The sequence below is a fragment of the Cryptomeria japonica genome, chromosome 11 (assembly GCF_030272615.1).
Source record: "Cryptomeria japonica chromosome 11, Sugi_1.0, whole genome shotgun sequence".
NCBI lineage: Eukaryota > Viridiplantae > Streptophyta > Pinopsida > Cupressales > Cupressaceae > Cryptomeria > Cryptomeria japonica.
In genome coordinates, this window is record NC_081415.1 from 207,010,635 (window position 1) to 207,082,723 (window position 72,089).

At 37.0% G+C, this 72,089-nt stretch overlaps 2 protein-coding genes across 3 annotated transcripts; both read right to left on the bottom strand.

Moving 5' to 3' along the window:
• Positions 1–8,495: 8,495 nt before the first annotated feature.
• LOC131860135 (putative B3 domain-containing protein Os03g0621600) lies at positions 8,496–11,283 on the bottom strand. Its single transcript, XM_059214508.1, has 5 exons — positions 11,146–11,283; positions 9,961–10,516; positions 9,779–9,873; positions 9,492–9,683; positions 8,496–8,630 (listed from the first exon to the last, which is right to left on the bottom strand). Exons 1-5 carry the CDS (start codon positions 11,281–11,283, stop codon positions 8,496–8,498), a joined length of 1,116 nt encoding a protein of 371 aa, XP_059070491.1.
• Positions 11,284–22,320: 11,037 nt separating this feature from the next.
• Positions 22,321–50,971, bottom strand: LOC131067656 (CRM-domain containing factor CFM2, chloroplastic). 2 transcript variants are annotated; one of them, XM_058002754.2, is made up of 11 exons: positions 50,021–50,971; positions 45,114–45,657; positions 44,854–44,990; positions 26,307–26,633; positions 25,136–25,292; positions 24,715–25,007; positions 24,544–24,603; positions 24,043–24,240; positions 23,627–23,873; positions 23,344–23,474; positions 22,326–23,220 (listed from the first exon to the last, which is right to left on the bottom strand). In XM_058002754.2, the coding sequence occupies exons 1-11, from the start codon at positions 50,702–50,704 to the stop codon at positions 23,122–23,124; spliced, it is 2,877 nt and encodes a 958-aa protein (XP_057858737.2). In that variant the 5' UTR covers positions 50,705–50,971; the 3' UTR covers positions 22,326–23,121. The 2 variants fall into 2 exon arrangements, with proteins under 2 accessions (XP_057858738.2, XP_057858737.2); XM_058002755.2 differs by lacking the exon at positions 24,043–24,240 and having other exon boundaries at positions 22,321–23,220.
• Positions 50,972–72,089: the final 21,118 nt, after the last annotated feature.

The window sequence follows — 72,089 nt, forward strand, 5'->3', positions numbered from 1 at the left end:
TACTACCAAACCAAAATGGATAACAGATATCTACTATTAATGGATATCCATTTTGTGACAATATTATTGTGATATCATTTTTTTCCAAAACAAATATCTGTTTTGGTTTATTATTGTGATGTCATTTTTCCAAAATAGATATCCGTTTTGGAAATCAAAATGGATATCCATTTTTATCAACATAAAAAACTTACTTTAGTAAAATGGGCATAACTTTTGTGTTTCTTATTGAAATTTTGATCTTTTACAGGCATTGGAAAGGTGATTTAGAGACCTATCAAATGGATAAGGTAATTTTATTAAAGCATACACCAAAAATTAATTATAATTATTTCAAATTAATCCTTCATTTTTAAAACTTTAAATACTAACAAATTTCGCATACAAAGTCTTTTTTTTTCCTATCACTTCCTTTCTCTATCACTTGTATCTATACTTCTATGTATATATTGTATATATCTCTTCCTTCTCTATGCATCTCACTCCTTTTATCATCCATCTAGATATTTTCTAGGTTACATATGTCTCTACATATATCTCCCTCTTTCTAATCCTATCTCTCCCTCTCCCACTCTATGATCCTCGTCACTTCTTATTTCTATGTCTCTCTAATAATCTCTCTTTTCTCTATTTATCTCCTCCCTCTACCTTCTTCTATCTATACCTATTTATTACTTATCTTTATCACCTCCTTTATCTCCCACTCCTGTCCCCTCTATCTCTATCTCCCTATAGATCTATCTTCATGTATGGGTCAGTGCAAGAAGATGAGTCCACTTTTTGGCCAAAAAGTGGAAGTGTTTTCCCTGATTTTCAGATTTTGTCTCATTTGAGCTTAAATTTTGAAACACTTAGAGATTGAATCTCGAAAAAAGTCAGTAATATAAAAGATATCCCTTTGAGTGTACTTTCCAAATATGTAATTTATTTCAATACCCACATAATAAAAAATAACTTTTTGAATAGAGTTCTAAAAACTATGTTTTAAAAATGCTTGTTTTAAGACCATACCATGCATGTGTACAACCCACACTTTTTGACACAATTAAAATTATTTTCTCAAACCATTTTGCGAAATGTTTTGTAACACACTGAAGATTGATGAGCATATTTTTCTGTATTTTTTTTTCTAATATTTTTTTTTTTAATTAATTTTTTAATGGCCGTAATTATCTTTTTAAAAATTTGACGTGTACGACCCACTTAATTTGATGTAAACTTAACATTTTTTTATTTTTTTTATTTTTAAATACAAAAGAATTTTGTTTAGATTGATGACATATAACTTTTTTTCCAAAATTCTTTAAAATAAAAAAGTTATTAAATTAACAAAATTAGTTAATATTTCAAATTTATGGACCCGATTTAGTATAAATTAAATGAAAAATAGTTAAAATAATCAATTTTTAAATAAATTTACATATTTAGAATCTAGACAGTATAATCTGAAATGGGTTTTAATTTCGTATAAAAATTCTCTGATTAGAGGCAGGTACTCTATTTCAGAAGTTCATATTTGTGCTTTCATTCATGGAGATTTGAATTTGCAGGTCCATGTCTCAGGTGTGGCCATCCCATGCCTATCCCGGGCCTAATCCCGAGCCCAAGTGGCGGGTTGTGGAATCAACTTCCACAAAAGGGGCCCCCGTTTTCAAACAAGGGCGACTTGTGGAAAAAAAAGGAAAAATGCGATTTAGAAACGAGGGCCCGTTTTTTAAAAACGGGCCCCCGTTTTGTTTAAAAGCGGGCCCCCGTTTTGTTTAAAAGCGGGCCCCCGTTTTGTTTAAAAGCGGGCCCCCGTTTTGTTTAAAAGTGGGCCCTTGTTTTAGAACAAAACAAGGGCCCGTTTATTTTTGCTTCGGACCCCCGTTACCTTTTGGCTCGAGAGCCCAAAGCATAAACAAGCCCCTGTCTATAAGAGCGCGTTTTCCAATGCACGGACTTCCACGAATTTGTGAGTCATTACCTTGCACTTGCCCGTATATCTATATCTCATTAGATCTCTAAATCTCTCTTATTCACTCCATCTCTCCCTCCATTTTTCCCACTGTCTTTATCACTTTCTATCCATATCTATCTCTACCTCAATCTTCACATCTCTATCCCTTTCCCTATCCATCTCTCTTTCTATATCTCCCTCTATCTATATATATCTTCCTCTATACATGATTAATATACATCTCCCTCTCTTCCTCTATCACCCTCTCTATGTATCTCTCCCTTTCTCTACCTTTATCTCTTTATTTACTCTCGAGCTCTATATATCTCTTTCTCTTTCTATCCATCCTTCTCTATATCCCCTATATATATCTCTCTCTATCTCTCCCTCTTTCTCTCTCCCTCTCTATTTATCCCTATATGTAATCTTTATTTCTCTCTTTATCACTGTGAAGGTGAAAAATGGGATCGGTTAGTTTAGGACCTAACCCCACTTTCCTCCACACATTGGAATATGAAAGAGCCTAAGGAAGTGATTCACTTTGAATAACTCTTGTAAAAGAGAGTAAAAGAGAGTCAAGGAATACTCTTAGGGTTTCTATTCCTTTTTTTCTATGAAAGGGAAGTGAAGTAAATGTGCAGTAATGATGAACTAAGCTAGGGAGATGAATGAAAGAGATGATATAAATTGAAATAATAGTTAAATACAAAATTATAACTGAGGTACAAACTACAAAGCTAGAAATGAAATTTAGATGTGCACTTGATATCAGAAACTGAGCCAGAATGTGTCAGACCAGGGTGTTGGACGCCTTGGTCCCTATTACCAAACTACACTATACTTCTGGAAACTACAAATTGAGGTCTCAATCAATAGAACTGCCAAAAGAAATAACCAAAACTCAGAGAACCATGGTGTTGGGTACCCTGGTCCCAAAAAAATGAGACCTTCTTATGGATCTAGATCTGTGCCTGCTAATTCTACCTTTCTGAAAGTCTGCAGCCCTGCCAGAATCCTATAAATGTACCTACAAGCTGGAAAATAGTGTATGGGTGGCTATATAGGGTTTTTCCTTAGTCAAACCCCTTTGTTTTGGTGATTTCTACCTCCACAAATAGTTGATAATGCATTTAAAATGTGTGTGCAAGAACCTTATGTGTGTATAAGATCCTAAATGTGCTAAAATGCAAGAATTATAGTTCTATCCTATGATATGAGCTTTTAACCCTAAATGAACATAATGTAAATGAAAATGTTTCAAATCATAAATGCAATAATGGATCTAAAGAAATAATGTAGATCTGAAAATAAGTGTTGGGAAACTCACATAGAGACATTAAAATAACATGAAACCATATCAAACCCTAAGGGAGAGGTACAAGCCAATCGACAGTCGGTGATCTCCTATTATTCTTCAATATCCCCAAATCTTCAATTGATGACGAGAATGGTTAATGAAGAATTGATAGATGCTTGATTTGCTGGTTGAAGACTCCACATAACCTATACTTTCACTTCATAAGAGACTCCTTCAATTTCTTGCAGATAGATCCTTCAAATGAGGAAAGGAAAGGCTATATGTATGAAACCCTAACTTTGTTTTTGATCATAGGCCGACCTAGAAATGATATAATTTCACACCAAGTCGGATTTAAATATTATAATACCACCAAAACACGATCCCAAAATTTGGGGAGAAAAAGTTGGGACCATGGTGAATCACCATGGTTTAATCAACTTTTTTTCAAATTTTTAGGGATGCAAGGTATCTTGATTATAAAGTCAACCCCAGGTGGATTCAACTATTCAAGATGTTTAGATATGCGAAATAGAGCCTTGAAGGTCTAAATAGGACATAATTAGGGCTTTGATGAATGAATTAATTAAAAGAATATAATAAAAAAGGGGTACACTTAGATTTAAGGGCCCAATTTTATGATGTGTAGAGGGATGAAAGATGACTTTACATTTAATTAAATTAATTAATTAAATGCTTAAAGGGAAATTAAAATGCAAGATGCAACACACTAAGGAAGGTGCTAACCTAAGCGTGGAATTGTACCACCCAATTAAGGGTGTACAATTTATGACACTACAATCACTCTATCACACTATAGACATCTCTTTGTCTATCCATATTCCTTTTCCTTTATATCTCTTTATCTCTTCCTTTTTTATCTCACTCTATGTACCCTTCTCTATCTGGATCTATATATTTAGCTTTGTCTTTACCTCTATCTTTCTCTATATCTATTCATCTCCCTCTCTCTTTATCTTCATTTTTATCTCTATCTTCCTCTCTCCTTTTCTATCTCTAGATATCTCTCCATCTTTCTATCCATCCTTGTCTTTTAGTATTTATCCCTCTCTCTTCATAGACCTTAATATCTATATCTATATCTCTTTTCTAGGTATGTCTATCTCTATGTCTATCTCTCTATATTTCTCCTTCTATCTCTCCCTCGCTTTATCTCTTCATCTCTCTTCACCCTTATATCTCTCCTTATTTGTATTTATCTTTATACATCTCTATCTCCCCCTCTCTATATATTTATCTCTTCTACCTCTCTTTATCCCTCTCCTCTCTCTTTATTTGTATCTCCCTCTATATCTCTATTTTAATATGTATAGGGATCTCTCCCTATTGGTAATGGATCTTGATTATCTTTCTAATTTAGATGTTTTTGTGTTAGCTATATTTGGATCTTACTTATTAATGAGGTTTGTGGAGTATCTTTCCCCTATAAGTTTTGTTACTAGGGAGCGAGGAGGAGAGGGGGAGAGAGGTGTTAGAGGGAGAGATAGAGATTGAGAGAGGGAGAGATGGGAGAGAAGTAGAGAGATAGATATATAAGGATAGACAAAGAGAGAGAGGGTAATTAAGAGGAGGGGGTAGGGGGAAGAGGGAAGTATCAACAAAGGGAGAGGCAAAGAGAGCTTAGAGAAAGAGAGGGTTATTGGGTGGGAGAGAGAGAGAGAGAGAGAGAGAGACCCCTAATTGCCCTCTCTCTATTTATTTGTTGATACTTCCCTCCCCCCTCCCCCTCCCCCTAATTATCCTCTCTCTTTATCTCTCTCTTAACCTCTCTCCACATCTCTTCCTCTTTCCCTATGTTGATACTTACCCCTCTCCCTCTCCTCTTATCCACTAATTACACCCAAATCTCTCTCATTCTTTCTTCCCCCCAATTACCCTCTCTCTCTCTCTCTCTCACTTCTATCCCCCTATGCCTTTATAGATACTTCCCTCTCCCCCACCCCCTCTCCCCCTAATTACTATATATATATATATATATATATATATATATATATATATATATATATATATATATATATATATATATATATATATATATATATATATATATATATATATATATATATATATATATATATATATATATATATCTCTTCACCTCTCTCCCCATCTCTCCTCTCTCTTTGTTGATACTTTCCTTGCTCCCCCTCTCCTCCTACCTCCTAACTCTCTCTCTCTCTCTCTCTCTCTCTCTCTCTCTCTCTCTCTCTCTCTAAAGTCTTGATTGATAGGCTGATTGAAAAACATCTATAACTTTAACATAGCTAAACATTTTTCAAATATGAAATTTTTTGCACATTCTATGCTTTATCTACTATAGGAATAAAAAAAATGAATTTCATGCATTTTTTACCAAGTTATGGTCCGTAGACAAACATGTTTTTTTATTTCTAAAAAGTTCTAATAAAAAAATCACAATTAATTATTTACTTACCAAAAAATTACAAAAAAAATGTGGCACATTCTGACATGTTTCCTTATATTGAATTTTTTTTTTTTTAAATTATGTTTTGATTGTACTTATGTTTTGTAGACATACACTTTCTTTTTATTTTTTCCTTGAAATTTTAATACTACTGCATTGAAATTTTAATTTTTCACCAAATAGATTTAATTTTTTCCAAAAAACAACTAGTATCTTAGAAACTAGATTCGATTTGCTACAAATTTTGTTCTTACATATTTTTCAAATTATATTAATAACCTATTCAATTTTTTGTGTCAAGCTGCCTAACTCTGATTTTCTGAAATTTCATTGCCACTTAAGGGCTTAATTTGGACCCCCATGATCTTGCACACATCCATATAGCCTATTTATGCACTTTTTTCAACATAAAGGTAATAGTTTCCACCATATTTCATTATTTTTGCTTATTGTAAGTACTTTATTGTTCTTGTTCCTCTTGTTGCATGATTGGATTTTCCTTAATTGTAATCCCTTGTCATCATACAATAAATATGTGAAAAGGGTAAAGGTATAAGAATGTGCAAACACATGAATGAAGATAAGTAATAAATGTATAGTAATGTGTATAATGGATAGATAAATGACTTACGACAAGAGACTTGAATTTATACAAAATTATATAATTGATTAATATACCATTATATAAAAAAGCTCTGTTAAAACTAAATTCAAAAACCAAATAAATTAGATAATACGAAATTTACCATCACAAATATATATTTCTAGATACAAAAGATTATATATACAAAACCTATCTTTAAATCCAACACTGCAAATTGAAGTTGCTCTTTCAAACAAGTAGACAATGTGTATTTACATGGTCAAGACTTTTAGCTTTTGATTTTTCATGTATTCATATATCCTATAATTTATGCCCTTCGTTAAATATAAGGGTAATTCTTTCCATCATATTTCTTTGTCATTTCTTGTTTTGTGTCCTATATTTCTATTGTGCCTCTATGTTGTGTGAAAGGGTTTTCTTTGACTGCATTCTAGATGACTCAACCTAGCCCTCATCCCCCATGGATTTCGAAAGAATGGAAGGAGATCAAACATGGAGTCATTACTAGATAACCTGGTGTGCCCTTTAGAATTGGAGTTTCTTTGAAAGATATGTGGCGATGTTTTTTAATTAAATTCAAATTCAAACTATTGGCTTGGTCAAACCTTATTTTATCCAAAGCTGGATGTATACAGGTGGCTAATAAAATTCTAGTAGCAACTCATGTGTATATCTCTTCGTGTTGGCTACCTTGTAAAGCTTGTTATAATCATCTTACCTAGTTCATTCATAATAGAAAAGGAATGCTTGTCACCTCATGCTCTCTTTGTATCCTCCCAAAGGATAAGGGAGGTATGGGTACCGTTGACCCTTACACGCAAGGGGTTTACCTTTCAACCAAATGGATTAGTAGGACCTTGGAAGGGAACGCTCCTTGGAAAATTCTAGTTAGATATTGAATTCAAATAACTACAGTTGATAATTGCTAGAGAACAATTCAATGAAATGATAAGATTTTTTAGCCCCATTTTCCAAAAGTTCCATGGATTAGACCCTCCCAATTGTACTTGAAAGGCTTGGGAGCCGGTTTCATACAAGTTGACTTGGTATGACCAGTGTTTTAGCGATTGGCTAAGTTTTGCAACTTCTTCAATATGGTGGAATAAACTAATCTAGGTGAAAAATAATCCTTTGGCAAAGATTCCTAGACTCAAAGCTAAGTGCCTCTTCAAGAAAGGCATGCATATATTAAGGGACCTATGGGACTCTTCAAGCTTCACTTGGAAATCTTGGCATCAAATCAAATACTTCTTTGACTTAAGCCATAGAGACAACGCATCAATGATGGAAATTCAAAAATTGGTACCTCTTAATCTAGTTCTCCTCATTTCATCTTATAGTCATTCTTGCTTTAACAAGGATTGGAAGTGGTCTAATGGCAACAACATTAGAGTTTTTGCCCTTAAAGTGCTCCATAAATAGTTAGTTCCTAATTTTCCCATCTCTCATGACCACCTCAACACATTATGAAGGTGTAACTTGAGCTGAGCCCATTGGAATAAATTTAGTCTTCAAATCTGAAAAACCAAAGTTGATGCTCAGTCATAACTTACTGCTTCGAAACTCCTTCATGCTAAACTTCCAGTGGGGTCTCATCTTAAATTCCTCATTTCGTCCCCATCTTGCCCCTCTTGTGGTAAAGAAGAATATTTCAAGCATTGGTTTTGGCTTTGGTCTCGTGTGAGATCATTATGGACTATAGTCAAGGCCTCCATACCTTCTCTCTTCCATTTCACATGGTCTTGAAAAACTGCTCTTCTTGGATCCTCTTATACCCACAACATGATTTCCTGTAACTGCTCTTCTTGGATCCTCTTATACCCACAACATGATTTCCAACTCCTACAGGGTTATCATGATAAAAAATATTTGAAAGTTTCGGTGTCTTGAACTTTTCTCTCCTTGGAACAATATGCTCTAGCCTGCAAACTCTAATGGCTTACCTAGTCTCCTCTTTTAATGATGATGTAACTAATTTATAGGCTAAAATCTTTAGGATCAGGTACGAGACAGAGTTAAGGCAACTACAATGCACTTCAACTCAGGTTACTCTTTTCTTGCCTCTCCAACAAGTGATAGAATAACATGGCAAGATCGATTCTTCAATTGACTTGATGTTAGTGTCATCTCTATATGGAAGCTCAAGAAGTGTTCTAAGCACACTTTTCATGTTTCATTTTGTTGTTGTCATCTTTTCAACTTCAACCTTCTACCGAGAATCTATGTTACCAAAAACATCAGGGGATAATGCTGTTTCACCTTTCAATGCTTGAAACGCTTTTCCCATTGTCGACGACCATTGCCAAGCCGTCCAGGTCGTTTTGAAGCAGTTGCAAAAAAATCCCTGCATTTTCACTTAGTTTTAACAATGTCTTCATCAACAGCTATTTAGTTTTTGTTTAGTCACTGCTCTTTAGAAGTTCTGTCTAACAGCAGTTGTAGCTGCTTCAATTCTGTTATTTTGTTCAGTTCATGTTATTTTCTTTCTGTTGTTCTAATTGTTGTTAATGTATCTGATGTGCATTCGTTTTCTGATTCTTAATCCAATAAAATATGTGTGCTGAGATGGATAGATAAATCGTGTAAGACTAGATTTGAATTTATAAAAAAAATTACATAATTTATTAATATATTCAATATATTAAAAATTTTCATAAAAATCAATCCAGAACCAGAATAAAATTAAATTGGATATCAAAAATTTCATCATCACAACCTGCATGGATAGCGAAATTGACTTGAGCAGTGGGTTTTCTCCCAATTGATTCGGATAGATACCCTATGACACCAAAAAAATAAAAATCATCACAACCATGTTTTCTACACACAAACATTGCATATTCAAATTTATCTATAAATTCAACATTGTATGCAGTATAATAACCTTTTTAACTTTTTATATAAGAATACAATCAGAACTCTCCAACCAGTCAGCACTACAGACATCATTCTTTTAGTTCTCCATCTTTTATAACCACTAAATTTCTAATTCCAGCCCATTGAAGAAAAACAAAAACAATGAGCTTCCTTTATTTAGGAAAACCAGTAACATGTATTTTTATGTGACTAGCAAACAAAACTGTCAGTGACCAGAATGCTCTTGTATCGATTGTATTGGATGAGTGTCTTTTCATTTTCTAGAGGCTCTTCTAGACAGGGTAGAAGACTTTACATAAACCATGAAAATGTGATGAACTCTGTTTACCAGCTTAAAGACACATATATCACGTTTATTCAGCTCATTGCTAACAACAAAACTTTTCCAACCCCCTCGTAATATCAAAGAATATCTATTTTTTCTAACCATAACCGGCCACATGCCAGGGTTCTTGTGATGTACAAGTATTATCTTGGTATTTGCCTGTAGCCAGAGCTTGGCAAATTTTGCAGGAATCCCCTGTAGCAACATCAAGTCAACAAGCATTATTTTAGGTCAAGCTTTATAAATAACATAATCCTTTTTCTGTTTTCTATATGGGGAATGAAACTTACGAGTCTACAAGTTTTACCAAAAACTGCACCCTTTTTTAAAACCACTTCAAACTGTGGCTCCATTGATACCACAGGGTTCAGAACTCCAGAGATCTCTGTTTGCATAGGAGATAATATATGTGAGATAAACAATGGTGCAAAAGGATGCATATATAGATTTCAGTGATAATATTCATGCTTACCTGAAATGCTATCAGTATCTAAACAAGGTGTGACTTCAATAGCTGCATTATAACTTATTAAAGAAGCTTGATTCCCAGAAATGTTATTTTGTGGTTTGTGAGGCATGCATACCAATTCTTTTGAAGAACATTTTGCTGTCATACTAAAATCTTCTTTATGCTTTGTCAAAGTTGTAACAGAAATTTCATCATTTGAACTGAGTTTTGTGGGAATTGTCCTGTGCTCACACCTCTTCTGATTGCAAACTTTTGGAGTGATTTCTTGTTTAAGACAGCATGATGTGTAACTCTGAAGAGCAGAGGCACTCTGTTTCTCACAGTCATTTGGTCCAAAAACTTGCACAACAAAGTATGTGTCATTCACATAACTGAAAACAAGTATGTCTTTGGCTGCTACACCATTGTCAGAAACAAAACTATGCCAGCCATCCGTGAAAGATGCAGAAGCATTAGTATAACACAAGTTTACACGCCACAGATAACCACTTGGGCCATGGAGAGTTGCATCTCTACACCTCCTACACTTGATTCTCATTGCAAATTTGTCAGGGATTTCCTACAACCAATTACAACAAATTTAGTTTAACCTTAAATAGAACACATTTTGAACTGAAACTCAGCAAAAAGGAAAACAAATCCAAGAGGAATTCATCTTCTGCTACAAGGATATTAATCAAATATTGTAATTCTTTTATAGAACCCATCTTTTCTCCAATTATTCATATTTAGAAACATCTTTCTAATTGCAGTTTGTAATCAACTAATGAAATAACCATGTTTAGAGGCATTGCATAGGTCGACTAATAAACATGTCAAAAATTAAGAATTTAAGAAGAATTGCTAAACTTAGAAGAGAGCATATGCATGTCATTTGCATTAAACCCACCAATGCTAACTTTTCCAGACTCTACCCCATTTATAATAAACTAAAACAGGGGAAAAAGAATACCTAAATCCTACATTGGAAAAGATTCAGCAATCAATTTCATAATGTATGTTAACAGTGGGCAATATTTTTCCTGAAAACTTGAGCACCTTCAAGCTACTATAATGGATGTTCTGTAATCCCTACCCGCAAACATATTAATCTTGGATTTTTACTCATATTTCTAAACTTTCAAATTTAAAGATAAGAAACGAAGCAACCAAATATTGTTCAGACTAAACAAACATTATCTTGCCCACCAGTGCAGATGTGAAGTCTCCTTCCATGACTCTGAAAAATGAAAACACTTCATTTGAGTTTGATGAATAAGTAGACAAGCATTTGGAAGTGCAGCGTCCGCAGGCCATTCTTTTGTTTCTCTTCCCATTACTTGCCATTGTCATATTATATACAGTGTTTTGAAACTATCATAAGTGTGTATATAATCATACTTTTTACAGGGCAATCTATGTATACTGTAGATACAAGATACAGTATAAAATTTAGCCCTTGTAATCAAACATTTTGGGATTACACTCTGTATTTTTATCATCAATAAAATCTTTTGCACAATTCATCTTCTTTACTTAAAATTGATTGCAAATGTAGGCATTATGAAAGAGACCAACCCTCAGTAGTCCTTCATGATTAAATGCTAAGCTTTAAAACTACTCTCGAATGTGCCTTTGGTTACGTGTATAATGTAAGTCTGTAGTTCTCTAATGGGAAATATACTTTTCCTTAATAGGCTAACGCACTAAATTGCATACAAATAAGCATACAAGTTTTTTTTAAGATTAATATGTCATCTTACATTACATTTAAACTTCTAATTGTGAATCATCTTAATAACATACTTCTCAATTAGTATAACTTGAGTTAGCCTAGTGGTAGAGAATTTGTGCTCTTGAAAGAGCGTTTACAAGTTCAAATCCCACAAAGGCGTAGGGTATGTTACAGATCCCACAAAGGCGTAGGGTATGTTACAGCTTATCGACTTCTGCCCATTACCAATCAAAAAAAAAAAAATCTCAATTATAATATATATATTAATCTAAACTAGAAAGATTTTAAATATGTCTAATAATTTTTTTAAGTAAATTTGTTGCATTACCAAAAGATTGCCAATAACTTATTTGGATATTTGTAAGATAATAATAGATCCATATTGAGGGGTAAAAATGTGAAAGAATTGTTTTTTCAAAAGAATGGGTACCCATTCCCAAAAACATATTCATTTTCAAGAAATGGAGATCTTCAAATGAATACTCATTAATAATGGAAAGATATTACTAAATGAACATCCACATAGTAATAGGTATCCATTATGAAAAAGTGTATCTTTTGTTCTAATCATAAGCAAATACCCATTAATAAGAGTCACGATTAAATGGATATCAACTTTGTTATGGATTATTTTTACAAAAATATTTCTTTTTTTTTGTTCATAGGGATTTTTCACTATTTTAGTATTTTATAATTGATATGTAGGGGAAGAGCACTAATAGATAACATAGTTCTAATGATTGTCACCTTATTGTCATGTTGACCCCCCGTCATAGTGAAAACAACATTAATAAATTTGTTTTGTACCAATAACCGACCAATTTTTGTAATTTTTTGTTCATAATTGGCCCATTTGTGCATCACTATTGGAACATTTGTGCACCACTATTGGGACATTTGTCAACAAGTACTAGCGATTTTGAGTTGACCGTTGCTGGAACATCTTTAGTTAGGTATCAATTGACACTCTGAAATGTGTACTTTTTGACCTTTGTGTGCATAATTGATTCCACAACATGCATTGTTACTACCTAGAAGCCAGATCAATAGCTATAAGCAGATAAGTCGCATACGAAGACAACTAAAAAAATAAAATCAAAATCCGATGTACCGTTTAGGATATGTGGGTGCGCGAAGTTAGCTATGACGACTACTGGTGTTCTTCCCCAAGATAGTAAATTTTTTTATAGAAAATAATAATTCCATTTAGATTCAAAATTTCCCCTTTCACATTTTTTTTTAGGTTTGAGGATTTTACCCTTAAGCCATATCCACCTACAAGGGCTGAGGATTTTACCCTAAGCCATACCCACCAACAAGTACAATATAAGGGTAGGTATCAATAAAACTAATTTCAACAATATGGCTAATGATATCAATTTTATTGTTTTTTTGGCAAAATTAAAATTTATTATAGATGAGAATTCATAATTTTTTATATATACATTTGACTAAAAGTTTTTTTTTAAATCAATAATTAACATAAAATCTCATAAAGTTGGAGCCTTGGACACATATTACTATTTTATTAATAACTTTTAGTTTTTATTTTAGGTCAAATTATGTGGACCATATGCAAGAAATTTTAAATTTACATGTTAATCTTAGTAAAAAAGTAAAAAAATATAAATATTTTATGGGAAAGTTATAAAAAAATATAATCCAAACTTCAACATTATATGTAGCAAACAAAATTATTTTAAAAACTAATTTCATTTAAAAGCTTTCTTAGATTGTAAACATACAATTTTTTTTTGGCCTCTAGCATATAATTTTAAAAAATTCACTTTTATACATCCTTAATTTAACAAACTTTTATCATTTAGGTACTAGAATAAATTACATTCTTAAAAAGTGAAAAAGAAAAAAAAAAAAACATACCACAAATATAACAAACTCTAATTTCTAGTGTTGGTGTTGTTGTGTTAGGTGTTGTGTCATCAAGCCCTATGACTGCTGCTACAGATTCTAGGATATTGGATGCAAATCGTGTTGTTAGTGGGGCTGCTAAGACTTCGTATGTAGATCGATTGGGTAAGGAGACTCAGTCGTTCCCTGTTTGTCACTCCATTGTTGCTAACTTAGATGATGAAATGATTAATGAAATAGATCAAGTGGCCTCTGATCTATCTTCTCATGCGGTAATCTGTCTATTTAAAGGCTTTTGGCCTAGTCTTTTAGGGCTTCATGATTGGGTCTCTAAGCATTGGGAGCCCCTTATCTCAGACTCGGTGCAAATTTTCCCTTTGGCCAAGGGTTTCTTTGTTGCTAAGTTTGAAAAAGCAGCTGACAAAAAGATTACTCTTTGCAATCATTTTTTTATTTGGGAGAATCGTTACCCTTCAATGATTAAACCATGGCATGAGGAATTTGTTCCTTTGTCTGAATCCTTCTGTAAGATGCCTATCTGGGTTAGACTTCCTAACCTCCCTCTTCACTTTTGGGTGGATCCACTTCTTGAGGTTGTGGGGGATGCTTTGGGAGATTTTCTGATGGTAGATGTTGAGTCTTTTAATATCCTTCATTCTACCTATGCTCGTATCTTGGTGGACATTGATGCTTCTAAGGGGTTGCCTAAGGAGATTAAACTATCGACTCCCAAGGGTTTTTGGATCCCACCTCTGGATTATGAAGGCATTCCCTTCAGATGCAGAAGGTGCTTCAAGACAGGTCATGTAGCAGCTAAATGTGATTTACACAAAGTTAAAGCAAAGAACCCTTCGTCTTGGTGGATTGGGGCTTCCTCCCACCATTACACGGTGTTAAAGGGCTCTTCTCAGATGGGTACGAGGCCTGATATTTCTCTTGAAAATGTTGTTGAAGATGCTCCTCCTGCCACTAATGCAAATGGTGAGATGGCTCGTTTGGAGCCAATCGGCAGTCCGGAGTTGTCAAATGCTGTTGGATCTTCTCCTATTGCTGGTTTTGACAAGTTTGAGGGTGTTGGTCATGTGTCTAGGGAGGTTGTTGGAGCAGTTGTTTCTGACCCAAGTCCTTCTATGCCTGTTGGAGCTTCGTTGTTTGCTGGCTATCCCTCAGCTGCTGATTTTCCTATGTTAAATTCGTTGGAGTGGCAAGATGAGGCTGCTAAAGTTGAAGATGGCTGGATAACGGTTAAAGGTAAATGGTCTAAGAGGTCCCCTCTACAAATTATTTGATAGTAATCAGTTTGAAGGACAAATGCCCTCTACTTTGGGACTCATAACATGTTCAATTCTCATATTATTATTAGCAAAGAGGAAGCTCAGCAACCTAGCCAGCCTTGAAGAACTATAATAAACTTTTCCTTCCTTTACCTCTTCATGGATTGTGACTGAATTTTGATGTGGGTTATGTGATTCAGAATAGATTTTACCACATCTCTTAATTGTTTGTATTATAGTTTTTTTATATGTACATTTAACAAATTTTTACTCATTTTATTAAAAAACGTTTTTCTTTCATTATTATTTATAAAAACAAGTAAATTAATTTTAAAATAAATAATTTATAATTACATGAAATTTTGCATTAATAATTTTGTTATTTATGATGATTTGTTTCATTGTATTTCATTGATAATTTTTATATTTATGATCCTTGTCTTAATGTACTAATTGAAAAAACACTAAAATGGATGGTTTTGTGTTATATAAGAATCTATCAAATAATAGACTAATAATTTACTTGGTTGTTTAAGAGTCATGGATAACTGTAACATAGCTAGACAAATTTCTGATCTTATTCTCCTCACCACCTTCAATTGAAACTTGATAGAAAGGTATTGAATGGAGCCTCTAAAAAATGAGACTCTCATCCATTAACCCAAAAGGTTTTGTTAAAGATCGTTACAGAACTAACTACAGGTTACCAATACAAGAGTATTCTGGTCAGTGACAGTTTTGTTTGGTATAGTCACATGAAAAAATATGTTACTGGTTTTCCTAAATAAAAGAAGCTCGTTGTTTTTGTTTTTCTTCAATGGGCTGGAATTAGAAATTTAGTGGTTATTAGAGATGAAGAACTAAAAGAATGCTGTTTACACTGCTGATTGGTCAGAGTGCTCATTGTATGCTTGTATAAAAAGTTTAAAAAGTGAGGATAAGGATCAGATACTACTTACCTTTATGATAAGTTCAGTTTGTAGTGTTCGATTTTGAGATAAATTTTTATATATAAATTTTGTATGTACAAAGATAAATTTGTGTTGTGAAATTTTAATTTAGTTTTGGATTTGTTTTTAGGAGTATTTTTTATATGTTGATATATAAATAAATTATGTAATTTTGTGTAAATTCAAGTATTTTGTCTTATGTCATATTTCTGGCCATAATACATATTTCTATTATTTATTTCCATTTATGCATTTGCACATTCTTGTATTTTTAACAAGAGAATTTAGTTAAGTTCTATCATGCAACATAAGAGCACAACAAAAATAAAATACTCATAAAAAGAAAAGACAAAGAAAGATGATGGAAACAATTATCTTTATATTGAATAAAGGGTAGAAATTATGCTATGAATACATACAAACTCAAAAGCTAAAAGGCCTAACTATATGCATTGAATCACTATCTATACAATTTTATAATGAGATTTTGGCAACCAAATCTCACTTGCTATCATCAATACAAGCCTCACCAACATTCAATTTTAGCAACTTAGCTACATGCATTAAAGATAGAAAGTTTTTCCACCAATTATAAATATCTAGCATTTAATGTTCATTAGAAAATGTGTTTCCATACATCTTGACCATTTTGACATATAATCATACCACCAACTATCACCACTTACTTGCACCACATAGACATTGCTCCAACTACTTGTCATCAAACCGTGCAATTTGAGTCATGCCAATTCTTCTCTATTAAGTAGCTTTGCACAACCTACTACTTATAAAACTCAAACTTGCATGAAAGACTTTTAAAAATTATGATGTTATGCATCAACCATTGGATGCCTTTACACCAAACACCTAAGATAGAAAAGAACATGGACTATGAACCCATGCTCATGCAAAACCCAATTGATATGTTGCTTCCTTGTAATATTTGGTAAATTTAAACATGCTCAACCTATTGCATCCTCCACTCCTTGGCCTTTCCACTTGACCAAGTACTCTTTATACTCCTTTATGTTCATCCTCTTGACCATGACATCTGATAACTACTCCAACTCCTCACATGTTTTCTTCAAAAAATATTTCCTCCAAGAGCCCTCACATTAGTACCTTCACTTGCACTATCAAGTTGTTCCTTGACATAAGGACACAAATTATGACATTGAAGATCAATGATATGTTGACCCATCCTAGCAAATTTATCTCTTATGTGGTTTTCTCAAATTTGTGCAAGACCTTGCTTGGCCCTATCTTATTCCACTTTAGCATGCTATCGTTTTCCCTTAGGCAACCTCTATTTGGGCAAATGGGTCATTCAAACTAGAGTTCTACTTATTGTTGGCATTACAATAGAAGGAGATTGTTGATATTCATTAAGGATATTGAGAAGGTTGTTGGAGATTATTGATATAACTGAAAAAGGATGATAACTATCTTTATAACATTATTTTGTCATTGATGTCAAGAAATTGATTTTCTGATTCAGTATGATGTTGCCATATCTTGAGAAGTATGTATTGATGAGTATTAATATGTCGGTAAAAGACACATAAAGAATATGATGAATAAGGGGACAAATAAGTTATTCAATGGGCAACTATTACCGAGTTAGACAATGATAAGATCATGATGTTTAGATTGTTTTGATATCCTACTTATGTTGTTAAGTATAAGGTTAATACTATACTTTGTCACCGAGCAAAGAACCTAGTCGGTAAACCCTAAGGAACCTAGTCGGTAAACCCTAAGGTTATCGATATCGGTTAATGAAGGCGGAATGTCTACCGAGTAAAGTTTAGTATTTACCGAGTTGCAATCGAGTTATAACAGATCGCATTAGATGGATAAAAGCATTATTTAATGAAGGATGTTGATGAGCTAGAGATGAATAAATGATTGGTATGCCGCACATGAAGTTTGTTAAGGATCTACGGCAATGGAAAATCAAGAGGAAGATCTACAGCGCAGATTGAACCGCAATAACCTAGCACAAGTTCCTAGGAAGGACTGCAAGTTCCCAGACGAGGTAAAACATTTTCAGATCGAAGGATACATTGAACCTTGTCAAGATTGAAGATCTGATGGCTATGATTGATCATGGGAAATGTGATCAAGGAGATTAAGCGGTTAGCAAATTGTTTATAAATAAGGAATTGTTGATAAACAATGTATGCGGGCAAGTGTAAGCACAGGGATGCTAAATAGTGATTACAAAGCATAGAAGCTTGAAGACCTGTTTGAATAACAGAGTAGGGAGCCCAGCAGAGGGACAAGATAAGTCCTATGACAAGATTGTTTTGAGCAAATAGAATCTGCTTTAGCATTTTACATGTGAAGTTGCAGATATTTTCTATTACTGTTATTTTGCAAGTGACAGAAAATCTCTTAACCGAGTGGACTTAACAGTCTTATTTGTAAACCCTCTAGCAAGGTAACATTCTAAATGAGTGTTTGAAATCCTTTGACAAGGTCACTTCTAACAAAGTGAAGATCCTAACAGATCTGAGGGAAATCCCTTAACCGGGTCACATCTAGCAATGTGTTTGTAATCTTTAACAGGATTTTCTTTTAATCGAGCATACTCTAGAAGAGTATATTTCTTAGTGGGTCCGAAATCCCATAGTGGTTTTTCCCTATTTGGGTTTCCACGTTAAATCTGGTGTTATATGTGTTATGATGATTATGTGTTAGCATGTTTAGCAGTTTTTGGTTATGTTGCTGAAGTATAAGTTACCGAGGATGAATCTGTTGATTTTATGGAAGATTAAGTTTGTATGATTCACCCCCCCCTCTCATCTTGTTAGCTATTGGCATCAGAACTTTACACTTATGCTATTGTTTGTGTGTTCAATTTATATTACATATTATTCTTCTCTAACTACTTGTGCGTGTCATATGTTTACATCACCCAATTCCACAAATATCCCTGTCCACTCTACTCATAAACTATCTAGAATTAGTGACTTGTATGTAAACTCTACTTGTGCTAAGATTGAGTCCAATGTTTTACCTCACTAGGCATCACAATAGGTTTCTAAGGATTTTGTTGACCACGTCCATCTACCCATCCATTTGAGGGTGTTAGGGTAAAATAAACTATAGCTAGGCATTCAATTATTTCCATATTATTCTCTATAAGTATCTCACATTTTATGTGTCTTGATCCAACACATGCAACCTCATGTTCCTTTAAGAACATTTTTACCACCTATGTTCCATCACTAGTCTACTTGCATGGTATATAGTGTGTCATCTTGGAGAACCTATCAACCACAATAAATATAGAGTTGCGACCACAATAAATATAGAGTTGCGACCACTATGTATTCTTAGCAAGCTAAGAAATTTCAAGAATAAAATCTATGCTCAGATGTTCACATAGTCTATTGGGAACTAAAAAGGGTTGGTATAGCCCTATGTTATGGATTCTCCTCTTTGCTAAATTATAAATTTTTCATATTTGCACAAAATGTTACACATCTACAAACATGTACATCAGAAAAATATCTTCACTCTACTATGCCACCATCTTGTCAATACTTCTCCTTGATGAGGCCATCATGCATTGATCCCTTCGGTATGCATAACTGTATACCCTTGAACAATAGTCCATCAAATGCAATGAGCACTTTGACCACTACAATTGATCCACCCATGCAATTTTTGTGCACATCCTCCAGGCTTTCTCAAATCCCTCATCCTATGCACACTACTTTAATTATTTGAATCATATAAATTCTATGTACATCTCATTCACCAAGGTAACACTCTAACTTAGTAGCTTGTATGCAACCTTATTAGGATTGCCACTCTGATGTCTTAAGAAAAATAAGCATCTATTTTATCTCTACCTATTTCATATGTAGCTCTTTCAACTTGCCCTAACTATTAATGAATTACAACATGCAATTGTCAATGTACAATTTCTTGAAGGAGCACAAATATTTTTGTTACTATTCATTAATTGAATGACTTGTATAATATTTCTCGATTTGCCTTTGGATTTTAAGGTAAGGAAAAACAATATTTTCTTAAGTTTAAATCTAGGTACATGAATAATTGACATCTTTGGCTTATGTAGGCATGGATTAAACTAACAGTAGTTTTCAATGTCATTCAAACATATATGATATGGCAAAAAATCATAAAAACAATATAAGCTTTTTAGTTGACAAAAAAAAGTCATTCAACATCTGCGAATAAGATGATAGAACTAACTCATTTTTCTATTATTAAGAATATAAATATTATATATTGTCAAAACTTAAGAAAAAGAAAAATGCTATGATATCATTTACTAGTTGGCTTTAATTCTTATCTAGATCAATTACTTGCAATGGTTGGGGCTCATAGAGTTGCAATGGAGGTAAAAATTGATGTAAGTATAAGATCAACAATCTCTTGAATATTAGTCTACAACTCTCATTGACATATTATTAAAACACTTATAGACTTAGATAATGTTTAGAATATATAAAGATAAAGTGCATCTAATTTGATGATAAACAATACTCCAAATAATGGTTTAAAACTCTTACCAATATGTTGTTGGAAACCTTTCATAGACTTGCTTAAATTATTTGAAAAAATAAAGATAAAGTACATCTGATTAGATGACATCTCAACTATAAAATTCTATCTATTTACTTGAGCTTGTAAAAATATATATAAACAAAAAAATTAAATAATTTTAAATAATTTTAAATTGCAAGATTCTTAAAAATATATTATCATTTTAAATTTTTTTATTAATAATTATATTATTTAAATAAACACTCCCTCTAGAATACTATAACATTAATTAATTTAATTATCCGGGTGCTACCAAAATTTGCCTCTCGGCGTGGACTCTTGAAACCCCCACACCCCCAGTGACTAAAATTGAACCTAGGGACCTTAAATGCAAAGCCTCCATTCCTAACAATGGCAAGAAAAAAGGGAAAAATCATGCCCTCTACTAAAATAGCCAAATTGACCATTCAAGAGATTGTTAGTGAGGAGGAGGAAGCGGGGGAAGATAATAGTAAAAATGAAAATAACTCTAGAGTTCACATAGATTGGCTACCCGCTTTGCTGGAAAAGGAAAATTGAAGAACCTGGTGGACTATAATACAAAGAAAGAGGAGAGGGTAGTGAGGATGAGGAGGAAAGAAAAAGTGAGAAAGCCGACAAAGGGGGGGTGAAGGAGAAGGAGAGAGAAAGCTTTGAGACTGAAGACAACTCTACTTGTATTTCAAAGAGTATAAAAATGGATCCAATTGATCTCACAGATGATATGATGCTAGAAGAAGAGGAGATGAACAAACCCAGGACAAAAGGGACCTATAAAGCCCGATAGGATGGGACATGTTCTAAATGCATTACTAATGTTAATGAGCTTGAAAAGGTCAAAGCCAAGGTCACTAAACTTGAAAGAAGACTTAGGAGTGTCTCCCGGTTCAGCTTGAGGATAATGCTCAATTATGTCACCTCCAAGCGCCTGTTGCAGAAAAAGATCCTAGGAATTGATGAGAAAGATGACGGAAATTACAAGAAACTATTTAAGTTCCTCACTGAAGAATGGTCCAATGTCCTACACCAAGTTGGTTGCAAATTTAAGGATGTTTGCTAGGGATAAATTCCCTTTAGTTTTTTCTGTTAATACTATTTATGGCCCTAGGTGGTCCTATGTTAAGACTTTTATTAGGTTAGATATTGTTTATGGTTAGATTAATAGTTTAGAAACTGCTAATGCTATTTATGGCCCTAGGTGGCCTTTTGCTAAGATTTTAATTAGTTTAGATAGCTCGTTGAACATGGGTTCCAGAGGTAAAACTTTCTTTTTGGTGATGTTGCTAATGATTAGTTTTTTATGTTAGTTGGTTGTTAATGCATTGCTAATGTTAATGTTGTTAACTGTACGCCCTTTGGAATTGTTTATAAGACAACACCCTTATTTTGCTACTAATTAATATAAAAAATATTAAGTAATTTATTTAATTCATTAAAATTGTGCAATATTTAAAAAATATATATTAATTTAATAAATTATAATAAAATAAAAATTTGAAATATTTTTAATTAGTATTAATTATTAATGAGGCCCTAAGATGTTCTTGATTAACCAATGTAATAAGAGTTTTTTTTAACAGTGAAATAACAATAAATTACAATAATAAGATACTCAATTTAAGTGACATAAATCCTCTCGCTAAGTGACATACTTGATAAGGCCGCTAGATAAACCTCCTTAGCGAGAGGATTTATATGTCACTTAAAGAACTCACTCCTGATTGCTATGATTCAAGGGATCTAGAATAAGATCACACTTTCCAAGATCAACCTGGTTTCTGTAAGAAAGATGACAGACAAGAGAGGTCTATGAGATCATAACATTAACAAATGAGATCAGAACGTTAACAAATGAGATGGAGTTGATTTGAGCTATTGCTTGCTTTACCAAAGGTTTCCAGTAACTGTGTTTGACACCGAAATCAGCAAATACCTATTGCACCAAACATCCTGATTTGGCTATTCTCAAGGAAAAAAATACAACATTTTTCAGGGCGGAAATCAGGTCCAAGGAAACAACTTTTTGAAAGCTCGCACAATTATTGATTTTCTCTTTTTCATTAGACACAATAAATGCAGTTTCCCAAATAATTTGTGATTGTAGGTCTTGCCAAAAGGAGGCATTATTTCAGATGGAAAAAAGAAACAATGAAGAATCAGATTCAATGCTCATAATTTATTCAGTAAAGATCACTAGTGCGTGGTTTGTTTTCAATACTGACATGCTTTGTCTTCTTCCCACGTTATGGATTTCGGCTAAGTCTGTCCTCATCAGAAACAAGCTTACTACATCCCTCGATCTTTTGCTCATATGCCAAATTGGTGTCTGTCCTGGTCATGACCTAAGTCACAATCTTATCTTTTGCTATGATATCCTTACATATGTGCAAATTTTCCTTCCCTCGATCTTATCGCTGTAAGGTTCAGGTGAAGCCATATCTGTGCCATGTCTTTCAGGGCTTTCCAATGAATGTTTATGTGAATAAATCAGAAATTGTAAACAGTTTGTACCTCCATTCTTTCGCTCTTAAGGTTGTCATCCCAATAGTCACACATGAAAACATTGGAATGAGCTCTATATGCTTCGTCAATTCTATGGTCATGAATCATGATTGATATCTTCCTGATCATGTATCCCGATATCACATTCTTCAAGATCCTTCTCCTTACGCAGAAAGTTCTGATTAGCAGGCTTTTCCAAGTATCAATCCGGAATTGTTTGATTTCAGAGTACACTCTTCCCAAATAGCCTTTATAAATTTGCAAAGTATATGTATTTATATCTTTCTCCTTTTCATTTATCATATGAGGGTTTCTTTTGTCCATCTGGCCAGCCCCTATATAATACAACTTTGCCTGGTTCCCTATGTACTAGCAACGATCCTGTAGCTTCCTGTGATACACCATTAAACAAATCTTATAAGCTACTGTTAAAACATAAAAAGTATTATATCAAAATGTAAAGCTAAATTGCAAATTTTAGTCTAGAAATAATTTAATAAATCCTTAAACTAACCTCAAGCTGGAATGCAATTTCAGAAATTGAAGTGCCCTTGGCCCTATCCTTGACCTCAACTTTGACAAGGGAATGCTTTTTAAAACGTGAGCGGATGGACTTTGCCAGGTCAGACACAACATTTTTCTTTCCTGCATTGAACAGCATTAACAGTTTCAATTTTATCTTACTGTGGACAGTTCAGAAGATATTTACATGAGTGAACTGTACAAGTATTGCACTTTTCAGTATACAAAGATGTAAAGAGATGCTTTGGTGAGACATTAAGGCATAAAATGTTTACCAACACAGAATTGTGGATGCTTCGGCATTTTCTTAGCTAGCTCCCGCAACAGGCGTCTGTCTTTATTTGAAAGAGGTTCAGCTCTATATACTTCATTAGATGTCTTTTCCTTTTTATTGTGTTCTGCAGTTCTGATCATAGCTTTACCCAAGTTGGTTGCAGTTTTTACTACCTGAAATGCTGCTCGGTCATCTTCATTTTTGTTACTGCTGTCATATAGATCCAAGGATGCCTCTAGATGTTGGCCCTGCATAAGATAAACATGAATGTACTCTTAGAAAGCAACAATATTGACAACTATATCAAATGGAGCAGTCATAAAACATATAAAGTTGTGAAGCTTAGTTTATTCAGCTAGTTTAATTGAACCTAAAATGGATTTCTCACAATTGACTACTCAGATATAGTTTCCCCACCTCTACATATTCTGAATCCAACTCTCTCATCATTTGGATATTATTTTCTTCCTCATCTTCAGAAGAATAAGCAGATCTCATTTCTTCACTCAACTCTTCAGGGATATTATTTTCTTCCTCATCTTCAGAAGAATAAGCAGATCTCATTTCTTCACTCAACTCTTCAGGGATTTCTTCCTTAACATCTTGTAGTTTACTCTAAAGAAACAGAACACCGATGCATTTTTTAATAAATTCACAATATAGTAAACGGATAGCTCTAACATTCTAGAATTTTAGACATTCAGAGCTCAGCATGTTTGCTTCCATTTGCAATGTACAATAGTAACATGTTGAAAATTTGACGGTACCCATGGAATACTAGTTTCATTTTAGCAATACCATCTTTGCAATTGTAAATGTATAAAGACTATGTCATTATATTCTACTTTCTAGTAACCCTATTTATGGTACAACTATTTGATGAATTGATAACATGTCAATCAAAGGAGTAAGACGTACAAGGTGAAATTTCAGCCGTTCTATATCCCTTTCCACTCGCAAAAGCTCGAGTCTTAGTGACTGAAATGGAGAAAAAAGTATTTCAGAAGGATAATGATAAATGGAAAATTGTACTCAAAAAAGGAGTCAAGAAGAATGATCCTGTGAAGCTAAACTTCTCAGTGCAAGTACCTCACGCCGCTGGATTCTGTTCCAACGCCTTAATGCAACTTTCTTGCTCAAGAGACTATCTGGCCTCAACATAGTTGGACGCTGATAAGTCTTTCCATGGTACAAAATTATAGCATAACCTTTTTCCACACTGTCTACTGCCACTAATATTCCCCCACTTTCATATTCCAAAATTCTGGCCAAGTCTTTAACCTGTACAAAACTATTTTCTTTTGAAATGATTTTTACTAGTTTCCGATATTTCCAATGCAAGTGTATGTTTTCAATGATATCATCAAAGATTCCTGGTTTTCCTGAAACAGGTAGGAGCAGAGGTAATGAACGTTAAGTTGTTAGAATCAATGCATATACCAACACTACTACTCACATAAGTCATAACAGAACCTCTATTTGTTTTTGTCTGGAAAAATATACTGCTTACCCAGCAATATAAATGCATTCATTCTTAAACCAATTTTGCGAAGCACTAGTCTCTCTTCTATGGTGATCGTCTCTCGATTAGCTGGTGGTTCAACACATTTTAAATCCCATTCTAGTGCATGTAATTCATTCTCCACCTCAACTTTCTTTGATGAAGCCTGTACATTAAGAAGACAAGCATCTCTGAAAATGCTTTATTTATAATAAAGCTAAACTACACAGACATTCTGTTTGCCTTGACCAATGTGTTGTAAATGAGATCCTAAATGGAAATATTATATCAACTTAAGCCTGTAAGAGTGCAATTTAAAATGGTCAACAAGGACGCTACTGAAATTGGCAGACATTCTATGCAAATATTAAATATTTCTTCAAATTTTCCAAAGTTTCAAATCAAATGTGGACTGATTAAACTATTAGATGAATTAATTGGTGTCGCACTGTCGGCTTATACAGTTCTCATGATCCAAAGTTCATTCTGTTTTGAGTCTCGGTATAAATAAATTGTTATTTAATATTTATGAAAATGTTGGGTGGTGATTAGTTTTGAGGTGTTTATTGTGAGGTTGAAGCGGTTCAGATGCATAGTTGAGAGAATGGCTTATATAATTTAATTGTAAAATCTTTTAAATCAACCCTCCATATTTCGATAATATATTGCTTTCATTATTATATTCAAGGCTTAGAATTTTCATGCCTGCATTTTCCTGGCTCTTACAAGTGATATCAAAGGCACAGCTAGAATAAAGCAAGAATGAACGTCCATAGAATGAATGCTTCTATCATCTGCATTTTTCTATAAGTTCATAGCTTTTGATTTTTTTATGGTTCACTATATCAGAGAGCCCGAGTAGATTTATTCGGGCTGAGATAATTACAAGCAAGTCCCCCTCTAAAAGGAAAATGCATTACTAACAGTACCATTGCCATAGAAAGTTCAACCATCATTCCATTCAAATTAAAAATTTGATGTATACAGTTTTGCAGGTTGAAGTGGTTGATGTGTATAGTTGAGAGGATGGCTTATACAAGTCAAATGTAAAATCCTTTATCTCAAGCCTTGCATATTTTGACAATATATTACTTTTATTAACACATTCACGTTTTGGAATTTTCATTCTTGTGTTTTCCTAGCTCTTACAATAGGAAAGATATAACTTCTAGAAGCTTACATGATCCAGCTTGCTATCAAGACTTAGCTTAGCTTTATATGCTCCTTTTTGCATCTGCTTTTGATCTTCACTATGTCGCCTTCTTTTCCATTGTTTTTTGCGTCCTTTATTTTGAGCTACTGTACCGGATACATTGAACTGTAATTCCCTTTCAGCAAGGACTGATGAGGATTCTTGTCTTTTTTTCCTTTTTATCTTCTTTGTAAGTAAACTTGTTGCTTTTCTCTCTGTGAGTACAGAAGCTGCATCAAAGGAATGAAAGTCCTTTCCTCTATACAGAACAATGAATTCATTATTTCTTGAAAGAAGAGTGCCACCTGTAAGCCCCTGTAATACTTAACAGTTAATAAATTTGAAAGAAAACACAATGCAAGGTAGCATAAGACATAAGAGTCCAAAATTTTAATATAACAATGCATATTCATAGTTGTTTAGAAACTCCTGCATTGCAAATACCTGCATTGAATCAACATGAACAATGTGGAGTGCAATAAAACTAACTTGAGAAAGGATAACATTGATCCCAAAACGAGTTATGATCCTTATCTGATATGAGTCTTTGTTATGCAACAAAAGATGTTAATTCAGAAGCAAAAATGATCCTAGTTATACAAATATGGCTTACATTTTGAGAACAGAAAATAGTATACTGTCATTATTACACCTGCATACACACATGGAAACAAGATTATGAGCATGGGATACAATGTTCCTCAAGCTCTTTGACATGGTTGTCATTAACTATTGTACTGAACAGCATGGATATGGAAATGAAGTATTTGTATCCATTGTACAGGATTCATGTCAAACTCACTGAGACTTGAGAAGACTATGCAATGAGTTGGTACAAAGGCGAGCTTAGTTGGCCCATTCTCCAAGACTCGCCAGTGACTTGGCAAGTTTAGTGAAACTTAGTGAAACTCTCCCATATCCTCTCTTAGACTCAAGAAGATCATGGGAGAGATTCGGTTGCATTTCTATGCAGCCTGTAAAGAAAACAGTATATTTTTAATTTTGTTTTGGGATCCCGGAGGAGTTTTCCAGCCTGCGCCTGGGAAATGAACTTGTTCAATACAAATTTCTTTTTAAGTTTGAGAGAGATTTTTACCTTGTTAAGGAATTAGAAGAAATTCATAATTGTAGGTGTGCCTTTTGGCATTTTCAGACCATGAGAAACAATGGGTGAAATTACTTTTACACTTGCAGCTGCATATTCAAGTCATATCTTGGTCCTTTTTTCTTCAAAAACCCTACATTATGAAATAAAAAACCCTACATTATGAAACCAAAAACATTGAATCCCAAAAAATGGACAAGAAAAGGTTAGAAACTTTGTGGAGAATAATTTTATAGAGCTCTCTATGTTTTGAGGATGAGTAATGAGCACTTTCTGTTGAAAAGAAATGAATAGGAAGGCTAACTCATTGAAATGGAGAATGGTTCCTCTTCATTGAAATATCACCTTGACAAGAGAAGGCTAAAGGCATGCAATTTTTTCCTCTTGATATTACGAAGAAATGGAAAAGGATTTATCCATCGTAGAGAAAAACAAACAAACAAGAGAAAATTGAAGAATTAAATAGAATATATGTACTGTCTTGGAATTGGGGCAAGCAACATTAATTTCATTACCAAATCCACTACAACCAACCTCTGCTACTCCACAGCCAATTTCTCATTCGATTACTCACGAATTTTTTACTGCTAGTGTTACTACACTCTACTATTGTTCAATCCTCGAACACAGATCCTTAAAGTTTTTGTGCTTCTTTTTTTTTCTTTCAGTAATACTATAGGTGTTTAACCTTCCTTTTGATATCACAAATGGATGGCATTCCAACACAATGTGTTGTTTGTAACTAGGGTAATATATGGGTTCGGATTGCCTTAAGGCAACATCCGAACCCATTTAGGACTGGGCCCTATCCTAAAGGGTAACGTGCCCCAAAGATTAAGCCCAGCCCTATGCTTGCATGCCATCCTAAAACCCCACGCCACAATAACAATATTGGCGCCAAAAAGGAAGGAGGCCGACTTGCAATAATAAAGGTTAAGATGCATATAAATAAAGATACTTTGCAAAGACAATATGATTCATTCATTCAAGCGAATTAGCTCTGCATGAAAAATGCGAACTTACACTTGGAGGGTGCGAAATTGTCTATACTTATGCGAACTTGTTCTAGAGGACAAAGGCAATCTTTGGTGCAGACTTGAAGAGCTTAGAAGTGCAGATCTGTCATTCAAGAAGGATTCAGATTTGTCAAGGAAGCTAAGTATTGTACTTGTGTTATTAAGGGAGAATATATAATCTGACCTGTGGGTCTTTAATGCTGGGTTTTTCCTCCTTGGAGGTTTTCCGAGGGTATTTGTGTTTGTCTCTTGTTTACTTCCTCCATTTATGAGTTTACTAAATTATGATTTATTAAAATGTTATAAATCTGATTACAATCTAGAGCATAATTAAAGGATATAAATCTGATTACTAATCTAGGGCACAAAAATTACACAATGAAACAAGGAAATCATATTGACCATTCTATTTTTCAGATTTTTTTGACTTTTACGTCTCTAAATTGACAATCAATAATTGGTCTTAGTTTTAATACTACTTCCATGGTTCTGACTTCGTGTGGTGGATTGGGGTAATGTTGGATGAAGTTGCAAGTATCTATAGATAGATTTCTGACCATCACATCTCTTAAGCATAAACAAGTTAGACTATAATCTTTGTTAGGTTAACCAATGGGAGAATAGCACTATTTTTACCTTCTTTGTGTCTTCTACATAGATAATTCCATTTCTTGAATCAACTGATGCATCAAATATGCAAAGCTGATTTTAGGCATTTTTGAGTCAATTGTCTTGGAATTGGCGGTGGAATATGTGCACACTAGTACAAGTAATGCTTCAAATTAAGTGCCCATTTTGAAGAACGTAGATGCCTCTATTTTTTTGACCTTTTGTATAGAAATCTATATTTATTCAATGTTAAAAGGCTTTAAAAAAATTTGAGAGGGTAAAATCAGTTTGGACAAGGCAAAATCCTTAAAACAAATACGACCAGAATGATCCTCTACTTAATAAGAATGTTCATGGGAAAAGAAGATTTTCTGACCTACAATCACCTACTTGGAAAATAACTACTTCTTAGGCACTTATAGTGATTGCAGTAACATGTAGCAAGAGTAACTCAAATTCATATGGTGGAACATGCTTTTGATAAAATACTTCTAGAGAACATCTCATGAGGTGATAAAAATCTTGAAACTAGGGGTTTGTCACCTTTCAAGTTCAAAATATGAAAAAATGGAAAGAAAAAAAAACTTACCAATATATACAGAAGTTAAAACTATCTACTAGATTTACCAAAATATATATACTGAATATTAAAATACTTCATGAAGTGAAAAAACCCCATAAAAATTAAAATCTCTAAGACTGCACTATGAAACCTCCAATTATGTAAAGACAATCACATATATTGTCCCCTAACATGTCTGCATCATCCTATGAGGTCAATTATCCAAATCATCCACTCCTCTCTTTCTGAATTGTAGTTTGAGCCTCCTCATAGACTACAGTATCATTTTATATCCTATTCTATGGTGGAAAATTTGTTCTCATCATCCAAATCTATGGTGGATTTTTGCTTTGGCATTTGTTATTCATACAATGGAGGTGGGAGTACATCCATTCCCAAGTGTTCCAATCTGAAAATCATAGGATTTCCTCCTAGGAAAGGCAAGTGAGTAATCTCACTGTCATCTGTAACCTTCACACTTATCCCAGAAATGGCATCATAATGTTAAGGTTGCAAAAATGATGTAAAAACCATTATACAATCTACTCAAGAAATTCTTGGTCTCGACACATACTAGACTCAATTGTCTATGGTATTCTGCTATCCCATCAAGTATGGAACCAAACTGACAAGTAAGTCCACTCCACAAAACTCACCTGTCAACATGCTGAAAATGAAATCTTTTTAAATGCCTAGAATCTCTGGAGTATGCACGTAATGAATCTTAATTCCCCTAATAAAATGTTGTGTTGATGTTGCTTTCATATGACCCAAGACAGAAGGAATATACAGTTCCTCAATGAAATTATATTTGTAACTTTGTTCTCTGTGGTAAAATTCATCAACTACAAGTTCTACCCTGTCTTGGGTAATTCCATCACCTAAGATTTTCTAGGATGTATGAAATGGTAATTTCTGTGTTCTCAATGATCAATGAAGTCATATTTGTTAATTTTCTCTCCATGGTAAAATTCATCAACCACGAATTCTACCTTGTCTTGGGTAAATTCCATCAACTAAGTTTTTCTAGCCTGTATGAAATGGTAACTACCCTGTTCTCAAAGATCAAGACGGATGTTTCTTCCAGTCTTATGTTTTAAACAAACCGATAGGAGGGGCTTATTGTTTCTGCATCAAAAAATGAGCCTCATCAACACATGGTGGATTAGAACTCTGGAAAAGGAACCTGCAGCATGTGATTATTGTTGTTTTGCCACCAATACCTAGCCAAAACTACAACTTCTAGCATATTTGGGATAATTTCCTCTACAGGAATCTGCTTTGAGATTCATAGATGGCTTATTAAAGTAATATTGTAATATTTAGCTGATAATGGTCATTTAAGTCATTTAAGTAGTTTAGTTCGTAACTTTTTGTTCTGTATGCCAGTTAGTAAGTTTTAGTAACTTTCGTTTGTGTCTTTAGTTCTTGATCGTTTCCGCTATGGAAAGATCTTCTATAATTGCTTATATGAGTATTCCTCTCCTTTTGTTTATATCGAACAATCAATTATTATTTCATGGTATTGGAGTAGAGGTAACTGTTTGGCAAATTTTTTAATAAAATTTGTGGTTTCATTACCTAGAATTTATTTACAGAAGTTTTTTGAAATACTTTTTTATGAAAATCGTATATATTTTTTCCTTGATAATTTCATGAGAAATTTTAGAAGATTTTTTTTTGAACGATTTAAAAAAAAAAAATCATGGGTTTTTTCAAGGGTTTCTTCTTTTCGATAAAATCGCATCTCCGCCTCATGAAGATCACACGTTGAGGTTTCAATCAAATCGCGACTTGATTTTTGTTGAAAATTCACATGGGTTTACTTATTGTAGAACCATGTTGGGGTTTTTCAAAAAATACGTTGGTTTTTCTCTACTTGACTGGGGTTTTTCAACTGCAAATCAAGACAGCTTCTTTTCAACTGTAAAAATTGCATGCTAAGCTTTTCCCACACAAGGCAACTTGGGATTTTCGGCAGTCTCTAGTTTCTATTTTGCACACGACGAAGTATTTTAGTTCTGGGTTTTGGCCGTGACGGGTTGTCTATAGCACAATTTGGGTGTTTTTCCTTCCAAGCAAGGGATTTTGTGGCCATTGGTATTTCCACGCAACATCTGGTGTTTTTTTGTGTGAAGGGATTTTTTGCAGAGGCTGCATCTAGGACCTTTCTTTTTCCTGCAACTTCTAGTTGTTTTTGGCCATTGTTTTTGCTCGTGACAGGTCTGGTCCATGCACCTATGGTTTCAAGGCAACAGATTTGTGCTGCATTTTTAGATGACCTAGTGTTTTAGTGTGCAACCTAGGGTTTGCTGAGACTTCTATTTTTTGGTGGATTTTGCATGATTTTTTTTCAAAAAAATCATGGAGGATTTTTGGCATGATTTTTTCCCAAAAATTGTGGTCCTCTTTTGTTGTTTTTTGATAACTTTGTAAATCATGTGTTTTTACTATTTTTCCATAAAACAAAGGTTTTTTATCATTTTTTCCACAAAACGAAGGCTTTTGCCAATTTTTTCACAAAATCATGTGCAATTTCAACATCGCATCAAGGGTTTGATATTTTTTCACAAAATTGTGGTGGTCTTACAATAGCTTTTTTTGATGATATTTGGACAAAATCATAGATTTTAGATTGATCTCAGTTTCCGTGTCTCTAGATAATGGGAGGGATGGCTTTGTTACCCAACATCATGTTGGAAAGCACTTAGAGGTTCAATGGAAAGAACTACAATGCTTGGAAGTAGAGGATGCTCACTAGTTGAGTACCGATGTCTAGAACAAATTGTTTTGGGTAATTCTATTCATCCTATAATAGCAAGCAAAGACTAGGACTAGTTTGATGAGTGTAACCATGAAGTGGTTATGTTGCTCTAGTTATTCGTCTTCGATGAGATGCTTCTAGAAGTGTCGATCGACAAGATTGTTGCACAAATTTGGACTCACTTGAAGGATCTGCAGGAGATGTCAGATTAAGGTAGAGCTTTCATCTTGAAGAATATGTTATTCTCGATTATGATGGACGACAAGATGTCTTTGCAACATCGTTTAATGATGATCAAAGACATTCATGATCAAATGGAGGTCATTGATCGCAAGATGGAAGAAGAGGATATGGTGGTCATCACGCCGAGATTCTTACTAGGATCCAATGAGCACTTCATTGGAACTCTCAATGTTACATCCACCGATGTTGACTGGAAGTTTGATGAACTATGCAATAAGCTCTTGTAGCAAACCAAGTGTTTACCTCACTGGGTAAACAGGAAGAATACAGAAACTGAACAGCAATGCACAATGCAATTACAAAGGAAGTACCAGAATAAGCTTTCCATTAATGTCAAAAGATGTTCATATTATAATCTGTCGTCCACATTACATGTTCTCCAACACCCGGAGGTGGTACAATATATGGCAGCCGAAGGGGTGCGACACAACCATTGCGACTCCAACTACCTACCCGTCGGCTAACTAACTGACTATCAATAATTAACATTACTAAACTATACATATTTTCCGATAACATCATCCCCCCCAAAAAAGAAGTCGTCTCCGACGACTAACAACAAAATGGAGACAATGCATATATACACCCAAAACAAAGTCAAGGAGGGGGCTGAGGAAGCGTCCCTGAAGTCGAAGGCTGGGATGCTGGTGTTTGGGCCGCCAGGCGGGCGCGGAGGTCATAAACCTGCTGAGTGCGTGCTGCCACATCCCGCTCCGCCACCAACACCTTCTCTAAAGCCGTCTTCACCATATGCGCAGCTTCCAGCAACTCCTTCTCCTTGGTATCCGCGGACTCTGTCATACCGACCAACTGAGTCTGCAACAAACCCCGCTCTGCAGTAACAACATCCAACTCCTACTGCACAAGGCTCCGCGCACTTTGCTCCTCCGACAGGCGGATGTCAACCGCAACCTTCTCTGCACGGGCTGTCTCAAGCTATGCTAACAACTGCGTCCTCTCGGCTGCCCACGAAGCCTGCTGTCTGGCGAGATCTCTCTCTATCTCTACACGAGCAGCCTCGCAGACCGCGGACTCATGCTGCGTCTGCCACAGTGCATAGTAGGCATCCCTGTAAACCTGCTCAATCTGTCGGACGAGAGTAGTCACCCTACTCTCCACGACGGGCTGAGGCACTCTCCAAGCCTCGAGCATTGCATCTGTCTGAATAGCTGGCCACCCTTGTGACTCAAAGCATGTAACAAAGGCTGTTGAACAACCTACCTGCATAAACTGGAGGACCTGCTCTAATTCCTCCACAACCTGCTGCAAAGCTCGTGTCTGAGCCGTTGCCACCACTCGCCGACCCCTCGTCACCATATCTGCTAAGTAAGCCTCAATGTCCTCCCCATCCTGCCCCTGGATAGCAGGGATGACTTCTCCTATCTCATGCCCTACTGCTGGTACCGGTGTCTCGCCCGATGAATCCTCCAAGTCTACCACCTCCGTCAGAGGCTCTCGCCGGGGTGAGAATACAGCAGCTCCTACTGGTGGCATCACCGTCATCTGAAATCGTCGGGTCAGCCAACTCCCCATAGCCTCCACCGATGGATCCGTACTGAACACCTCCGGGCCTCTCTCCACCTCTAAAATGTGTCTCTCCACGGGCTCCTCCAATAAAGAGGCAGACACAGTCACTACTGCCTCGGATCCCACAACGTCCAATCGCACCTGAGGCTCTGCGTCGACCCCCTCCCTGTGCTCCTCCTCTGCCACTACCTGCTGCGGTGATCCACACGACTCCACCATGCCTTCTGTACGTGCCTCTATGGTCGGAGGCGGTCCCGCGGGTGGCGCACTAGCCTGCGGAGGTGGTACGATGGAAGGTGATGCCACCTGCTGCATGGGCCCAAGTGCAACGGGCGTGCGGCCCTCCCCAAAAGCTAGAATCGACGTGCCTCCCACTCCCGCGGATGACCTCACAAGTGTGCCAAGTGGTAGTGAGGGTGGCGCAAACAAGACTCGCTCCCCCGCGGGCTCCATCCTCTCCTCTTCTGTCGCCCTACTGCTACTATCCTCCGCCGAATCCTCTTCCTCCGAAGCCTCTTCACTGCTGGAAGTCTCTCTTCCACTATCAGGTTCGGCCGAGGGGGTCTCTACTATCCTTTTCCGTTTCGCGGAAGAATGACCAATGTCAAGGTGTCTCCAATGCATGATAGGAGGCTCACCGTCTGCCAATGGTCTCTGCGGCTGTATCTCCAATTCTGCCTCCAGTACTACTTCTCGCGTGGCCTCCAGAAACAATCCGATGGCATAGTGGGGCATGTAAAACGTGCGATGCTCCATCATCAAGAACTCGCACATCCGCTCTGATAACAATGTAGCCCAATCATACACAACGCCATTCAGAAGTCCATTCATCAATATGATCTGTGGGAGAGCGATGTCCGATGCCCTACCAGACCCCGTCAACCTGCTCTTGATGACGTCCATTATGCACCACCAATGGCCCTCTGCAACAAAAGACCTACGCATCCCACGGTTTTTCGTGGCATCAACAATGCTCTCCAATTCTGTTGTGGTCAAGTCTCGGGATACTTGTTTAATCCAATATTCTTTTTCCTCCCGCGTCATCTTCTTAGCTTTCAATTCCACTTTCTTGCCATGTACTCCTGGAATGCCAAACACTCTCGTAAAATCTGCCGGTTTGAAGGATACCGTGATATCCTTCCCAAGGTACTCAAAAGTACTAGTCCGTGAATAGCTATCAAAGGTATCAACCATGAATCGTAATGCTCCCTCATACTCACGGATAGCAAACACAGGCATTCGGATGGCCCACTCCACTCCTGCTTTCCGAAGGCTCTTCTTCACCAAATCATCATTTGGTGTATCCTGCCACCACTTCCTGCATTCGGACCCATTCAATCCCTCAAAGGTGATATGCTGTGGGGTCAATGCGTTCTTCCCTCGTGCGGCATGCTGTTGTGGTGCCTTTCTCTTCTGCTTGGCGTGCATTGTGTTACCGGCTATGCGAACACCCGAAGGAAGAACTCGCGTATCCTTATTCCTATGGCTGCTATCCTGCAACTGTTTTTTCCAATTTCTTTTACCTGCTGACTCCATTAACTTCTTCCTGATACTTACTTCTTGGTTTTGCCGATGCGAAAAAACCCCTTTGGTACAGGCCTAACTACCTCCTGGCAGCTGGGACCGTGCGGTGGCAAGACTTGAACTCCTTCACGACTCAAGCTTCGAACCAATACGCTCCCGGGCAATGGTATACAACCATGCAGTCACTGCAATTGCTCACGCCCAACAAATTTGTTCAGCCGGTATCCACCACTTCGGCTGTCCTTGGGTTGTGTACGCGGTGTGGTGAGCTTGCTTTGACCGCACGGTGAAATGCCTCGTCCGCACGATGCAACGAAAACTCGTTTTATGCTGGCACACCTCCGTTTTTACTTGCGGGTTCTCCTCTGTGAATAAACCCCTTCGACTACGTGTTTTCACGGTGTTTTCTTTTTATCCCTCGCGCTGCTTGGCGTTTTGTTCCTTCGGCGATGTTCCCTTCCTTCGGTTTGCACGGCGTTTTTATTTTTCTTTTTCGCCCTTCGGTGGTGTTCCTTCCCTAGCGTCGCGTGGTGTTTCCTTTCCCTGCGGTAGTGTCTCCTTCATGCGATGTGCGACATGGCGTTTTATCTCCTTTTAAGCGGCCTTCGATGGTGTGGCGTTTTATCTTTCTGCGGGCTTCGGTGGCTTCCACCGCACGGTGGTCCCACCCGTCGGTGGTGCCACCGTTGGTGGTTCCACCGCACGGTGGTGCCACCTGCGGTGGCCACCTTTTTTTTTTTTTTTTCTACATATATATATTTTTTTTCAATTTTCTTTTATATATATTTTTTCGAATTTTCTAATTTTTAGCCGCGGCTGTCTGACTGGGGGTTCCGGTTCCCTCCGTTCGTGATAGACCTTCAGTTTCGACCCATTGACTGCGTCTGATATCTCCTTCCCGTCCAGCGTCCATAATTTTATCGCCTCGTTCGTGTTGACCTCACGTATCCGGAAGGGCCCTAACCATCGGACTTTGAATTTCCCCAGTTTAATTTCGTTTCGTCCATTATATTTAAAGACTAACTGCCCCGGGGTGAACCTCGCCCGCCGAATGTGTTGGTCGTGCCAATGTTTCCTTCGTTGCTGGGCCACGTCTGTCACCCATTGTGCCATCAGCCTTCGTTCATCGAGTTTGTTTAGGGCATACAGGCGCTCCCTCAGGCTCTCCATATCGCCAAGTTTATTCTCAATAGGAATTCGGAGACTCGGCACCATGAACTCCATCGGTACTACCGCTTCCTGTCCGTACATTAATTGAAATGGTGTCTGGCCCGTCGTTACTTTGTAGGTGGTGCGGTATGCCCATAACACCGACGGTAGTCGCTCCTCCCAATCTTCCTTTTCTACCCCGCACGACTTATAGATGACCGAAACCAGAATCTTGTTGGTCGCCTCCGCCTGACCATTGGCCCTCGGATAATACGGACTGGACAAGGAGTGAAAATTTTTGAATTCCGTCGTGAGGAGTCTCACCACATGGTTCACAAAATGGCCTCCTCTGTCACTGGTTATCTGGAGCGGAATTCCATATCTCGTGATAATTTGTTCATAAATAAATCTGGCTGTACTCACAGCGGTGTTATTAGGTAGGGCCCGTGCTTCGACCCATTTTGTCAAGTATTCCGTAGCTACCACGATGTATGTACATCGCCGCGGTCTGCTGACTTTTAAAGGCCCCACAAAATCAAGCCCCCAACGTTCGAATAACTCCTGTGCCGCTGAAGGGTTTAATGGCATGAAGTCTCGTTTTAGTGGTTTTCCGGCCCTTTGGCATGTATCACAGCTTCCGACCCATTCTCTGGTGTCGCTGTGTAGCGTCGGCCACCATAGTCCGGCTAACAGTACTTTCCTGGCCGTCGTGTCCGGCCCCATATGACCTCCTGCGGGCCCTTCGTGTGCTTCCTTCAAAATCCCCGGTATCTCTTCCTCCATCACGCATCAGCGGAGTACTTGATCTGTCCCCATTTTGTAAAGGAGTCCATTGATCAGTTGGAACGTTCGGCTCCTCAGAACCAGTTTGCGTCGTTCCCCTGGTGGCATGTCCCGAGGGAACTGGGACGTCGATAGGTACTCGCCAATACGAGTGTACCAGGATGGTAAAACCGCAATCCGGAATAAGTGCGCATCCGGGAAATCATCATTCACCCCCTCCGCTCGTTCTCCCGACTTGATTCGTGACAGTTGGTCAGCGATCACATGGCTCTTCCCTGGCCGTACTATAATGTTGAATGTGAATTCTTGCAGTAATAACAACCACCAACTCACCCGTCCTTGAATAATAGGTTTATTCACCAAGTACATCAAAGCTTGATGGTCTACATAGAAGGTGAAGGGTGTCGCCAACAAATAATGCCGGAACTTCTGTACTGCGTAAACCATGCCGAGCGCTTCCCGTTCAGTTGTACTGTAATTCTTCTCAGCTTTCGAGAGTAGTCTACTGGCGAAGTAGACCGGGTGATCCAACCCATGATCCCCAACTTGTGCTAATGTTGCACCTATTGCATAGTTGGAGGCGTCGACGTGCACATGAAATTCTCTGTCCCAGTTTGGGTAGGCCAATATTGGTGCCGCCAACAGTCGTGATTTCAATTCTTCGAAGGATTCCGACTGCGCCGTTCCCCATACGTACGGTTCCCCTTTTCTTGTGAGGTTATCCAGGGGGTAAGATATCTGGGAGAAATTTTTTATAAACCTTCGGTAATATCCGATGTGTCCCAAAAAAGATTTTACCCCTGAGACATCCTATGGGGATTCCATCTCCACAATCACCCGAACTTTATCCGGGTCTGTTTTAAGTCCCGCTTTACACACTATGTGCCCGAGTAGTCTACCCTGAGGTACCATGAATCTGCATTTCTTAGGGTTCAGTGCGAGTCGTGCCCTCCGACACCTGTCCATACATTCTCCCAGTGCCTTCAGATGCGTCTCCTCCCCGCTGTAGATGGACCAATCATCTAGGAACGCCTTGAAGTTACCCATGGACATCTTATCAAAAATGTGGAGAATTATTCGTTGGAATGTTGCCGGAGCATTGCAGAGACCGAAGGGCATCCGGTTGTAAGCATATACTCCGTCCTCCACCACAAATGTCGTCTTCAGCGTATCTTCCTCCGCTATTGATATCTGATTATAGCCGGAAAATCCATCCATAAATGAATAGATTTCATGGCCGGCCACCTCTTCAAGAATAGAGTCCGTGAACGGTATGGGAAATGGATCTTTGATGGTAACTGCATTGAGTCGCCGGAAGTCGACGCAAATCCGGATCTCGTTACCATCCTTTTTGAGGGATATTACGATCGGGGATACCCATTCGCTATTCTGCACCCTAAAAATAATCTTGGCCTCCAGCATTCGTTCAATCTCTTTTTGTACTTTTGCAGCATAGTTTTTATTCATCCTGTACGGTCGCTGCCGTACTGGTACTGCGCCTGGTACCAACAGAATACGATGAACACATAACTCCGGTGGGACTCCCTTCAAATCCTTATAAGTCCATGCGAATACATCTTTGTACTCGGTGAAAATCTTGAATGCGGCCGTTTTCAGCACTGGGTTCCAATCATCTCCTACCAGAATGATTTTCTTATCCGTCTCCGTACCTAGATTCAAAGGTTTCAGCATCGGTTCTTCATACTTCATGGCCTCCTTGTTTCTAAATTGATGTGCGGGTACGGTGTCCATTGTAGCTTCTCCTTCCTTATACTCCCCGTATTCTGGAGGATATTGATCTGGCTCCTCTCCTTCTCCTTCGACGCTTAATACGTTACAGGAGGGTGAGAACATCTCATAGTCCTCCTGCTGCCAGTGGAACAATCCATTTAGTGAATCTGTGTCATCCTCCGAACAGCAACCTCCGATTTTTAATATGCCTTCGGCATCAAGGTCCATCCCCTCTCTCCCTTCGTCTCGTGGGTCATTTTCCCTCTCGGATTCAGATCCCGAGGAAGAGGCAAGTTCCTCGCTCACCAACTGCGTCCGGAGATCAATAGTGAATTTCTTGCCTCCGCTCTCCATCGAGAGTGTATTTCGTTTCCAGTTGTGGTTTGCTTTCGCTGCCACCAACCATCCTCTTCCAAGTATGGCGTCGTACCCTTTCTGTTTCAATGGAATGACCACGAAGTCGAGTACAAAAGGTTGTGCACCCACGGTGACTTGCTGTGCCATCAACATGCCGAGGGGTTTAATCCCGTGCTGGTCTGCACCTAGCAGATTAAACTTGGGTGGCCACAGAGTGGGCTTTCCTAGCTTTTTCCATGTGTCCTCCGGAAGGACATTTACTCCGGAACCGCCGTCTACTATAGTATCCGTCAGGATGGTGCCCAGGATGCCCATCTCCACCACGGCTGGGTGTCGGCCATTGTTGACGGTAAGTACAACTGGATTTGTTGCCGAGCTTCCTAGTATGGGAGCGTCCATGTCTCTCGGTTTGGGTTTATCAACCTTTGTGCCCAACAGCACTGTCCCCAATTGCGGTATGGTGTGTAGGAGGTCTTCCAGTTTCACAGGTACCTCCATTTGGAGCATCTGCCGTACAATGTTCCGCTCCGCGTCTGTGCAGTAGGGTCTAGATGAGTCGTGTGTCTCTCCCCGTTGGGCTTTCATGGCCCTTTCTATTTCCTCCCTTGCCTCCGTCATTCTCTGCTTCTCCGTTGGGGGATGGGGGTATCGGGCTTCCTTTGCCTGCCCTCGGGTAAGAGCAAGGATGGCTTCTTTACCCCGTGTGTTGCCTTCGATATCAATCAGATTGGCCCCTACGCCAGACTTCGGACAATCGGCATCTTCATGGTCACTGGGGCCACACCACCGACATAGCTTTTGAGTGGTGTCATTGTTATTACACTCTCGTGCGTAATGACCCCATTGATTGCAAGCCCTACATTGAATCATCGGGCGTCCCTTCGCATCGTATTGGACCCTGTTTCTGGTGGAATTATTATTATTCCCCCGTCCGCCTCATCGGTTTCCTCGGTAGCCTCCGGAAGATGCATTATTGTTTGAATCCGATGTGGAGGGCTGCTCATGTGCAAAGAGCACTTGCTGGTTACGTGCCTTCAGATTGTATGGGCATTCCTTCGTAGAATGTCCCATGATCTGGCAGATGTCACAGAATGCCTTCTTGGGACAGGCACCCTTTGCGTGGCCGCTCTCCTTACAATCCGTGCACCACAGTTCATCATCCTTGCTTGTGGTCCCCTTCATTGTCTTAAACTCTTTTAACATCCGTTCCATATCCTTCTGAAGGGCCGTGACTTTCTTCTTCGGCTTCTCATCACTGCTACTCTCTTCTTCCGACGTATCATCTTCAGAGGATGACGAAGATCTATTCTTCTTCCTTTTGGCCGTCTTATTTTCACTTTCCAAGTCCATGGCCCGGTTGTATGCATCATCGTAGGATGTCGGAGGCACAATTTTCATCTTTCGTCGTAGCTTAGGGTTCAGACCCTCGACAAACCACCGCTTCTTTAAGCCATCAGCCGGTTGGCTTTCCATCTTTCCGACTAATTCCTTCAGCCGGCGGCCATATGCCCGTACGGTCTCCTTCTTTCCTTGCTTTGTTCCATAGATTTCGGAGACTATCTCATTATCATCTCGGAGAAGCCAAAATTCCTTCTCGAATGCTTTCTTCAATTCATCCCACGTAGTTACCCCGGTTTTATCCAAGTCTGAATACCAGTCAATAGCCACTCCTCTCAGTGTGGCAGGGAACTGTTTCATCCATTCATCCTGGTCAGTCACCCCGTTGGCTGTCCAGATGGTTTCGCAGGTACGGCAATGCCGTGCGGTATCATCTTTGCTATCCTCGTTGAATTTGGGCAACTTCTGTTTGGTCGCCATTGATGGAAGTCGTCCACTTGGAGGTGGTTGTGGCCGTGTCTGCCCTCTGGCGCTGCTCCCTCCGATGCCGCTGATGTCTCTTGTGGTGGTGACAAAAGGTACGGTGTTCTGCCTTGTACCTACCGTGCGGTTAGCTTCCCCTTCGCCGTCACCCGTGCCCGGCTCCCTTCGGTGATCCTCCCTTTGTGGCGTGAGAGCGACTACCGTGCGGTTAGCTTCCCCTTCGCCGTCACCCATGCCCGGCTCCCTTCGGTGATCCTCCCTTTGTGGCGTGAGAGCGACTACCGTGCGGTTAGCTCCCCCTTCGCTATCACTCGTGCCCGGCTCCCTTCGATGATCCTCCCTCTGTGGCGTGAGAGATAAGTTTTTGAACCGATCTCGAGTCTCTTCAACTAGTTCTCTCCGTAACCTAGTTTCCTCCAAAAACTCTTCGAGGCTTCTCGCTCTACAGTAGTCTGGCGACGCGTAGAAATTCCCCTTGGCTTCTGCACCTTCCGTGACACCTCCTTGGTTCTCTTCGGGCAACCCTTCGGCAGGTCGTCCTTCGGCAAGTTGCCTCAGCCTCCGTCTACGTTCTACACGTTGTTCCAGAATCAAAGCCTTCTGCGCAGCCTCCCACTCGTCGGTTTCTAATATCTTATTTCTGTCTTTATTCAATAAATTGGGCATTAATTGTGGTACAATTTCATGTTTCACAACACATAAACCAAAACACAACACGTCTTTATTAATTCATTCTTTTGTATACAATCAACATAATTCTTCTGCTTCTAACAGTGTTCTTTATTTCTCTCCCTTCACAATTTAAGGATTATTTGTCCTTCGTCGGTCTTCCCTACGTCCGTCATCCTGGCGCTCATGAAATTCTCGTAAGATTTGCTGTCGTCGGTTCTCACGGTAGGTGTCTTCTCTGCAGTTTTGAAGAGCCAAAAATGCTTGAGCCAGAAGGCTAGGCAAATTGCTCATTAACCGATTCACCGCCGGGCTTACACCAAGCCCACTCCACACAGCATCCTCTGGAACAGCCTCAATGGTGGCTTCCCTCCGTACGTGTGTTTCGATGGCCGCTTGAAGGATGCAAGAGAAATCTTTTGTGAGTGCTCGTTCTCCTTCGAACAGTTCTTGGTGATCCTCGTCAGGTTTACTGCTCGTCCCCTCGGGCAATGGTTGTCACATTATCCCTGTGCCATGTAGTATATTCCCGTCCCTCCCGAAATAATTTCGGCAATGGCGCCAAATGTTTACCTCACTAGGTAAACAGGAAGAATACAGAAACTGAACAGCAATGCACAATGCAATTACAAAGGAAGTACCAGAATAAGCTTTCCATTAATGTCAAAAGATGTTCATATTATAATCTGTCGTCCACATTACATGTTCTCCAACACCCGGAGGTGGTACAATATATGGCAGCCGAAGGGGTGCGACAAAACCGTCGTGACTCCAACTACCTACCCGTCGGCTAACTAACTGACTATCAATAATTAACATTACTAAACTATACATATTTTCCGATAACACCAAGTGGAAACAATAGTATGGTAGCAGCAATGACACGACCAATGTGGAACAGGTGTTTACTGCCAAAGACAAAGGCAAAAGCATTGCCACTCTACAGAAATGAATACCTGATGATTCTTCAAAGAATCTAAAATCTATCACGTCATTATTATGGTAAACTTGTTCATGTACAGAAGTTCTACAAAAAGCAGTTGGCTGATCAAAAATCCATACAGGGAGGGTCTTAGCAACAGGCTCATGTTGCAGAGCATTCCGAGGAGAAGGAGTCAGCCTTCTATGCATTTGTGGCCAAATGACCTACTTATTATGTGAAGTGTTCTGTAGGGTAGTTAGTAGAATGACCATTAAGGGAGTGTATTAAAGTAATATTCTAATATTTAGCTTATAATGATCATTTAAGTCATTTAGGTAATTTAGTTAGTAACTTTCAATTCTGCATGTCAGTTAGTTAGTTTTAGTAACTTCCGTTTATGTCTTCAATTCTCAATTGTTTCCATTATGGAAAGATGTTCTATAATTGCTTATATAAGGAGTATTCCTCTCCTTTTGTTTATATCGTACAATCAATTATTATTTCATGGCTCACTACTTCCAGCCCCTCTTTCACCTCCATGTCTTGATCCTTCAGAATATTTCCCGAACTTTGGACAACAATAAGAGCTATAGATGGAAGAACTCAGATTTTGTGGGCTTCCCAAAGGTTATCTAACAGTCAATCTTCATATTCTGAATCAAATTCTTCAAACCCAATTTTTGACAAACTAAGCCACCTCCCCCTAGGAAGCCAAGTGTGAGAAAGACAAAAGCATAGAAATGTCTAAATCCCATTCAGACAGACAGTAAAATGCCATGTCGTCAAGGATGGAAGATTTGACATTTGAAGCTTTGGCTCAGACAGCCCCCTTATGTGCTTGAAAAGTCTGCACCTTGGATTTTTATTTTGTAGGCTTGGATGACCCACACAAATACCCTTTAACTTCTGTTCTAGGTAATGATAGATTTTTCTTTCCAGAATCCAAACTGATAACTGTAATCTAGTTTGGATGCTTTCAGAGGTCAAAAGAATTCAGAAAATTTGAACCTTTATGTATGTCATGATTTCTATTGATGGGTTTGGGAGTAAAAATTTTTGTTCCAGAGTGTATAGGACTGTCATGGGTGCTCTCATCTACCCTATATTTCCAAGTATTGATTGTATTCCATGTTGCATTATGCTTATGAGATCTGTGGATAGGATGTGAAGTTCCAGAATGAATGGAGCCCTATTTCATATATTTCTATTTTTTATTAAATACAATATATTTTTTTCTTATAAAAAATAAAAGGTATTCTTTTGTTCAATTGTCTAACAGTGAGATGCATTAAGAATGCATGGCTAGTGAATAAAATGATGCACAGGAAATTCAACTCCTATCTTTTGATAGTGAACACAGTGCAGCTGGATCATGTTCTTATTTAGCGGCTTAAAGTAGAAGAGCTGAATTACGTTTCTATTGTAGATTTTATTTATTTTACTTCATCATCTCGACTTCTTATGTTTATAATTAGATTATGATATGATGTTTGAAGTTTTGCATCTTTATTTCTTCTTTAGCCTATAAAGAATTTGCATTTACACCAGATTTTGAGTTTGATTAACTACTGATATAAACTAGATTTTGTAATTTTCTTTCTGCTATAAAATTAATATATAATATCTCTCTGTGTGTGTGAGTAATTTTCTGTTTGTCTATAGTAAAGGCAGAATACTGAGAGCATGATTATCAAATTTAATAAAGTAAAGCCATATGGTCTAGAATTTTCATCTTGGCAACAAGAAAAAATACCATTATTTCTTCCACCATTTTTTCACTAATATTATTTTGACTTTGAACTCCACACTTCACTGCAATCTTTGCAATTTCACTTCGTTCCCACAGTTCAAAAATGGCTGCAGCCAATTCCTGCGGTTGACAATTTTTATCTTTCCCAAAAGAAAAGATCAGTTTGTGATATACAAAGTGAAAAAAGCATAAAATGTTGACACTGATTTACGATAAAAAAGAAGCCTGTTAGAAGTTCATGAAAAAACAGACTTAAAGATTACCAAGGGAAAAATTAGGAGGTATTGACTCAGCAAGTTCTTGCAAACTGCTCATCTTGGTCTCAGTTAACTTGTCTTCTATACCAGAAGGAAGAATCCTGGCAGGTTTCAAATGTTGAGGAACAATTGCTGGCAACAAAACAGAATCTGCTTGAGAAGAACCATATGCTGAGCAGTCAGTAAAATGAGTAGTTAACCCATCTAATTGACTGTCACATTTTCCTTCCCATCGTTGTTCATTTGGAGCATAGATGAAATCTGTTTGATTAACTTCAGTGTCAGAGTTAACAAGAGAATCTATTCCTTTGTCATTTACCAAATCAGTTTTCTCACATTCACTTGATGTGTGCAAAGGCAGGCTTCCATTCATTCTACCAACTGATGTGCTTAATAAATTTCTAGTAGAAGCAAATTGTATATCATCCACAGACTGCAAATCAACCCCTATAATTGGAGAAGGCTCTGCAAAAGGATGTTTGTAATTGACTCCTCTGTAAAGAATTATAGTATCTCTTGCCCTCCAAACCACCAGTCCTCCAGTTTCTTTCTGATAGAAAAAAAGCATTCAAAAGTTAAACAATTATCAGTACTATGTATCTTGAATTACTAATCTATAGAGCAGGCCTCAAAGGATTCAATAACAATTGCACAATAGAAGTCAAACAAGAAAAACCCAAACCATGCAATCTCTTCAGGATGCATGCCATCTGGGAAAGTCAATCCAAGAAGAAATTGCATAAGGAGAAGCTCAATCTTAAAATCAGCATATTAATAATTATTAATTTCTTAATTCCCTTTGCAATCAATTACGGATTTTGTTTGCGTCTTAGTTTGAGGAAGCAAGATATATCAAAGCACATTAGATCATTAATGAATTTATGTTAAGACATCAGGCACACCGATAGCAGGTATGCATTAAACTGCAAAATGATATCCACTTCTGGATTGTAAATTCTAGACATAGATGTCAAGATTCCAAAATTTATGATCACTTTAAAGAATGTTGTAAGCTTGCATATGGAATCACATATTTTAGGAAAATTGTATTATTGTGACAGAAAACTACACCTTTTAGTAACCTTTAGCATAATGGAGAGGTTATTGGCAATGCTTATCATCAGAAACTACTTAGAATTCACCTACTCAAAGTCTTAAGGGATATAAGATCCAAATGGAAACAGTTTAAAACTTTGAGCTGAAGAACCAAAAACAAAGCAATGCATCTCAAATAACCCCAAACTCTGAATTTCAAAGATGCTAAAATAATTAAATAAGTAGTTAACATTTCATTAATATGGTCCAACTGGACACTGAAGCATAGTTTTATTTATGGATAGTATTTTTAATCCAGTCACAGGTTACGATTTCAGCATAAAAACCATAAAGATAGAATTCCTGATTTATAAGCATAAAACCTTTTGGACTTTGTACTGCTTTCGTCAGAGTGGATTGTTGTTTTATTAAATTAGTTTTATAATGTATGTTTGTTCGTAAGGTGGTAGTTTATATGCAGAATGTGCAGGATAAGTATGGAGATTTTCCCGTTATAACTTTTTCATGTACTTATTCCCTTTGCAGTGATTTCATTGTATAGATACTTCAATTTTAAAAATCAAATCATTCAATTGAAGATGAATTCTGAATCTATGAGGTGGAGTGTGAAGCCTATGTTTTGGGTATAATATTGTTATGATTGAAGATTAACTAACTTAAATCTAGGTGTCTAGATATCATTAGTCAATAAAAAATGGTCAAATACAGGTACTTGGAAATGGCTATATATAAATTTAAATAATAAAATTATATATGTGACAATAAATATCTTTGAAAAAAATACTAAAATGCTTAAAATTAAAAATAAAGCTAAAATTTTAAAGTATTTAAAATAGATTAACTATATTAATATATGATACATCATGATAGAAAAAAATATTTAAAACCATAATCACTTGGCGATGACAAAGCAACTAGGAGATGAATTCCATTATTGAAAAACACATAGTATGGAGAAACTTGGAGATGACTGTTTTTTCAATCAATTGATAGAACTTAAATGCATGTACACACCTTAAGCCTTATTAGTGTTTCACTTCATATTCTTACCTCTTTGGGATTCAATAAGGAAATTTTGTCCCTAAAACTATGAAAATGAAGCCACAAAATCTAAGCAGAATATTAGCATTGAAAGAACATCCAAAACCAAGAGATTGTAAATCGAATTGGTCTATTGCATTAATCAAGTGATGAGTATATAAAGGATTTGAGAGATAACTACCTCTCTAACCAAGTTGCCACCTAAGCAAGATTAACCTACATAGGGTAAAATAATCTCGTAAATGAAGGTCAAACAAGAATTTTACACCAACAACCCCCTAAGCATAACTTAGATGAGGAAAAAAGATTGGGTCCTGGCAACAAGGCCTGATAAGATACCCAAGTACAATGCAACCTCATAAAGAAGAGGAAAATCAAAAAACCTTATGGAAAAAAAAACTCCACCCAAATGAGGGTAAAGAAATATGCTTTCTCTAAAATATTAGAAGTAAAAAACACCATGTGAGGAAGATATTCTCCACATAAGTGAGAAGAAGAAGAGAGACTATGCAGCCCCCCTCAATGTAGAATATCTTGTACTGATGGCAGAAGCCCGACAATGAATGTTGAAGATGATCCAAACCCATCAAACAACATTCCTCCCCTCGAGAAGAAATAGAACCACAAAAGTATGTAAGTTGTCTTCCCATTCCCAAAAGGAATATGAGAGAAGAAAACTCAATGATGATTCCTCCAAATGTTGCTCAAATGTCTCCATACTGATGCCAAACTGTGACACATGATGATGTAGAGAAGGAACAAGAGGGTCTAAAGATTCCCTCATAACATCTGAAGAAGATAATACAACTCCATAGGAGCTAACGTCAAAGAGAATGCGAATGTCCTCAATTTGTCTCCAAGTCTACAAAATAGGACTCACCAAACAAACCTACAATGTTTGTGAATTACTGACCTCAAGTAGCTGTATGTGAAAGACAATGAATAGCCTACTACATTGAATAATTGGAAGTTCTTGAAGAAGCAACACTAAAATTTGTCGATGCGACAATAGATGGAGGAGATGCAATATTGATGTATGTCAACTTAAATAAACTGATCATCCCATGAGGACGTGTCCACACAAGATGGGGCAACATAAGTCTCAATATCATCCAAGGAAATATCACTATCTGATGAAGATCCAAGGTCTCCATACAAAAGTTGGATGATGGTCCAAGCAGTGAAAGGGCACATAGTGCGCTCAATGTGATGTAGAAAATCCCAAGGAACAGTAAGACATATTAGTACATGGACCTTATCATTTTTGTTAAACCATTTCTTTTATCATAATTGGCTTGAGAACAAGTCCAAGGAGTTAGGGCAATAGATCCCATTCAAGGTGGTGATTCTTTATCTATTTTTTAGGAAAAGATTCCAAATAATCCTGTAGAAGGAAAGAAAAAATCTTCATGGGACCTCCTCTTCCTTAAAAATAGAAGCTTAAACCCCTCCATGGGACCCCTGTGTTATTCTTACTCTATCTTGTTTACTCTTCCATCTAAAACGAAGGAAAAGGAGATAGGCTAGTTTATACTCTAGGTAGACTGCACTTCTTCCACCTTTACTTTTATACACAGGCGATCTCTTTGGTTGGGACTCACTGGCTTTGTGAGGAAAAGGATCTTGCAAATTTCCAAACATAAGACATTTCTTCTGGAACCAAACACTAGCTTGGCTATCTTCTGTCAATATTAGATTAACTAGTTTTGATTTAGGCCCCTCAATACAATTTTGCTTCACCATGTTAGTTAAATTTTTACTTGGTATTTGTTGTTCACCACATTCTTCCAAGCACCCTTTTCCCCTGCATAGTCATCTTTATTTAATACATGGTTCTTACATATACTGTAGCTGCATAGTACCTACCATGGCTCTGTGCAAATCCTCTTATCATGCATCAAATTTCACTGGCTTTACTCATAACGATATGGTCTTTAACAGTACTTTCCATGTAAAATTTAAATTATCATTTCTCCCCAAGTTACTGAAACTGTAACCTCAGTACTTGCAAATTTATCAAGTTTAACTGTCTGTGGTTCCAGAATTTGTGAGTTTGAAGCTTATAACTTGAAAAAGAGAAATCACTTACATCACTTAGAAAAAACATATTTGTGCTATAGCCCTACATGGTCATTGTTTAATGAAAAGTAACCAGAATAGATACCAGTTTGATTATAACACATCCTTGATCATAATTGTACAGTTGTTGCAGGAGCATGCAAACCACTTTCAGTGTTACAAATTCTTTATATGAAAGCAAATAACCATCTGTATGGCATGCCTACCATATCTTCGTCATTACTTGTGACAGAAATCAAAATGATGAAGACATGCTGTCTCTGAAATGTTAGGCATGCATGTTTTGGTTTGTATCTTTAACTTCAACTGGGCTTGAAAATATAGAGGCTCGCATCAGCTCTTGTATGACACACTAATGGAAAAAAAGTTTTATTATAAAACCCTTATTCATGTAGTAGGAAAATAACTGAAGAGCCAAAAAAAAAGTATACTATGACATCACATAGATTGTGCACATGAGGTGCAAAAGTGCACTTTTCTATCTTCATTGTGTCCCATCTGTATTGAACCTATCAACAGGCTTTGATGCAGCCTAGGCCCCGGGTGCAGACTAATAAAAATTTGCGAATGGTTATGAACTGTGAAAATCTATGTCATTCCATATGTTCCAGTTTCAATAAGTTATTGAGACCAATGAGAGGGTATAAATTCAATCTTATATATAATCATGAGAAATAACAGGAATCAAAATTTCCCATTTTAGAAAAAATAACAAGAACGAAAAGAAAAAAACTAACCTCCAAAATGTCCTGGTTTTTCTTCATATTCACAGACATACCACCACATTTGATCTTGACAACCTCAGAGTTCTTCCATTGGTGATGTATATAGTTAATCACAGCCTCTGATATGCCATCCTTCCCAATTGTAACCTTTTTATCTGAGTATTTCCCAAGAGTTCTAAGCCTCTTTAGCTGTTGTCCAGGTATTGACAATTGTGCTAATGTAGGCACAAAATCTGGCTTCTTTTTCTCAGATATTACTTCTCCTTCCTCTTCAGTTTTCAGTTCCCCCTGCTTAGGCATTGGCTTCATATGAATTGAGCTGCTCCTGCTTCTTACAAAGCTATGCCCAATTTTGTGCTTTGGTCTGCTAAGGAAATCATTTTTTCTCCTAGATGAACCATGATTCAGCTCAAAACCCACCTCCTTTATTTCATTACCACGTTCCAAATTCCTTAACTTTTCTGCAATCCTCTGCAAAGCAATTTTCCCAATGCCATTACTGCTATTGTCAGACTCGTCGTCATCTTGAGTACTATTGGAAGCTCTACAATTTAATCTCTGAAATTTGGGCTTCTTGCACGAATTCAGTGGTAACTGCAGATGGGTGCCATGGATTTCAGAACTCTGCAATGAATTATACAAGCTACCCATTGCCAGAGCAGAACCACTTACCGCAAGCTTAGCCATTATAGCCATTATAGACTCTGCAATGCATGTAAACTCAATTGAAACTTAAACCAGCGCTCGGGTATTTTACTTCACAGAATTAGCGTCAGTCCATCTGCTGTTTAGAGCACAAATGTTCTTCTCCAGCTCCACTGCTTTGGAAAAGAAGGCAATGAGTAACTTTTACTGCACCACACTTATATGTAGTATGGATAAGTTGGGGATATCAGTGTACAGCGAAACTAATCGTGTCAATATTTCAAGATAGTTGAGATATGTTTAGGTGTAGCTCTTCAATCCTTTCCTCCTTTTTTTCATGGCTAAGATATCTCCGAACTTTATATCGGATTTGACAGTTACTTCAACTTAGGGACTAAATTTGAAGGAAGTATCACAGTATCACAGTGTTTAGATTTGGACGCGTTTATTCTGGTTTCAAAATGATAGTATGGATTGACTAACATGCGTGTTAGTCGCGCGTTTTACACCATCGATTTTGCAATTAATGGTTGCAATTGACTAACTTGTCCTTAAGATGATATACGAAAGGTCTGTTTTGGAGCCAGAATAGACGCAGCCTTATTCTAGCTCCAAAACGACGCGTGTTAGTCATGTGTTTTAAACCGTCGATTTTGCAATAAACGACTGTGATTGACTAACACGTCGCTATCACGTTGTACGGAAGGTCTATTTTGGAACCAGAATAGCTTCAGCCTAGGTATTTTAGGGAAGAATGGTTTTCTATCTAATTGTGTGTTTATCTTGGTGGAAATTTCTTAAAATAATAATATATTGATAAATAATTTATTTTGAGTTAGAAATAGCTCATAAGCATGAATTATTCATCTCTTCTTCACTTTTGTCATATTGATTTCTAGATATTCATTAATATTTTATCTGTTTAGATATTTTTGAGTGGCATAAGATTGATTTAGATCAACTTAATAGTGTGGAAATGAGCTAAATTTTTTCTTCTCGGAGACATAGGTCAAGTTATAGATTAATGGATAGGGCTTAGACAAGTTAAAGCACTTCAAGATTTCAAGGAAGTAAAGGCTTGTCCACCAAGTTTGATATACACATATAGAGGCCATCCCTATTTTCATATGAACTTAGGAGTTTGGGAATTTTCAAATATAAAGATTTCAAATGATACATGAGGTGAATATAGGAACAATTTAATTCTCAAACCCAATCATTAAAAAATTAAAGTTAGAAAACACATTAACATTTTTTTTTTGCTCTTTTTCATTGTCATCAATTTGGTCCACCAAAGGGTTTGTGTAGACACCTAAAATTGTCCAGTCTAATTAAATTATTTATTTAATTATTTAAGCCTAATTTTTTTATTAATTAAATAAATCTTTATTTATTTAATTAATTCATTTATCCTCTTCTAGCCTCATTTCTCATTTAAGTAAATATTTTTATTTATTTAAATTATCCTTTTTCTCTTAAATTAAATAAATGCTCTTATTTATTTAATTGATCCCATTTTCTCTATTAATTAAAGAAATTAATTCATTATCCTTTTCTACCTATGACACATGTCATTCATCTCTTAATTCCTACACTACCTACCCTCTAATCCTAGCCGACCATTTATCTTTTACACCTCTCAATCTTATCCCTCCATTTCTTATAGTGTCTTCTATATAAGGAAATGCTTCCTTCATTATCAACCCTAATCATTCTAATCACCTAATCAATCTTTGAAGTCTTATAGCATTCGAACTTTCATATGCGATCAAGCCTACTTGCAACCACATTTTCGTTCTTTGTTGAGCTCTTATGCACACATAAAATCTGAGAGCAAATATATCAAACAAGATCAATGGAGATAGGAAGAATGGAGATCCAAACCCTATTGGACATGTGACGGTATAATCTTTGTAATTTCATTTGATTTGCATTGTCTTAGGTAATCTTCATATGTTATGGTAGATCTTTGTTGTTGTTAGGTTAGAGTTTCGTGGTTGAGTCTATTTAGTCTTTCAATATTGTTGTTTCCATTTTCACCATAAACATTTTAGCACGCCTAGTGGGACATGGATTTTTGTTAGATCTGTGTTTTTTGCATGTTTTTCTAACCCTATATTGTTGTTTTGTAAAATAATTTGGAGAATAACCTTATGCAACTAGGGTTTTGGACATAAAACCAAGATATTTTTTTAGTAAAAAATTCAGAGTTTTTGGATCATATTTGAAATTTCTATGAATTTTTTATGCATTTTCATAAAAAATTAATTTTGAGAGAAAATTAGCGAATTTTTCGGATTTTGTTACATTTTTGGAAAGCTCTTAGAATTATACATAGGATCTATTCTTTGTAATTTTAAATTTGATACAAAATCATTCCTAAAAAATCGGATCTTTGAAAATTAAGGGTTTTCATTATTTTGCTCATATCTCACAAATTGCTTGGAAATTTTGCAGGAATTTTTTTATGCAGGTTTGGAAGGCTACCAGGAATGCCCAGTAAAAAATTCAGATTTTTTGGATCAATTTTGCATTTTTTATGAATTTTTTATGAGTTTTCATAAAAAATTAATTTTTGGAGCAAATTAGCAATTTTTTTGGATTTTCTTACATTTCTGGAAATGTCTTGAAATTTTATAGGTGCTCTATTTTTTATGATGCAAAATAACTCATGGAAAATCAAATCTTTGAATCTATGAAAAAAACGTCTTATCGAAGACCCCTATTTCACAAAGTTTTTTGGATCTAAAATTTACCTAACTTGTGTGCTTGTAGGAAGGGGTAATCATTTGAAACAATCCACACTACTAACAAATCTTTGTTGCAGGCCCTTGACAAGGGTTTTCTTTTGGTCTTTATTGTGTGCCTTGTTTTTATAGATTATCAAACATTTCAATTGGTGCACTAAAATTGAACTAGTGTCTTTTGTGTCTTGAACAATAGACTCTTTTTGTTTAATCTCTAGAGGGTCTATCTCCCCATGTGGTCATTAGGACTACTAGTGAGGAGAGGACGACCCAAGTGGTAGCGAGAAAAAGCCATCCTCTTCCGAACCACTATAAACAACTGTATCCATGGTGAAAGCCATGGGTAACGTGTGCTGATTAGTTCATACTAACACTATGTCTCCCCATAAACCCGTTTGATCAAATTTGTTTGATCATTTGTAGGGCGTAACCCCTACCGCTTGGGAGCCTTCTATATTTACAGAGCTGAAAGTGTCGCATGTATGGCCACACGAGCGAATGCCCTTACTAGCACCTTTTTGTTTTAGAAAGTCAAAATCTTTCTAGTTGTTGGGTCAGGAGGTCAGACCTTTGGAGCGACCCACACACATACGATTCTTAGTAGAGATACAAAGTTCACCACAGGGAGTTTTCATGGGGACTGATGCTTGGCTGCCCCAAAGAAGTGAGTGCCGAGAGTGGAGCTAGTGGGGTCAAACATCTAAGTATCCGCTTTGAATAGCGTAGCCCCGGGGGAAACCCCATGTGGGATCAACAACTATTGTCCTGGCCAGCCATAAGAATTGTGTTTGTCTTCTTTTGAACATTCAAACATTCAAGACCAAACATCATAACATTGTGTCTTTTGTGTCTTCAAGTGTATGCAAAACATTTTTACATCAAACAACACACTTTTCTTTGAGTCTAAACACTTGCAAACATTGAGTCTTCATCAACATTGTGTCCTCTTGTCACAGAAAAATAGTCAAAAATTCAGATTTAGTCACAACAAACAACTTCACAAATTGGAAAAATTTACAATCCAGCAAACAAGAGCAATCAGTTTCAAAATTCTTGAGCTTCCTAGGTTATTTCTCTAGTTTTTCATCTAGCATTCAACCTATTTCTGGGTCTCACAAAATTCATCATTGCTTTACATCTTGCATTACATTCACATTTGTCTAAACTTGAGTTAAGAGCTCACTTGCTTGTCCTCATCTTGCTTTGTCAACACACTACATACAACAACATTTTGCTAAGTGGTCCCTCATCAAGGTCTATCACCTTTAGGTCTCATTTGGTCTTGCTTAGAGTCAAGGTCAACTTACCTCATCAAGAGAAACTATCATCTCTTTGGAAGTCACACCTACTCTACTACATACATACTTGGTCTTACACTTTGGACATTGCAAGTAAACCTCAGATTCATTTACATTCCATCCAACTCTTGGTCTTCCATACTTTTTTCCATTTTCATCTAGTCTCACACATCTTGGTCAATACCTAGTTCATGGTTGAAACCCGTTCCCAAAAATCTAGGAGAGAAGTTAAAGAGGCTCAAGAATCCGCAAACATGAGTGCCTATGAGTATGACAATGATGTCTTTTTCAATTTTCATCATACTACATTACCTGACATGGATGCCTATAGAAACATTCTAAATGTTGAGAACATGGACACTACAAACAACAATGATACACACAATGACAATATGGACAACTTTTTTGTACATTCAGCAGAAGTGGAAGACTCCATTATGGATCCCCGTTTTAATCAATTGGTTGAGGAAATAATGAGGAGAGATAGACAATATTTCTTACAAGTGATGGCACAAAGTGGAGTCAAGATACCTCATGATTTTGATATGTCTCAAATAATGGAACATCGATCTTTGCAACAACCTCACCTCAACATGCATCAAAGGAGGCCTAATAGTGGAGGCAATAGAGGACCACATATGGTGCCTGAATCACCATCATCTTTGTTTAAAAAACCTGAGGTCTCATACACACATGGTCAAGCATATGATACTCACCTTCGCAGACCATTATGGAAGTCTTATGCAGAAAAATATATTCAATCACATATCAATGCTAAGGACCAACCACCAAATCAATTGGATATCCAGAGGCATGTTCAAAATTTGGACACAAGGAAACCCCGTGTCACATTTGGGGGCAATACACTAGAAAAAACTCATGACATGCCTGTAGAGTATGTTATACATGGACAAAACAGATATTCTATTCCTCATCATGACTCTATACCAAGTGGTCCTTATACGTAGCATCATTATAGACCTCCTCCATATGAACATGTGTATGATCAATACCATCCATATATGCAGTATGCTCCGCCCCCACCCGGTGGCTCGGGCATGGGATATGGTCCAAGAAGTTGATCTCCACCTAAGAACAATTTGGAACAACAAATTAAGGACTTACAAAAGAAAATGGAGGACATAAATACACCGAAGTCAACTTACACAATGAGAGACATATGTCCCTATCCATTTTGACAAAAGCATTCCAATGCCTCCATTTCCTACACACTTTGTGACACCTAAGTTTGATAAGTACAAAGGCAAAGGGGATCCTAAGGCACATATAAGACAAATTTTCACAACTTGCATTAAGGTAGCAGCAGAAGAGACATATTTGATGAGATTATTCCCACAAAGCTTAGGTGATCAAGCTATGGAATGGTTCTCCCAACTCCCACCTGGAATTAAGTCATGGGGTGACTTAGCAGAGGCATTTATCCAACATTTCTCATACAACATAGAGACAGACATATCGATCACTACTTTGTGCAACACCAAGCAAAAGGATGGAGAGTCTTTTTCATCATTTTTTACAAAGATGGAGGAATCTAGCTAGCAGATGCTCTTATGAAATCCCACAAAAACAAATGGTAGAGATGTTCACCCAAAATATCCATAGAGAAATTGGTTATGATCTAAGGAAAGCTTGCTTGTCCACCTTCAAGGACGTCATTGAAAAAGGCTTAGCAATAGAGAAGGTCCTAATTGAACAAGGAGTAATTAAGATATTCAAAGAAAATAAATAGGACTTTAAAGGAAAAGACAAGCCAATATTTTGGAATAAAAACAAGAACACAGTCAATGATGGTGTTGTTGATGCCAATACAGTACGACCCAAAATCGTTCTTTCCGGATCAAGTTCTACAAACAATCAAGTGAATACTCAAACAACTTCCAAACCACGAAGGAAATACACCGAATCGGGAGAACCACTTGAGTCAGCTTTCAAGAAGCTAGTGACAAACAAGATAATAACAATTCCAGATAATCCTCCATATGAGCCAAAAGTCAAACCAAATTGGTGGAATGACGATGAATACTGCGAATATCACAAAAGCAAGGTCCATAAAACAGGAAATTGTCATCGACTGAAGAACATCATACAAGACCTTATTGATAGAGATGACATTGAGATTGAAGGGCATTCATCCAATCAAGAACATGAAATGTTTAAAGAACCATTCCCAAAACATGACAAGGAAAAAGCTAAAGCCACAGATGACCAAACCAACTATACCAGAGCATCCTATAACTATGGTTCAACTATCAATCACATTTCGATGGACAATTATGTCTCTACCATTATCATCAAAGACAAAACACATCAAAATTCTACCCAAAGACCCAAGGTTGTCCTAAAAGGCATTGGATCTTCTTCTGAACCTACCTCTGAATGTAATTTTACAACTCGTTGAGGTAAATTCACTTTGCAAGGTGCTCCAGCTAAAAAAACCCACTTCCTCATCAACCAAACCTGAGTATGACCTTGTAGAACAGTTAGGGAGGACACCCACGCTTATCTCCATCCTTGAACTTTTACGCATATCCCCTGCACACAAAGCCATTCTTGACAAAACTTTGAGAGACAATTCCGTCCCCACTGATCTGAACGTGGACTAGTTTCAAGCCATGGTGGGATACCTTTCCGTTCCACACTCCCTTACATTCACCGAAGTTGATGACGCCTCTGTGAGCCAACCACATAATACACCTTTACACATTGAAGCCTTCCTACACAAACATCGAATAAAACGAGTCATGATAGATGGAGGAGTTGGTCTCAATATATGTACTTTGAACACAATAATACAATTGGGATATTCTGAAAAGGCTATGAATTCTACAAACAAAATTACCATCAAGGCATTTGATGACAAAGAGCGCTCATCCAAGGGCACAATCACCTTACCTCTCAGAGTTGGGCCAGTTACAAAAGATGTGGTTTGTCAGGTCCTTGATTTAGAGCTCACATACAACATATTGCTAGGACGTCCACAAATTCATGAGATGAGCACAGTACCATCTACATATCATCGATGTATCAAGTTTCCATGCAATGGAGTTGAAGTGATCGTCGAAGATGACCCAAATCCATTCATATATTGCAACAATCTGTGACCTAGATCAAAAATAACAATCCCAGTCAATCGAGAAGTTGTTCCATCTTCAGCATATGTGGATCCAGAATCCTTGAAACCTTCTACATCCAAACAAACGAAGCTAAAAGAAAAGTTCAACGTTAAAGACATGGGATGTGGTGAGTATATATTTCATGTTGATCAACTCCCACTATCTCCTAAGCTATTCAGTCGACATGAACAACCTACAAACAATTTGTAATGCCAAGGAACTGGGTATGAACCACCTAGTGTTGTGACTACTAAGTCTGAATGCAAATCTCCTCTAGTGGTGCAAGCAGCTCTTGATATCAATAGTCCTAAGAGTGGTTCCAGTGAAGAGTCTATTGAGCATATCGCCAGCCCTCTTGAGAACTCATATAGCCTTACCATTTCATCTACTCATTCCATTTCCAGTCCTCTCCCAAACTTGGATCAACAAGAATCACAAAAGCCCTTACTAATTGGGGATCAAAAATCAAGCTTTGCAAAGAAAAATCTAAAAGTCAATAATAAAGAAAAGTCCTTTAGTCCAAATCAAAATAAAAAGCTATTGGACTCTGTAAAAATCAAGGTCAAGGATGAAAATCCTATGAAAGAAAAAGAACAAGAGTTGATCTCCCCTAATACCAAAATAACTGGGGAGAAAAGTTCTACAATTTTAAGTCAAAAAGCATGCTTGTTGATCCTAAGTCTCCATCATGCTATCCTACTTTCACTTCTTTTCACAATCATAAGCCTTCATCACTCATTCACTTGTTTCACACATCCATTCCCTTCTGGTGATACATCATGGACTTTTAATGGAGCTTCCTCAAAGGACTTTATCATCAGGGATGCCCAAACTTCTTTAGGTGACACGCATATGGGATTGTGTAGTCCACACGCTAGTAATTCTATCTTAGTTCCTTTATCAAGGAAGACAATCACTTGAGCTACACATCATTCAATCAAGGAACAATCCAGCTACAATCATAAGGTAAAGCCTCACACATTTGAGGTAGGTGACTTAGTTCTCAAGGAAAATCCTAAAAATCAACAAGACGGAGAGAAGAAGGGCAAGTTTGAACCGAATTGTCTTGGTCCTTACATCATTACAACAGCCTATGGATCCAGTGCATATCAACTCTCAACCCCAGAGGGAGAAACTTTGGAGGATCCTATCAATAGTATGCACCTTCACAGGTTTTACACATAGCTCTTTAGAGTATCTTAATTCAAAAAAAAAAAAATCAAAAAAAAAAAATACAAAAAAATAAAAAATTTAAAATTACAAAAAAATTTAAAAAATCGAAAAAAATAAAGAGAAATAAATTCGTCCAATGGTGAAAACCACTTCGGTGGCGCCCTAGGCAAGTACCATGGTGAAAACTGGGTCACCGATGCCATGTGTAGATACATTGCTCCTCCCTCCTTCAGGATTCCATTTCATCCTTCACTTTTGCACACACTCACAACCTTTCCATCCATAATAAATCAGCTCCTATCTGTGGATAAGGCAAATCCTAAGTCTAGTGATGGGTGTGGAACTGAGCGCATCACATGTTTCGAGGAGTACAGTTTCTTTCAGTTTTCTTCAATCTATCCGTGCACAATCCACAATAAAGCAACACTTACATCGCCAATCCGCAATAAAGTTCTATTTTCTCCGCAATAAAGTATCAGTTGCATGAATTCAGTCAGTTTCAAATGAGACACAACAACAACAATGGGCTTCAATAAATCAAATCTTTCAACAGACTCATACTACATTATGGTTTAGTACTATCTATCCTTTTGTGAAAGTAAACATTGTGACCACAATCAAATAGACTTATACAAGTGACAAGAGACACTAAACTTGAGGACTACAGTGGATGTTGGTGTCGAGTCTTGGTTTTCTTTTGATTTTTATCTTTTTGGTGACATGTCTTTTAGCTTTTCTGAGATGTCTCTGACTAGAGATTTTATCTCCAGGATGTCTTTGACTAGAAAGGCGAGGATGGGGTGTCGTCACCTATTTTTCTTTGCTGCCTGTGGATTGTCTCTTAGTAATGCTATGACTTGTCCAAGGATATGAGGACACTGTGAGTCTAGTATAAACTGGGGCATTCCTTGTTTGCAACTGTCTGATCTCCATGCAAACGGGTACAATGACTTTCTGGTTTGAACATATGCCTCAATTGTCATAACCTATTTGCCATAATAAAGCTCAATGATGATAACACACAAGGAGCTCTTTCACTTCCATATCTTATATCTTCCATTCCCCTTTCTTAATTGACCTCCATCGTCCTTGAGTCCATGTAGCCCACTATCGCATGACTAAGTATAATGACACACCAAAAATTTGCATTTCATGTAGTTTGCACCTGCATTACCACATATTAGCATTTCATACATACATATAGATATCAAAATTGCATCACATCCAGCACACAACACATGTTAGAACATTTTACATTCTCATCATGTAAATAGTTATTTGCATTATCATATTCATCTGTAGTTCATACATTCACATTTGCATTTGCATAACATATTAAAAACATAAAAGAACAAAAAAATATTGCATTTTATCATGTACATATTTGCATCCATATCATAAGCATCACATAGAAACATACATCACATAGGTACACATGCATATAGCTACCGCAAGGATGAATCATCTCATATATATATCAAAATCATAAGTGTCATGATACAATGATGTCAAAATACATATGGATACAATCACCCGAAGGTATCTACATCATCATACAAAATGGTACAAAGCTAATACATAGGGAGCCCTCTAAGGCTATGATGAACTCCCTCCCTCAGAGCCAACTAGCCTCGATGGAGTCTGAGCCCTGGAAGGACCTGCCCCATGATCATCTCTCTTGCCCCCTCTATCTGGTGGTGGTGGAGGACCCATAACCCCACTGCTAGATGCCTGTCTCCTGTCTCTCCCTCCAGAGTTTGTCGTAATCCACAATGGTCTCTGAAAGCTCCTAGCCCACTGATCTAGTGGCACCACTCCATAGTACAAGTCTCTCCAGTAGGCTGTCTCCTCCCCTGCCCGCAGAACATAGGTGTATCTGGCCCTTGTGTCCTTTGCTGCCCGTCTCCCTGCCCTCAACACTATCTCAACCTCTGTATAGTGCTAAATAGCTTGATCCCTCTCCCACTCAATATCCCTTAGCTGTCTCCTGAGTCTAGCTGCATCCCTCTCCAGATCCTGGATCTCATCTGCCTATCACTGGCAGATCTCCCTCAAGGATAGTAGCTCATCCTCCTCCCCCATCCCACAACCAACCCTCATGTCGCCCTATCCGAATAGAGGAATCCACTAATCACTCCTTCCAACACTGCTGGTAGCGCTAATCCTGTCCATGTCATGCTATCCCAAGCCACGTGTCCAACCCTCATCTCTAATCCCGGATCCTAAAACTCTCGTCTCAATGCATCCTTGTCTCCCTCTCAATCGTAGGGTACTAACTCCCCATTGATCGACATCCTCAATATCTTGTATACATCCTCCAAGGTGATTATCATCTCACCCATCGACAAATGAAACGTGCAAGTCTCTAAGTGCCATCTCTCAACTAGCGCAGTCAACAATCCCATGTTTGCCTAAAACTCGGGCACATACAAAATATGTCGTAGTCCCATAGCCTCAATCGTTGCTCTATCCTTGAGTGTCAGCTCTAGTTGTAAGCTCTGAGTCGAAGGGAATCTCTCTCGTGACTCCAGCATAGATAGGTCCTCCTGTAGTCAAGCAAATCAACTATGTCAATCCTAGTAGTACTCCCTGTTCATCACAAAGTGTTGCTTCCTATCCTAGTGGTACTTCTTGTTCATCACAAAGTATTGCTTCCTATCCTAGTGATACTCCCTGTTCATCACAAAGTGTTGCTTCCTATCCCAGTGGTACTCCCTATTCATCACAAAGTGTTGCTTTCTATCCTAGTAGCATTCCCTGTTCATCACAAAGTGCTTCTTTGATCCTATCTTTTAGGGCACCTACTTGAGTGTATCCTCTTGAGTAGCTTATCCAATTGGCAACATATGTTCTATAACATAATTCTCAATTTCAGCCTAATTCATTTGGCAACGTATGTTCTATCATAGAATTGTCAATCTTTTTGGTACTCCCTGTTCATCACAAAGTACTATTTTTTTATCCTGGTACTCCTTGTTCATCACAAAGTGCCTCGATCTATCCCATCCTAGGGCCTCTGCTTGAGTGTATCCTCTTGAGTAGTTTCCTGATTGGCAACGTATGTTCTATCACAAAATTGTCAATCCTAGCCCTATCTACTATCCTAGTCTTCCCTAGAGGACCTGCTTGAGTGTATCCTCTCAGCAGCTAATCCAATCAACAACGTATGTTCATCACAGAACTGTCGATTTGTCCTTGAAGACATAAACACGCATTCATGATGCAGACGTGCCTTAATGTTTTTTCCCCCCCACTTGACATACCTAAAGCGCATTTATTGCCCTACTTGACATGCATTTATGACAACATTTAATGCGGAAAAGTACAAGGAGGTTTTGTGGTACTTGTCGGCTCTCCTGCCTCTGTTGGCCTCTAAAATCAGTGAACGCGATCGAATTTGTGAACCAATGCCATCGCTATTGATTGCTCTCTTCTCTCTCTACACTCTGATCTCTTGGATGTGTGGATGACAATGAGGATGTTTTCCCTTGTAGTCTATCTTATAGACCACCCTAGCTCTCGTCTCCCAAGTCAGTCTTCTTTATCATGTGACATTGTCACTCTATCCTATCTGGTCAGTCCATTCCAACCTTTCTTTCTTATCGAGAGATTGTTTGCAATCTTTTCAGACATTTTCATCCAATCTCTCAAGGAGGCATATCATTCCCATCTTGGGGCAACTTTGTATCAGTTTATCTTATCTTATTTGAAACAACACGACAAGTGACATTGTCTCAAAGAGGGGCAAAATGTAGACACCTAAAATTGTCCAGTCTAATTAAATAAACATCTTTATTTATTTAATTATCTAAGCCTAATTCTTCTATTAATTAAATAAATCTTTATTTATTTAATTCATTTATCCTCTTCTAGCCTCATTTCTCATTTAAATAAATACTTTTATTTATTTAAATTATCCTTTTCTCTTAAATTAAATAAATACTCTTATTTATTTAATTGATCCCATTTTCTCTATTAATTAAATAAATCTTTATTTATTTAATTAATTCATTATCCTTTTCTACCTATGACACATGCCATTCATCTCTTAATTCCTACACTACCTACCCTCTCATTATTTTCTTATTTTTTCTACCTACCCTCTAATCCTAACTGACCATTTATCTTTTACACCTCTCAATCTTATCCCTCCATTTCTTATAGTGTCCTCTATATAAGGAGATGCTTCCTTCATTATCAACCCTAATCATTCTAATCACCTAATCAATCTTTGAAGCCTTATAGCATTTGAACTTTCATATGCGATCAAGCCTACTTGCAACCACATTTCCATTCTTTGTTGAGCTCTTGTGCACACATAAAATCTGAGAGCAAATATATCAAACAAGATCAATGGAGATAGTAAGAATGGAGATCCAAACCCTATTGGACATGTGATGGTATAATCTTTGTGATTTCATTTGATTTGCATTGTCTTAGGTAATCTTCATATGTTATGGTGGATCTTTGTTGTTGTTAGGCTAGGGTTTCGTGGTTGAATCTATTTAGTCTTTCAATATTGTTATTCCACTTTTCACCATATACAGTTCGAACTAGGAAAACCCATTCACCTATCAATTCAACAAGCTCCTCACTAACTTATCATTACTTTTTGTAGACACCTTAACTTCTTAGCTACCTACCAAACAAAAGTTGATAGATGAACTTAAGAGCATTTTTGTCAAGTCATTTTTACACATCATACATTAATACCATGTGTTACATCAACTTTACAATAGTTTTTAGTGAGTTATTTTATTTTCTTACATTCAGTTATGTTATTTTCTTTTATTTGCAATAGCTTACTGAGGTAGGCCTCTATTTAAATAGTTGCATTTACTATCTTTAGTAAGGGATTGTGTTTTCCTTGTTTGGTGGATACTTTTACTACATGTGTACTACATCTACTTTTTTTCACATTGGTTGTAAGTAATTCTCACTTTGTGGCATGTCTTATAAATACTCATTGCTTTATGTGATTTGAGCATCTTGTTTTCATAATGTATTTTGGTATTTGTATCTTCTTCTAGAATAGCTATCATATTGTATTATAACATTTTCAAATTTTTTTTTTTGTTATTGCAATTTCTCTTATCATTAGGATCTTTACAAAAATTATAGGAACTTAACAAAAATAAACATAAATAACATGCATATACCACAACACAATGATTTATGTAGGGATGACCTTTTTAAGAGAAAAACTTCACACCCCAAAATTCACGCAATATATTATTCAGAAATCAACAAGATTTACAAGATAATTGCAAAGAAAGCTTCTCACAGGAGCATCACCAATCAAAGATCTATAGGAGCATTGCCTTTGGACCCACTACCGAGGAGATGAGCCCCCTAGACCCCATAGGAGAGGGTATCACCCCCCTGCACCCCTCTACCATGTTGAACTATCAACAATAACATTTTGTTATTGCAAGATTAAGACACCATGTTCCTAACAATATCCCACTTGTCACACCTTGCAAGAGAAATAGGAGGGGGTATTAACATCATGTTTTAATTGTTAGCTAAGAGGCCCATAGACTGCGAACACCATCTAAACTTCTCTATACTCACAATTGTAGTTAAAGAGTCTATATTCATCAAAGTATTTACCTTAACTAGCTTCACCCTGCCACCTTCAACCATATCTCTAAAAAAATGATACTATATATTAATGTGTTTGGTCCTAACAAGAAATGTCAGGTTCTTAGCTAAGAAGATCACACTTTGCTTATCATAATAAACCATCACTACACCTTACTTTATTCCAATACCTAAGCACAATCTCTTAAGCCAAATGACTTCTTTACATGCATGAGTAGACGTCATATACTCATCTTCAATTGTGGAAAAAGAAATCACAACTTGTCACTTACTCATCTAGCCAATTGCACCACCAAATAAAGTACACATAAGAATTAGTGGACCATCTTCTATCGACATCACATGCAAAGTCCGAATTCACATAACTATGAATTTCAAGGGAAATCTTGTCTCCTATCAAATTACCATGATAACACAAAGAATATTTAAGGCATCCTTCAAATATATTCAAAGATTCTTTAATTTGCATAACAATGAACTCAAGGTCAAGATTAAACATATATCTAAAAAGAACTCCCAATGTTTGGTTTAGTGTAGATCATAGCATATATCAAACTTTTGGTTGCACTCTGGTAAGTCACTTTTCTTATTTATTCCATTTTTGATGGGGATGTTGGACAATCTGAAGTAGATAATTGCATTCCAACTATAAAATGAACACATAATGGTCTACAATCCTACATGTTGAAACTTTGTAGAACTGAATTGACATACAATTATATAGATAGTCTTATTTTTCAAGATATGATAAAAAGAATTCCCTCTAAGTGGGATCATGATCGCACCATACAACTAGTGTTAGAGAGAACCACCCAACATGAGGCCTTATTGGTACCCATATACAATAAAATTGAGATTGAAAATACTATTAAAGCGATGCTAGAGGTAGGAATTATTAGCCATAGATAGAGTGCTTAATCCTCACTTGTGGTGATGGTTCATAAGAATGATCAAACTTGGCACATGATCCTAGACTACAGAGTGCTCAACATGTAACCATCAAAGATAAGTTCCATATTCTATTCATTAATGATTTATCAAATGAATTGAATAAGGCTACATTTTTTATAAAGTTAGATTTGAGATCAAGTTATCATTAAATTTGAATTAAGGAAGAAAATATTCTCAATACAATATTTAGAACTCGTGGGGGTCATTATGAGTTTTTGGTGATGCTATTTTGTTGTAATAATGCACCATATACATTTTAATGTTTGATGAACTACATCTGTAAGAATTTTTTGAGGAAGTTTATATTAGTGTCCTTGATATTATATTGATTTATAGCAAGACATGAGAGGAACATTTGTAGCATGTAGATCAATAATTACAATTTCTCCAAAATCGCAAGCTCTATGCTAAGCCTTCCAAGTGTGCTTTTAGTCTCAAAGAGGTGGAGTACTTGGGAGACATATTTTTGCATGCAATAAAAGTCGATCCTAATAAAATTAAGGCTATCACCAAATGGATTATTCCCCAAGTCATTAAAAATTGAGTTGTTTCTTGGGATTGGTTGTATACTATAGAAGATTTGTGAAGAATTATTGTTATATAGCAACACCCCCCATAGGGTATGTGCACCAAGTTGTGTTACCAAAAGGGGGTCTTAAGATGCCACTTTTTTATATAATCGGCAAAGTCTAAACTTGATGCATAGTACACAACAAGAAATGTACTAATAGGCCTACTTGGTTTATACACCCAGATATTGATTTATCACTCCTAGGTGGTCCAATGACTTCCTGGAAGGAAGGACTGATCTCCCAAGTGTGTTACACACCCCACACTTCTCCTCAAGGTTCTAGGGACCTTACACAACTCCAACCAAAATTGGGTTTTAGGAACACTTTCCCCAAATTTGACCAAAATATGGAAATCTGGTCTCCGGTCTACAATCCTCAATCTAATGATTGGGATAGTTTACTTATGGCTAATATAAGGACAATCAACCAAAATTTGGATTATGGGACCTCCACAAGGCTAAGAATCCTTACAGGGCTAGAGGATCCTAGTAGGTCTCTTTAACCAATTTATGGGCAACAACTTGCGAAAATTCCAAAGGACTAGACAAAAAAATCATTGTTTTGGACACCCTTTTTGGACTTACAAAAGATCCCAAAGTGACAGGAATTGAGTCTACTCCAGTATACCCTAACCCTTACTATGTTCACAGACCTAATAGGCCTAATTAGTCTTGGTTAACAAAGAAAGTATTAAGGAATGGGTGCATAGAACCAATGCAGAACTCTGGTTAGGTTCTCCTACCTCCAAATGAATAGAATCCACTATCAAACTAGTCACTTTGCTTGTTTGGCTGACTGTCTACATAATGGTCTCATCGCTTAGGCTAAATACATAGAGATATTTATCCTAGAACTTGGTGGTTGAGGCAAAAAACAAACTCCTCTAGTCCCGAGCCTTTAGGGTCTTACTACACACTCCCCTAACTTGCATTTTCCAAGTGGTCGTGAGATTCCACTGCAGAAAAGACAAGTTAGGGCTCCGTCTCTACACTAACCCTGAAATTAAGTGTTTCTAGACCAGTCTTAATAGAATGAAGACAAAACCAATACTTCAGTCACCAAGTGAACTCCAAACATATGAAAACAAGAGATGATTCAATTTACCATCATTCAATGCCTAGAGTTTTGATCTGGCAATCTCTATTGTACCGTACTATCTCAAAGAAAACAAAATTGCTCAGGAAATTCAGTGCTTCTCATTCAATTCTCCACCAAATTAACATCCGATCCTCTTCCACCTTCACCTGGAAGGTTTCACATGCTTACATAGACCATTTCCAATGACTCTAACCACCTTTTGAATGGTTAGGACTGTTAGAACCAAAATGCATCTTCTTGGAGCAATATTGCAAAAGTTGTTGACAACATTTTTGACAATTTTGCAACTTTTGGCAATTTGCATCCTCCAAGATTCAAACATGTTTAGGATCTATTATAAAGTCATTTATGTCCCAAAACAATATCAAAGAAACTTATGAAATCCTATTCTAAGGTCCTATTGGTCTAATGAGACCCAAGGTTGTCTTAAGGTACCTTTGGGACTCTTAGCCTTACAAATTGGACCAAAAACATTATTAGGTGGGTCCAAATGATCAACACCATGATTACACCCTATTAACCTCTTACTACAACCTAGTGATCTTCCAGAGTCTATAATATGTCTTGGGTACCTTGCACCATACTCCCCATGTCAAAAAACTCAAGTCCCTTGAGTTGATATGGCATAAAGTGTAGCTCCAGTCAGCTTAATGGCCTTCTCGGTCATCCATGTGGCATCTTCCAAAGGTTTTCCCTTCCATTTGACAAGGAATTCATAATATATTTGTCTCCTTGTTTTTTTGCTAACTCTTTTATCTGCAATGTATTCAATCTCTGGTGTAGGCTGAGAAAGGACATCTTCCATCATATCAGGAGTGGGTGGATCAACATGACCTGCATTACCGACATCATTCACAACATTCTTGTAGGCATATATGTCAACAACATTAAAGATAGGAGATAGACCTATATCAGAGGGTAAGCCAATGTGATAGGCATTGTTACCACATTTCTTGAGGATCTTGAAAGGACCAATTTTCTTCATCATTAATTTAGTATACTTCTCTTTAGGCAATCTCTCTTTTTTAAGATGAATCATGACCATATCCCCACTTGATATTGAAACTCTCTTCTTTTTGCGTCTGCATTTATTTTGTACTTCTCAGAGGTATGTTTTAGTTTGTCTCTCACCTGCTCATGGATATCTTTCATGACCTCTGCAAAGTCCTCTGCTTGGGCACTCCTCTTGTCCAGATCTCTAACATCTCTTAATTCCAAGACACCCCTGGGTTGTGTTCCATAGACAATCTGAAAAGGAGTTAGACTAGTACTCCTATTGACTAAGTCATTATATGAAAACTCTGCTTGAGGCAAGATGACATCCCAAGTGGCTCCATTCTCTTTTGTCAAACACCTCAAAAGATTACCAAGTGACCTATTAACTACCTTTGTTTGACCATCTGACTGAGGATGGTAGGCAGATGAGAATGACAAGTTTGTACCTAGCCTTTTCCACAGAGCTCTCCAAAAATTCCCTATGAATTTAGAATTCCTGTCTGAGATAATGGACAATGGTATCCCATGGAGTCTGACAGTCTCCTTAAATAATATACCTGCAATGTGAGAGGCATCATTTGTGGTTTTACAAGGCAAAAAATGTGCCATTTGAGAAAATCTGTGTACAACAACATATATACTGTCATATCTTGCTTTAGTCTTTGGGAGTCCCATTACAAAATCCATACTCATTGAATCCCATGGTTTAGTAGGTATTGGGAGAGGTGTATACAATCCCACATTAGATGTTTTTCCTTTAGCCTTTTGACAAATCAAACAACCCTCTACATACCTCCTTACATCTATTGGCATCCTTGGCCAAAAGTAGAATCTTCTAACAAGTTCAAGGGTCTTATCAACCCCAAAGTGCCCAGCCAAACTTCCACAATGCTTTTCCTTTATGATGTTTTCCTTTATAGATCCCTTTGGAACACAAAGTTGACTCCCCTTAAATAACATACCTTCTTGCAAAATAAATTCAAAAAAAATAGTATGATACCTGTTTCCCATTTCCTTGCAAACTTGATATGCCTCTTTGAAATATTCATCATCATCATACATGTCCTTCATGGATTGAATCCCATGCTATTTAATTGAATTTCTTGAATGATCAGATTTCTCCTACTAAGAGCATCTGCAACCTTATTTGTCACTCCTTTCTTATGCTTGATAGTGAATGTGAAAGCTTGAAGGTACTCCATCCACTTCATATGCCTGTGATTTAGTTTCTCTTTCCTATTCAAAAATCTTAGAGCATGGTCATCAATATATACAAAAAATTCTATAGGCAATAAATAATATCTCCACTTCCTAAGAGATTGTACTAAAGTATACATCTCTAGATCATAGGTTGAATATTTTTGCTTTGCCTCATTTAACTTTTCACTGAAAAAGGCCACAGGTCTACCCTCCTGACTCAAGACTCCTCCTACAACCTTCTTAGATGCATCACACTCAATAGTGAATACTTTATGAAAATCAAGGAGGATTAAGATGGGCTTCTCTGCAATTTTTGTTTTCAAGAACTCAAAAGACTCATTAGCTTCATCATTCCAAGCAAACTGACACTTCCTCCCTTCTTTAATGGTATCTATCATAGGTGTACTAACCCCACTGAAATTCTTAATAAAATTTCTATAAGAGATTGCTAAGCCATGGAAACTTTTGACCTCACTTGCAGACCTAGGTGTTGGCCAATTGAGGATGGCCTCCACCTTAGATGGACCCATTCTTAGAGTACCTTTGGAAATAACAAACCCAAGGAACACTAGTTATTTCTGAAAGAAAACACATTTGTCCAAGTTGATCTTCAGCTGCTCCTCATGCAACCTCTTCAACACCAAATCCAAGTGCATTAGATGTTCATTTCTATCTTTATTGAAAATCAGTATATCATCCAATAATACTACCACAAAATGATTGATAAAAGGCTTAAGAACCTCATTCATCAACCTCACAAAGGTACTAGGGGCATTGGAAAGCCCAAATGGCATTACCATTCACTCAAATAAGCCTTCATTGGTTTTAAATGTTGTCTTCCATTGGTCTCCATCTCTAATCCTAATTTGGTGATAACCACTTTCAAGTCCATCTTGGAATAGTACTTAGCCCCTCCTAAACAATCCATCAAATCCTCTATTCTTGGCATTGAGAATCTATATCTTATTGTTATCCTATTAATAGCTCTAGAATCTGTACATAACCTCCATGTTCCTTCTATATGCGGAAAAAGTGGGCTGATAGAATTTAATATGTGAAAATATTGTCAAATACTAATCCACACACACACACAAGACTTCTTGGTGCAAGCTATGGAGTAACGATGTATTACTCAACTTCCCAAGGTTGGTCCCATGGTTCTCTATCTCACAATGTCCCTCAAACCAATGTTTTTGCTCTCAGATCACTAAGCAAAATGGTTTAAGGATGGAAAATGCAAGAACAAGGGGTGTTTTGATAGATTTTAGTATGAGATGTATTCTAAGCTATGTATGATTCTAGAAATGCAATAAACTAGATGATAAGATGACAAGGTTAGTATGAATACTATCCTAATATGATATATTTAGTCTATGATTGAGCTAAATGATAAAGAAAATATTCTAAACATGCATATTTAGACTAATTCCTAATTTCAAAGAGGCTAAAAATGATGAGCATAGAAAATGATATGAAAGCTTGAATGTATTTGAGCATAAGTGTGATACTACAAATTTGGAGGATTATTGTTATGGAGGAATGAGAGCTCTATTTATAGCAAGAATAGGGCAATGGATGGTCAAGATTGAATGGTTTAATCAAGGGTTGAGTTTGAAAGTTGGGGATCCATGTGCACAATTGACACTAATGAAATGGTGACAAGTGTCAACATAGGGTTGGTTTGAAAGAAGGGGTTGGAGGCATTAAAGGCCTGAGAAGACCTCATGGTTATCTAGAGGCTAAGGGTCAAGCTTAAATTAGGATTACCCATTAGATTAAGAGTTAATCCAAGGATAAACCTTTGTGCAAATGTTTAAGAGATAATCATGGTCAAAGCATTAAAGGCCTGATGAGACCCTTGGGTTGGATGAAGGTTGAGTTAAAACAAATGTTTTAACCATGTAGGAGGGTTTGAGTTAACCATTAATGGTTATTGGAGACTTTGGGGATTAAGTGGTTGAAGGTTGAAAGCCTTCAATGGTTATCAAAGACTTTGAGGAATTAAGTGGTTGAAGGTTGAAAGCCTTTAATGGTTATCAAAGACTTTGAGGAATTAAGAAGTGACTTCCCTTTGCTTAGGGATGTGACAAAGTTTAGGGAAGGGTTAGGCTAATTATAAGTGATTAGAAGAGTCTAGAAGGGATTAGAAAGGGGTTTTAGGATTTTGCAAGTGGATGGAGGGATAATAGGATTTAATTGAAATAAAGTAATTTAATTCAATTTGGTTGCAATTTGGGGAAATTAAATAAATTAGATTTATTTAATTTAGGATAACTATTTAATTAAATTTAAATTTAATTAAAAGTGGATAGGGGAAATTTAATTGAATAAAATGATTTATTCATTAAATGGGTATAGTGAATTTAATTTAAATAAATTGAGTAATTTACTTAATTAAATAGAAGAATGTGGATAATTTAATTAAATTGGATTTAATCAAATAGAGAAATGAACATAAAATATTCATATAGGAAAATGGTCATTTTTATACGTCTACATTTTGCCCCTCTTTGAAGTGACGTGTGTGCACATGTTATTTCAAAGAAAATGATGTGTTTTTGTGATTTATGATCAAATGCAATTTTTGTGTCGCTCTTTTGATTTGCCAGTCGTGCCCCAGATTCAATTTGATGGTGATGCCCCAGATTCGATATTTGATGGCG

Bases quoted from the DNA above. Each gene is read 5' to 3' on its own strand.
- LOC131860135 (XM_059214508.1), bottom strand. From the start codon at position 11,283: ATGGCAAGTAATGGGAAGAGAAACAAAAGAATGGCCTGCGGACGCTGC. The intron at 9,874-9,960 runs GTAAGCATGAAT...CTATGCAAACAG, and splicing joins AGATACTGATAGCATTTCAG to AGATCTCTGGAGTTCTGAAC. The intron at 8,631-9,491 runs GTAAACAGAGTT...GTGAAAATGCAG, and splicing joins ATATATGTGTCTTTAAGCTG to GGATTTTTTTGCAACTGCTT.
- LOC131067656 (XM_058002754.2), bottom strand. From the start codon at position 50,704: ATGGCTATAATGGCTAAGCTTGCGGTAAGTGGTTCTGCTCTGGCAATG. The intron at 44,991-45,113 runs GTAATCTTTAAG...CTTTTGGGAAAG, and splicing joins ACCTCCTAATTTTTCCCTTG to ATAAAAATTGTCAACCGCAG. The intron at 23,475-23,626 runs GTAAACATTTTA...TGTTCAATGCAG, and splicing joins GCATCCACAATTCTGTGTTG to GAAAGAAAAATGTTGTGTCT.